Source organism: Eschscholzia californica, unplaced genomic scaffold, assembly GCF_041429995.1.
Source record: "Eschscholzia californica isolate CP2 unplaced genomic scaffold, dmEscCali1.0.p SCAF_4, whole genome shotgun sequence".
Lineage (NCBI taxonomy): Eukaryota > Viridiplantae > Streptophyta > Magnoliopsida > Ranunculales > Papaveraceae > Eschscholzia > Eschscholzia californica.
In genome coordinates, this window is record NW_028238461.1 from 26,452,587 (window position 1) to 26,513,534 (window position 60,948).

At 36.3% G+C, this 60,948-nt stretch overlaps 2 protein-coding genes across 2 annotated transcripts in view; both read left to right on the forward strand.

The window, feature by feature from the left end:
• The window catches only part of LOC147543910 (uncharacterized), a 3,845-nt gene extending 1,904 nt beyond the window's left edge, over positions 1-1,941 (forward strand). Inside the window, exons 5-6 of the mRNA XM_086635537.1 lie at positions 1-416; positions 1,815-1,941. The exon at positions 1-416 is cut by the window's left edge and continues 332 nt beyond it. Coding sequence (XP_086491663.1) covers positions 1-416; positions 1,815-1,941 — 543 coding nt within the window. The remainder of the gene's footprint in view (positions 417-1,814) is intronic.
• A 41,164-nt stretch (positions 1,942-43,105) lies between these two features.
• On the forward strand, positions 43,106-52,876 carry VTE1 (tocopherol cyclase, chloroplast / vitamin E deficient 1 (VTE1) / sucrose export defective 1 (SXD1)). Its single transcript, XM_086632508.1, has 10 exons — positions 43,106-43,861; positions 43,945-44,189; positions 44,828-44,907; positions 46,114-46,190; positions 46,440-46,609; positions 50,272-50,369; positions 51,408-51,509; positions 51,803-51,919; positions 52,291-52,440; positions 52,518-52,876. The coding sequence occupies exons 1-10, from the start codon at positions 43,533-43,535 to the stop codon at positions 52,692-52,694; spliced, it is 1,545 nt and encodes a 514-aa protein (XP_086488634.1). The 5' UTR covers positions 43,106-43,532; the 3' UTR covers positions 52,695-52,876.
• Positions 52,877-60,948: the final 8,072 nt, after the last annotated feature.

Genomic DNA, 60,948 nt, shown 5'->3' on the forward strand with positions numbered 1-60,948 from the left:
AAATTCAGTTGGATATATGCAATGAAAGTCAGATCTGACAGCATTAAATGTTTTACTAATTTTAAAGCAACAAATGAAAATCTCTTAAAGGAGAAGATTGTCTACTTTCAATCTGATGGAGCACCTGAATTAAAACAAGGGGTCTTCAGGGCATTTCTAGACAAAAATGGAATTATTTTCAGATGTTCCTGTCCATATACCCCTCAGCAAAATGGAAAAGCTGAAAGGAAACATAGACACATCACTGAACTAGGTAATACACTATCTTTTCATTGTTCTTTACCAAAAAGTTTATGGTTTGATGCTTTTAGCACTGCTGTTTGTATCATAAATAGGCTACCCACAAAAACTTTACAAGGAACATCACCATTTGAAACCTTATTTCATCTGTCTCCTGATTATTTCAACCTCAAAGTGTTTGGTTGTGCATGCTATCCTCACCTTGGTGAACTTAGAACAGACAAACTAAGTCCCAAGAGTATACAATGTGTCTTTTTGGGATATAGTAATGAACATAAAGGTTATAAGTGTTATGACCCTATATCCAAGAGACTTTATATTTCTAGGCATGTTATTTTTTAAGAAGACAACTTTCCTTATGTCAACCTCTCTCAAAAACAGCCTAGTAGCGATCAGACAATGAAACCACACATTTCATTACCTCTGCCACCTATATGCCATTATCAAGATAGCACTTCTGAATCTGGGACACCTAGTATGCATACTAGTACACCAACAAATTAAGAAATTAGGGGTTCTTCTACAAGTGGTTTGGGCATTACAAATGTTAGCACACCAGCAAATTCACAAGTACAAAGACATCCTATACCATCTGATCAAATAACAACAAGGGGTAGAAATGGTATTATCAAGAGTAAACAATTACCTAGTGATTTTGTGGCACATTATTCATCACCTCACATTTTAAATGTTGCTTTTCTATCAATTTTGCAACTACCTATTGAGCCCACATCTTATAAGGAAGTAGCAAAGCATACTGAATGGGTCAGGGGCGGGCCCACATAGGGGCCCGTGGGGGCGCATGCCCCCACAGCCCAAATGTGAGCTCCTCTGGTAGTAGTAATATAACAAGGCTCCAAGGGTGCCTTCAGTATTATTTTATGACAAACTAACCCAAGACCAGCCCATTATATTAGTTATTTGAGTAAATATTCAATGGCCCACCACTATTATTTACTTTAGTCAAAGAGGTTGTCACTTTCCAACCTGAAACTTTACACGTCATTAACCTTTATTGAAAACTTAAACACCCACAGATTGACCGTGTAACTGTTGCACCAATCCAATAAGGCAATAACCCCACTTACCTCCTCCTATTCATTAAATATTAATCAGAACGTTTTTCTCAGGTCATTATTTTTTTTCTGAAAATTCTTATAATTCTTTATAGTTAGCTATTTTTATTTTCCTTAAATCCTAGATTCTTTTTTATTCTAATAAAAATTTAGTTCCCAATCTACTGCTATATACCAATTCTATTTCTAATCAAATAAGAAACAAACAAAGATACAAAAGTTTTAAAAGAAAATAAATGTGCATATTTCGTTCAGTGATTTGTTCATGAACTTCAGTTAGTTGTTGTTGATGTGGCGAAGAACCATACCGAAACTAACGATTTATTTTACTTTGGTTGCTAATGTTGTTAATATTGTTGGAGCATCACCAAAACGTCGTGATATTCTTTGCGAGAAGCATGCTGATGTTATTTTAGAGGCACTAGGTAACACTTCCAGTTTCGACTGCTACAGTAGAAAGAGTGTTCTCTGGACTCTGGTATGAATATTGTGAAACAGATTACCGGATCGAATGAGAGACGAATGGATGAATGATAATTTACTTGCATACATTGAGAATGATGTATATGATATTATTAGTAATGAAATAATTATGCAACGATTTCAGAAGATGGAAACTCGTTGAGGACAACTATAAATATGTAAATAAGTAAAATACTTATGAATTGTTAAAAGTCATTTTTTTATAGCATATAAATTTGTTATTTCTATTGACTTTAATGTGCCCCCACATCGAAAAAATCCTGGCTTCGCCACTGGAATGGGTAAAGGCCATGAATGAAGAATATCAAGCCTTACTTGATAATAAAACATGGTCTCTAGTTCCTTATACAAATCATATGAATATACTTGGGTGTAAGTGGGTATTCAAGATAAAGAAGAAAAGTGATGGCTCAATAGAGAGATATAAAACAAGGCTAGTAGCAAAAGGATTTCATCAACAAGAAGGGGTTGATTATGAAGAGACTTTCAACCCAGTGGTAAAGGTATACAATAAGGATGGTTCACACTATTGCAGTCACAAATTCATGGCATATTAAACAGTTGGATGTATCAAATGCCTTCCTACATGGAACTCTTGATGAGGATGTCTATATGATACAACCACCAGGTTTTGTTCAACCAGGAAAGGATAGTCATGTTTGTCACCTTCATAAGGCTTTGTATGGCCTAAAGCAGGCACCAAGAGCCTGGTTCAATAAATTTGCTACTTTTCTATTGGAGTATAGTTTTAAGAAAAGTAGGCCCCCTACTTTATGACCAGCTTCAAATATGGCCCCCAAATTTCTGTAAATTCAAATATGCCCCCCTATTTTCATACAAATGCCAAAACTACCCCTCTCATTAATGTATTTGCAAAATAAAATAAAAAAGAAAACCTAAATTCCACCTCACTTCCCCCTCCACCACTCATCTCTCTCCACGTCACCTCTCTCTCTCTGTCTCCACCTCACTAGTCTCTTCTCCGATGAAGGTCGCCGGCCGGCGACCTTCTAACTAAAAAAAAATTCTCTCATCTCTCTCTCTCTAAAAATTCCGATGAAGGGGGTTTTCCTTCGCCGGAGTTCTGGTCTGTTATTCAATAGACTTGTTCGGATCTGTTGAAGAACAGATTGATCTATTCTTCAACAGACCAGAACTCCGGTGAAGGGAAATTCCCTTCGCCAGAGTTTTTAATTAGAGAGAGAGATGAGAGAATTTTTTTTTTTAGTTTGAAGTTAATCTATACGTGACCAACGAATACCCCGTTTCATGACTGCATATCCACATATCTCAAACTCATATGAAATACCCTTGCGTATTAGATCAAATGGACCTTACATATGAAATACCCTGGCGTCTTAGATCAAATGGACCTTACAAAATCATGTTTTAAATTTTCTTCGGGCGTATGAAGATGAAGGAGATGAAATGAATTCATGCTTCTTCCTAACAATTTGCTTCAGCTAAAGCTCCAACAACAAAGGTAATAGTGTTTAGGTAGGGGCGGTCCTGGCCCAAAGCAGCCAAAGCGGCTGCTTTGGGGCCCGAAATACTTGAGGGCCTCTTACTTCTAAGTTTAATAGGTCTGTCCGACGCAAATAGATAAAATTAGAACTAAACTTTTAATAGAAACAACCTATAGCTCAGTTGGTTGGAACTTAGTTTGGGTGGTGATGGGCAGAGGATCAAAAACGCCTCGAGTAAGATGAAGTTTTGTATTTTACTTTTCCCTTGTACCTAAAAGGGCCCCCATCGAAAACGCCTCGAGCAAGATGAAGTTTTGTATTTTACTTTTCCCTTGTACCTAAAAGGGCCCCCATTTTTAAATTGCCTTTGGGCCTCAAATTAACTTGGGTCGGCCCTGTTTAGGTTACTAAAGATAAATCAATGAAGTTTCATGATGAAAAAGACATGACAAAACAAAGAGAGGGAGAGTGAGAGAACGACTAAAGATGAGGAGACATTACCACGTTGAACAGTCATTTTACTTGCAGAGATGAAGAGTATGGTTTTGAGAGGGAAAAGCAAAATGGAGAGTCTAACTTTTGAAAACCAAATGAGGTATTTGAAAGTAGTCGCTCAAGGGACTTTGGAGTGCACATGGATGTCTTAAAAAGGAGAATGAATTGGCATGAAAGAGCATTAATTTAGCCAAGAAATTTAACAATGAATAGAGAAGGAAGATAAAAGGATGAGAGGAGGAAGATAGGGATCTATACTAAAGAAATGTAACTGTCAAGAGAAAACCACCAGGGAACTTGGTCGGATTATAATATTGACTGTTGGAATTCATCTTGAGTTTAAAATTTTGTGTTTTTACCTGTGGCATCTATTAGGATCCTAGTCAGATTTGCATTTATTTTGTCCTAGTCATCAAAAACCCTCTATGTTTTGTTATATAGATTATTATTTTAATGGGGAAGCGTTATATACAGTATTGTCTTCGGATTGTATCTATCAAGCACTAGTTTCCGAGATAGGATCTTTTACTCAAACATTTCAACTTTTGATAGCCCATTTGACATGAAACCCAAGTTCATTAGCTTGATACTTTCTTTAGTTTTCGAGATAAAATCTTTCATTCATGGTATGTTTCAAGTATTGTCTCTTATATCTCTTATACTCTCTTTAGCTTGATACATTCGTTTCTTGCATACGAAAGAAGGTGTACCTCGTCTAGTGATAAGGCAATTTAGCTTCATACTTTGGTACAAATGGTTGGTTTCATCCATGATCTAATAATTTATGTCTAATCAAATCAAATAAATTTTTTAGTGATATGGAAATCGCTTTAGCTTTATATTTCCTTACAAGAAGACTTCTCCTAAAGTTTGGCTGAGATCCCAAGTTCTTAACAAATGGAGGGTTATAATGGGAAAAATGGGTTATGGCCGGGAGAAATGGTAAAAATGTATAATTTGAATTTCGTTTAAGATTGAACCCTAAACTCTTTTTAGTTTTTTTTGGGACCAAAAGTCCATGTCTCCATAAGAGTATTGTTATTAGTGTCCTACTGACACACCTCATCTCAATAGCATATTCATTCTGTCCTAAACACATCTACAAATTAAATGTTTTTCTCGCACGAGCCTACCCTACACCACCCTAGGCTTTTTCACCAAACCAGTTCATTAAATAAGAAGAAATGGTACACATGAAAAGAAACACAAATTTATAGTAACAAATCAAAATCAAAGTGACAATTTCAAATCTAAATCTACTACTTCTTGACTTTCACTTGACTCTAAGTTTTGATTATTCCAATCCATCAAGTTGTATCTTTCTTGTCTTCTTTCCTTTTGAGTTAAATCCTGTGAAGGTTAATGATGTGAAGAACATGTTAGAAAGTAATTTCTATGTTAGATAGAACATCTTATTTTTATCTAGAGAAATATCATCAAGTCAAAATAAATTTACTAGAAAAATATTGCAAGAACAACCTCAATTGATGAGCTCAAGAGTTCTCTAGTCATGCTTGGTTGCGCTTGATACTCATGTTTCTCCAAGAAACCATCAGTGTTGACCCATCTAGTTAGATGGGCAGAATAGTAGAAGAATTAGGATATTTAATTATGCTTAAAAATATTACTACAATAATTTAGTTGTTGACTCGGTGGCGGATCTAGGATTTAGACTCAGGGTGAGCGAAATTATGTATCCAAATGAAGAGAATTTTGTGAACACAATGATCCACAAAAGAAGTTATAGTATTACGGATGTATATAAATTAAGGGCGGAACCAAAATTTTACGTCAAACATTGCTGACCATAAGTTAAAATGGTAGGAAAAAAGTTGATCCGTATGACTAGTTTCGAAGGAGACAATTTCCGGTCTGAATACAAATGATTGCCCGAACCTGCCCGGCCCGACTCTTGCTATGCCCGCACCCCCCCCCCCCCCCCCCCCCCCCCCCTCCCTCCTGAATCAACCGCTGGTTGTTGTGTGTGTATACATAGACAAACATATGGATAGACACACAAAGGATAGGAAGATAGAAAGGAAGAAGAAGCATACCTAGTCCCAGTTGTGCTAGTAGATTGGGGGCCTCCATATCTGATATTTCTTGTTTCCATGTCTCTCAATTCCATCTATCAAGATGTATTGAAAAAAAAAGACAATCAGTTTCATGTAATTAATGGGCCATTAGTCTATCCTATGCATGCATGAGACCATAAAGTTGCTAGATAAGTTTCATTTTCTCATAAAAAAAGAAAAGGTAAGTTTCATTTGCTTTGGTTTGCATTGTATATATAGTTAAAAATAGTTGGAATGGGCAACTTCAAGATATTATTAGCCTAAACTCTCTTTGTAATTACAGAAATTCTATTCCTCCCTCCATTTGCACCCTCGTTCAACCCTTAGGCTGATGTTGGGACATCTAAAAAAACGTGGAGCAAATGGAGAAAAATATTGCATGATTATATTATCACAGGGTTTACATCAATAACTTGGTAGATCTACTAAACCATTAACTTGTTAAGTTCGTACACACCCATCTGATCATAGGCAGAGAAGATAGTATATTATTAGTTAAAAAAGTATCCTTTGTGAATGTGGGACTACATATCCACACGCTTCCTCTGTAAAAACATTCTTTGAGCCTAGCACGCTTTTTTGTTGGGGAACTTAGATTGTGTGACCTTTAGAAGTATATATGTGAATATCTCTGGTACCATGTTATGTTTATGGGGTTTGAAAGTCAAAACTGGTGGAAAATGAGATGAGGTATGTAGATAATGAAGTCCAACTAAAATATGTCTATAGTAACTATTTGTGTTGGTGGAGGAATTGTCGAAAGTATACGTAACTGAATTTTTTTTTTTTAATTGTTCAGCGTGCCTCGAACCCTTGACCTCTAGGATAGAAGACATTACCTCTTACTACTCCAACCAAGAGTTGTTGGCTACGTAACTGAAAATTAGTTACTATTGATCAAATATGCCAGCCCTAACAGGAATCAGATCAATTTAAGAGAAAAAACACCAAAAGAAATACTTATAAAACCTGATTAGTAGTAGTTTGCTGGTAGGGTGAATACTGAAAGGAAGGAATAAGATGATAAGTAGGATTCATGATATCATTGCTCAATATGATCTTCTCTAACTGGGCTACTCCAAGTCCTCTCTGAGGGAGCTTGGGTTTCTCTGATATTGAGTTCTTCTTCCCTTTCCTTGATGAAGAACCAGATCTTCCATTACCCAAGTTTAGCTCCCCAGAATGACTACTCCCCATCTCTCTCTATCTCTCTCAGATGAAAATTTTGATATACAAAATCAGCCAATTATGAAGATTGAGTGTCTCCAACTGATTGAAAGAGATCTTCCAAATACTCTTTCTTAATCAGATGCAATTTAAAATTATATATTTCATAGCTGGATCAGATTTTGAGGAGATTTTAATGATACTACTTGTGAGATTTTCTATAATGAAATAGTAAAGAAAGTTCACCTACCATCCACCTCAGCTGAACAAAGATATAAAGTTGTAGGTGTTTCATTTCTTTTACATTTTTGAACTTATGTAATAGGAAGGTACAGACAACTAAAGTAGAAATCTGCATAGGCAAACCCTTTTTATGTAGAAAAAATGAGTGAAAAATCCAAAAATGTAGACCCTAATAAGAAAAAAACCCACTCAAAAATAATAATGTCAAAAAAACCCATTTTTTTAACATTTTTCAAAATGTTCACAACATATGTAATTATGTTGTTAACAAGGCAACATATTTTTTTCATAATTCCATTTTTACCCTTATATGTTGACAACATATATCATTGTGTTGTTATAAAATGTTGACAATATCTATAATAATGTCCCGACTTATTATAAAATGTTGGCGTCATATATAATTATGTTCTTAACAATATATATAATGTATTAGTCAAAATATTATTTGTTCGTTAACGGATTTGTTAAATACAAAGGATAATATGCATAACATTTTAATTTTTGTAAAGGACAAATAAAAAATGCTTTAGTCTTTATATTTATGTCGAAAGCAAAACAGAAAATGCGAAAACCATTTATTTTTTCACAAGACAAATCGAAAAATGTTGTAGCCAAAATATTTGTGTTTGTTTGTCTATGTAAAATGCAAAAAAAAAAAGCGAAATATTTTGGCAAAACAATGTCTAAGCAAAAACGAATTTGTTCAAAAATTTACAAATTGTTGAGACAAACTAAGATTTGTTCAGAAATTTACAAAATTGTCGAGAGCAAGCCAAGAATTGTTCAGAAATGTTCAGAACGCTGATTTGGGCGGAAAATTTCATTTTGGAGGGTAAAATTGTATTTTTACCTACTGGTTTTTTTCCTCATTATTATTTAGTATTGGGCCTGATTCTCTTTAACTTCCCCATTTTGGGCCTTATAATTACCGGCACCGGTTTTTTTATGAAAGAGATTGCTAGCAAGGTGGGTCGAACACTCGAACCCATTATCTTTCATAATGTACGCAATCCAACTAGTGTACCAGTTGATCTGCTACAAGTTTCATAAACTTCGTTACTTTACTTTGCCAAAAATAGGTCTGGTTTGTTGGGTGCAAGGAGGATTATGGATTCATATAACTTGAGAATTCTCTTCTAATTGCTAGATAACTTAAATTTTTTCTGTTTTTTCTAAATTCTTTTTGCTTGATTAAACACATTACAGAATACCTCTATTTATAGTAGAGGATTTAGCCCAAGTAGCAAAGCCTAGAGACTTCCACACAAGGTCGGTCCTGAGTTTTTGGTGACCCAAAGCGAGCTAAATTTTTGTGGCCCTCTCAACAGACTTGATTAAAAACCACGTCATTTTTATGTGAAGTAACATAATTAATTCTAGGTTATTCTTCCTCCATTTTTCAAGACTTTTTTTTTGTTGAGTAGAAGGAATAATTACAAAGAAATCATAACAGATTGGAACTAGGCAGGAAAGCCGGAATGGTGTGCCTTATACGCTTCTGTTGGTGTTGTCTTCCCCATTTAGCTAAAGAGTCCGCATGCTCGTTGCTTTTCATTGGGATGTATGAGAGAATAATGCTGGTAAATTGCGACTTAAGGTTTTGGATTTCTTCTGTGTATTTGCCGGATTGCCATTGTATTGATCTGCTCGGGTCTTGAAGATGGTTGATAATGTTGAGATTATCACTTTTAATATGAAGATATTTGATTTGTAATTCTATCGTCCAATTGATTGCACACAAGATAGCTTTACATTCACATTTTTCAAGACTTGAATGATGATAAATATATTTTTATGAGTTGACCGCCTATAATAAACTATTGAAATTCATTTTAGAAATGAACAAAACACAAAAAACAAAAAGAAAAAGAGATTTAAAAATGTTGTGTTTGTTAAGGGAACACAACAAAGTAACAAACGAGAGATTTAAGAATTCCAATGCTTCTTAATCTTATTTGTTGTATTACAAGTGGATATAGAGTCTATTAAAATTGGGTGGAGTTCCATTCTTTTTTTCTTTTTTGCTTTATGTATGTTAATATATGAAAAAATAGAATATTTTATGTTTTTAAACTAATGTTTGTGATATAGCCATTCTAAAATTTTAATTCGTGTAGAAATACCTTATTGAAGATGTATAACAATCTTACATATAAAGGTCGAAACAAAAGTTCAAGTTAGGGGGATTAACTTAATAAGATGATCTGGACGAAGATGCTACTGTAATAAAACACCAACATTTAAATACATAATTACTTAGGTGTTGTTTGTTTTTTTTATTTTTTCAAATCTGAAATCTGAATTGGACAGATGCTTGTTTTGAATTTAAGAAAATTTGAAAATTCAGCTGAATTTGGTCAAGATCTGAATAGGCTGAAAAGGAGCCCACATATTCAGACTTTAAAACAAGTCCGAAATAAAGACCAAACTTTTGAAATGCGTAAAATAACGGTTTTGCCCCCGTCTTTTTAAAAAAATCCTTTTCAGAGTTTCACCGCCACCACCATCAGGACCACCGCCACAAAACACCACCATTAGAACCACCATCATCAGGATCACCACCACCATCAGGACCACCACAACCACCAGGACCAAAAAAATTATCGCAACCACAAATAAACCCCCAACCACCAAAAACGAGACCACCACCACCAGACAATCATAGATGAGAAGCCGGCAGACGGGAACTCCCAAGAAAATGGGACAGATCGTATCCAGTGCTAGGGTTTGAGAGAATAATTTCTGCCACAGATCGATAGGAAACTTGATACAAATCCTAATACTTGAAAACCCTTGAAGAAACGAGTAAAAAATAACAAAATCGTTGCAAATCTCTGTTCTTCACGTTATCTGTTTCTGCAACTCCTATTCTGATAGAGTTACTGCAAGCGTATTCTCATGCTAGGATTTTGAGAAAAGAATGATTGTTGTTAGGGTTTGAGAGATAAATGATGGCATGCTGTGTTTTGAGAGAAGATATGAGAATGAGATGACTACTAGGGTCTGGATTTGGGAGATAGAGGCTGCTAGGGTTTGGGTTTGAGAGAGAGAGGCTACTAGGGTTTGGGATTGGGAGGGGAGGCTGCTAAGGTTTGAGATTGGGAGAGAGGCTGAATAATGGTTGTCTAAGTAAGCCAGCAAGGGTATATACAATGTTTTTGTATTGTGGGTAAGGGTATAAAAGTCAATATTCAAATTCAGATCAATGAATATAGATGGATAAAACAAACACACTATTTCAGATTTTTTCAGATTCAGACTTTTCAGTTTCAGACTTTTCAGTTTCAGATTTTTCAGATTCAGAATTTTCAGTTTCAGATTTTTCAGATTCAGTTTTCAGATTCAACCTCAATAAAAAAAACACAACCTTCGCCAACTTCTGTTTAAAAGATTAATTTTGAAGCTTCTAAATCATCATTTTATCTATATATTGATTTCATAACTAAATACTTTAAAATGGTTTGAAAAATATACAAAAGAAAATATTTAGTTGAAATGGAAATGCAAAAGTAAGCTCAAATCATTTTATATTAACAATTGCATTACGTGGTTCTATGACTTATTTCGATCTTTCTGGTATACATTGTGCGAGATACAAATACGTTTTATAAAGTTTGTGTTTAGTTAATGACATTAGTTGTAGCTCACAAGATGAAGTGAACGGATAAATTTGAAAAGTACTTGTTTTACAATAATAATAATAAAAAAAAAACTTTGGGGGGAATCGAACTCAGTACCTTTGCATTATGAAAAGAGCCCCTTACCAACGAGCTATTGTAATAGTTGGTTTATTCTGCTCACAATTTAACCTATGTTCTACTAACCTGGCAAATGAAAAAATAGTAAATTCCTACCAAGTATGGCCCCCTTGGTCCTGAGGCCCGAAGCGAGGCTTTGCTCGTTTTGGCCTCAGGGCCGACCCTACTTCCACATTGGAACTTACAAGCCAATCAATACATAGTCAAAGCGCTCATAGTCTAAACTTAGCTCTAGTGAAACTTCTCTATACTTATCTACTTTGAAGACTATTACAACTAATTAACTTTATTTTTTTTCTAATACATTTAGCAATTGAAATTTACATTTTTTTAACACCCCTTTTTAATTTGTAATTTGCATATAGTTCTTGAATTTGAGAAATTTTTTCTATTCGAGTAGCTATTGTTAAGATGTTGCCCAGTTGTTCATTGGTGTTGTCAAATTGAAGTTGAATGTCTTCTTGTTGTACCAAATTGCGAATGAAATGATGACGAAGTTCAATATGCTTTGTGCGGTTGTGAAAAACCGGATTTTTTGTCATTGCTATTGTGGACATATTATTACAATAGATAGTTGTCAAACCTTTGTCCATTTGAATAAGTCTTCTAAAATTCTTCTTATCTGGCCTTGTATTTGTTAGATAAATAGGAGACCAAACCAGACTGCAATAAATTTTAGCATCGACCTTAAGTGCTTCGTCATTTAATTGTAATTTTTTATTTACACCAATGGTGTAGCAACAGGCTTACTAGTTAAAATTTGAAATCTTTTCAATAATAAGTCTTCGACATATTTCTCTAGGGAAATAAAAATTTCTCATTTTGATTGACGAACTTGAGTTCTCAGAAAATATTTCATGAATCCCAAGTTTGTCATCTCATATTCCTTCTTCATGGATCTCTTGAATTCTTCAACCATTCTTAAATTTGTGCATGTAAAATGTAACACCCATATTTTTTTTATATAACAAATCGGGTGGGCGTAATAAAATCTTATGTCAATTTGGTTTGGTTGCATTACTAATGGGTTTAAAACCTTTGTCCCTATTCACTTTTGAAAAAGCATATAGAATAGAGAGGTGGTGTAGCCGCTACCTAGTGAAGGAAAGGTAAATAAAGAAGAAGGGAGATAGAGACATAGAGAGTTTTGTAGAGAGAGAGAGAGAGAGGACGAGGCATGATTGTTGTCTTCAAGACGTCTAAGGTGAAAAGAGGTAGATTTTCTATCTCCTAATTCTTTTGTAGGCTCTTCCAATTTATTCCATGATAGGTTTAGTATCGTCAATCACATAATTTCTATAAAGAACGATTAAATGGTTTAGATATTAGTTTTATCTAGAATTTCATAACACATCTACAGACGACAGTAGTTCGATCTAGTTTAAATTAAATCTGGTATTGATAATTGATTAATTTGGATAGGTTCCTTATATGTGTGGAAAGTTTTGTTCATGTACTTTCCAATGCTTCAGACGGTGTAATAATCGAAGTTCTGAGTGAGGAGTTATAATAGTTTTCGTACAAGGTGTCTTAGCAGTCTCTATTGTATTTCGGTCTAGTTTAAAATTGAATCTGGTATTCAAAGGTAATGAATTTGGGTGTTTTTCTTATATGTTCGGAAATTTATGCTTGTCTACTTTCTAATGGATCAAGCGGTACATTAATTGGACTTCCGAGTGAGGAGTTATAATAGTTTTCGTACAAGGTGTAGGAACAGTCCTACTGTATTTTGGCCTAGTTTAAAATTAAATCAGGTATTGATATGTGATGAATTTATGTGTGTTTTTTGTATTTCTGGCCAAGTTCGGTTCATCTACTTTCCAATGCTTCAAACAGTGTATTAATCGGAGTTCCAAGTGAGGAGTTATTATAGTTTTTGTGTAAGGTGTCAAGACAGTCTCCAATGAACGAATTTATTGAGATAATTTATTGAGATACCTTCTAGTGGTGAGTCTATATTTTTTTACTATTGTTGTTATTTGCTTGTTTGATGTTGCGATCCATGTGAAGATCTACTATGAGCATCATCCCTTCTGACTTGTCATGTGTTCTTGAATTGTTTGGTGAATTTGTTTGCAATTCTTTATAAGAGCCAATGTTTGTTGTGTATTGGTCTGGGATACCCGAACGAGGGTTTGATGATTGTGTATTTTGGCATAATGTTTGGTCGACGTACATGTCAAGTTTAGGTGCTATAAAGGTTTATCTTAGTTAGAGGTGTGATCTTTTTATATCTATTGAAAAGGATCGTTGTACTATCAGGATTAGTATTGGATAAGAATATGAGAACCTTGGAAACCAAATAATCAATTACATAAATTATTAGTTTCGACAAGCGTGAGGTAAATCTCGTTTTATTATGTTAGTTGTCACCGTTGAATTTCAGATAATGCCAAAAATGAATATGAATGCGATGCTTGCTTGATTAGGGATTGAGCGTGCCTACCCGAGACTTAGGTTTGTGGAATCTACTGCAGTTGGGTTTTAATCAAGCTATTCTTTTTTTCAGGTATTGATTGTGCACTCATGGTAGGCGTTGCTCGTGATTCCAGTTTGAAGATCTCAAATCTTCAATTTCAAGGCGGTTAGCTTGAGATTCGGGATTTGAGGCGCTACAAAAAATAAGATCAACTACATATAAACAAACAATTAGAAAACTATTTCATTCTTACTTTGCACATAAGGATGGTTCAATTTTACTTTTCTAAAAATATTTCGCTGAAAGTATCCATCAGTTTTACTATTTCATGTCTGAGGGGCTTGTTTTAAGCCATATAAGGCTTTCTTTAACCTGTACACATTATTCTCTTCTTATTTTATTTTGAAGCCTTCAGGTTGCTCAACATAAACCTCTTCATCTAGTTCTCCATTTGAAAATGTTGATTTACCATCAAGTTGAAATACTTGTAATTTCATTTGAGTATCTAATGCAAGAACTATTCTGATTGTCTCCATTCGTGCTACTAGAGCAAAAGTTTCATTAAAGTCAATACCTGGTTGTTGAAAATAATCTTTTGCAACTAAGCGAGCCTTGTGTTTTTTAATTGAGCCATCTTCATCAAGTTTGCTCTTGTAGATCCATTTTAATCCAACAACATCTTTTTCTTTTGGAGGATCTATAAGTTCCCAAGTTTGCTTTTTTCAATAGTTGCGAATTTTTCATTCATCGCATTTCTCCATACTTCTTCTTTGTCGGCTTCTTTGAAATTTTGTGGTTCATAAGTGAAGAAGTCAAATCCACATGATTCATAGATATCATTTAGAGAACGTGTGTTTCATGGAGATGTTTCCGAAGAATCCTCATCAAAATTTAGAGCATTTTCAAATCCTCCACTTTCAAAAATTTGCAGCATCTCAAATAAAGTTGATGAAAGAATTTGATCTTCTTGACTATCATTAATTTAAAAAATTCAGATTTATTTTGATTTTGAGATGAACTTTCTCTCCATTCCCATGATTTAATCTCATCAAAAATAACATCTTGAGAAATTACCAATTTATCAGAGATGGAATCAAAAAGACGATAACCTTTGGATTTATTACTATAACGTTCTCATCAAATTTCTCTTTTCTCAAGGGAATGTGACAATATGACAAAGAACAAAAATTTTTGAAAAATCTACCTGAGGTTTTTTCCCATACCATGCTTCATATGGAGTAATATTTTGAATTGCTTTTGCTGGAGATCGATTAAATAAAACACCGATGTACTTCCGCCTTAGCCCATTGATTATTTGGAAGTCTTTTTCCCTTCAACAATATGATTCGAGACATTTCTGCAACTGTCTGATTCTTCCTTTCCGCCACACCATTTTGCTATGGACTATAACAAAATGTGAGCTCTCTTTAATTCCTTTTTCTTAGCAATAATTCATCAAGAGTTTATAAATAAATTCTCCACCTCACCAGTTCTGAGAGTTCAACTTTTAGCCACTTTGTCTTTCCACAAGGGCCAAAAATTCTAGAAAAAACCAAATGCACACTTCTGATTTTTGCTCAAGAAAATAAATCTACATTTTACTTGTATAATCAGAAATTATTTCTTATTACTAAGTGAAGGTGTTTTAGTTGGTCCAAAAATATTGGCATGTACCAATTCAAGTGGTGTAACACTCTTGAAGAGACCAACCTCCATATTTTTGTCTTTTAATAATTTCATACCTCTATTATTCAGATGACCATATCTCAAATGCCATATTTGAGCCATATCAACTTCACGTTTGAATGAAACATTGTCACATTTTGGCATGATAAGATAAAAACATTAGTTGAGGTCATTTGGTCAGTAGCCACAATAAGATTTGTTCTTTTATCAACAATCTCACAATCTTCGTTGTCAAAATGGAGAGAGTACATCAGTTGCCCAACACTTAAGAGATTTTGTGTTATACCAAGTATACAAAGAACATCATGAATAAATTTATTACATTTATTTGTAGCTACCGCAATCACTCCTTTTCCTTCAGCATCTTTTAATTTTCCATCACTAAGCTTTACTTGAGCAGAGATATTTTTCTCAAGTTATACAAATAATTCTCTATTTATTCTCATTTGATGTCTGTATCCGCTATCCAAATATCAAATATCTGATGAGGGAGTTTCAACATTCATGCAAGAAAATAATTGTGCTTCTTGTTTTTCTTCACAAAAAATTAACTTCACTTTTTTCCTTTTTGGAACTAACAATCTCTTTGAGAATGATTAGGAATTCTACATTTGGTGCATTTAAACCGACAATCCTTAGATTCATAACCAATTTTTTTGCAACAAAAACAATAAGGAGCGGAATTACCTTGAGAATTGTTTGAGTTGACGAACTTCCCTCAATTGTGTGCTTTCCCTTAAGATTGAGAAGAACCTTGTCATTTTTTATGCTTTTCAAAAAAAAAAAATTGTTTTGAAAAAATTTACTTCCTTTTCTTTGTTGCTTGGACACTTTGTTTCATGAGATATTTAACTTGGTCTGAAATGTTTGCTCCACTAGACAACTTTGATATTTATTGATTCTGCTTTTGCGAGCTTTAAGAGAACTGATTAGTTCATAAACGAGAGAGAAGATAAATCTTTGGATTCTTCAGTTGCTGCTACAACATGATCAAATTTTTGCGGTAGACTTCGACGAATTTTTGGAACTATTTTTTTGTCTTTGATAGTATCTCCAAGTCTTTTACTTTTGTTAATAAGTTCAGTAACACGAGATGAAAATTGTTGAATATTTTCACTCTCCTTCATTGCCAAATTATCAAATGCTTTCCACAATGATTGAATCTTGATAACAAAATCTTTTCCGGAACCTTGAAATTCCTTTTTCAAAATATCCCATGCAATCTAGCTTTAGTTGCACCCGTAATTCTATGTAGATCGATTTACTAACCCTTGTTGGATGTATTGCAATGCTTTTGCATCCTTTTTATTTAAATCTTTCAATTGAGCTATTGTTTTGCCTTCTTCTTTACAACCTTCATCAACTAATTCCTATGAATTTTGTGATATGTAAATTGTCCTCATTTGAATGCTCTAATAATCATAGTGTTCTCCATCAAATATTGATGGAAGAAAGATTCAAGGTGGAATTTGGAGTAGATATTGCCATTTCTTTATGACATTGAAAAATACAAAGAGGATAATTGGATCTAGATACCAAATTTGTTGGGTGCAAGGAGGATTATAGATTTATATAACTTGAGAATGTTCTTTTAGTTGCTAGATAACTTAATTTTTTTTCTGATTTTTCTAACTTCTTTTTGCTTGATTAAACACATTACAAAATACTTATATTTATGGTAGAGGATTTAGCCCAACTAGGTAGCAAAGCCTAGAGACTTTCACATTGGAACTTACAAGCCAATCAATACACAGTCTAAGCTTACCTCGTAGTTTAAACTTATCTCTAGTCAAACTTCTCTAGATCCTGCTACAAGTTTCGTAGACTTTATTATTTTGCCAAAAATAGACCTGGTTGAGGTTGGTTCACGTCAAAATCACCAGGGTTCAGATCTCAGGGATAAGACTGTGATTAGGGGTAACCATGGCGATGGTTGGGGAAGTTCACCTTCAAATATTGGTTGGTAAGAGCTTCATAATAATGGTGAACCCGATGACCCAACAGAATTAGTGGAGCCAGGTTAACATGATCCTCAAGTCTCAAGATTATGTCATATATTCTTTTCCATTATTCATAATTATTCCTTCCATACATTCACCTATCAAATATGTAGACAAATTCTCTCTTTTGTAAACACAATCAATATAAATATATGTGAAGAGTTTGGTTGTAGAACCACCTAAAGTTTTACCATTGTCATTGTTCTTTATTGGTTTCTTTCATTATAACAGAGCATTATTATTATCTCTCAAATGCGACCAGACTCTCAGCTACCACCTGACCATCCACCTGACCCTTCATCCCCAACCACTCTAGGCCCTTTACGTCCTATATCGGCCTCTTCCCCTATCGAGTCAGACTCAACATCTGCCTCTGTGTTACTAGCCCATCGTCTAGCAAGTCGGGTTCAGGTCCCCGATCCATGTCAATGTCGTCATCGTCAGAAGAAATGTCAATACTAGAGTCCACTCGGCCTAATCCTCACGAGCGGTACAACATCCTTTCAAAACTATATGATGAGACCTTTTCTATTACTGACTTCACTTATCAGTCCATAAAGGTTTGGTCTCGGTATCCATTGCCTAGACAGGACCCTGATACATTTGGCGAGCAAGGTTCATTGTTATATAATGCACTTTCTGTGATTCACGATCCTTATGGGTTTAGGGTCGCATTTATGTCTCCTCATTGGCAACATGCCATGGAAGAAGAAATGGTTGCCCTTAGAAAGCAAGACATTTGGAGGTTGGCACCTCGCACTAGTAATATGAAAGTGGGGGGTTGTAAGTGGATATACCGAACAAAGTTAAATTCTGACGGTTCCATTGATAGATATAAGGCATGTTTAGTGGCTCAAGCAGGTTTCAATAAAAAATTGCTCTCGATTTTATTGAAAGCTTTAGCCCGATTTAAACCAACCACAATTCGTATTATACTTTCTTTGACAATCTCACATGATTGGGTTATGTTTTAATTAGATGTCAAGAATATGTTTCTTCGATAGTGACTTAGGAGGAGATTTATATGGCTCAAGCACCTGGTTTCGTGGATCTTTACAGAAAGCGTTATATGGACATGACCCTTGTGCTTGGTATGACCGGTTTAGTTTGTTCCTCTTTAGCATTGGTTTGACTTCTAACAAATCTGATACTTTTTTATTTATCTTATCTACTAACAAGGGATATATATCATATTGTATGTTGATGATATCATCTTAACTGGTCAGAACTCTTTGATTATTAACTTTATTATTTCCTTATTGGACTCTGAATTCGATATGAAGATTATGGGGCCTCTTCATTATTTCCTTGGTATTGAGGCAACTAGAAATGAGAAGGTTTAGTTCTTACATGCAAGTATGCATCCGATGTTCTTTAATATCACATGGAGGGGGTCAAGCCATCACTGACCACAATAGTGCCTGGTCAACACCTCTCGGTTGATGGTGTTCGATATGGAGACCTTACGCTATACTGGAAAAATCGTGGGGTCTTTGCAGTATATAACACTAACCCATACGATCATGCATATTCTGTCAATGTAGCATGTCAATTTATGCACTCTCATACTCAAGAACATTTTCAAGTTGTTAAGCGAATTTTGTGGTATATAAAGGGGACAATTCATTTTTCAAATTCATAAAGATTCGGTGAACACGTCTCTTCTTGTCTATTTTGATACAGACTGAGTTGGTTGTCCAGACACTAGGCGTTCTACAATAGGTTATTCTATATTCTTGGGTTCTAATTTAATTACGTGGAGTGCGAAGTAACCTACGGTATCTCGTTCCAGCACTCATGCTGAATATAAAGCCATTGCTACTACGGTGGCGGATCTTACTTGGGTAGGGTTTGTGTTGAAGGAACTTGGTATTCATTTATCTGCACCTGCTAAGATATTTTGTGACAACAAGAGCACCATCCTTATGACTGCTATTCCTATTTTCCATGGGCTCTCCAAGCATATTGCATTATGTTACCACTTTTTCAGAGAAGAGGTGGTTGATGGATCACTTCTTTTTAAGTTTGTTCTATCTCAATCTCAACTTGTAGATATCTTAATGAAGAGTCTCTCTTCTTGGCGTTTCTTGGAGTTATGTCCCAAATTGAATCTACCTTCAACCACTCCGCTCAATTTGAGGGATAAGCCTTTGATTTTCTCACTCGTTTTCCTCTCGTTTTCCGGCGGACACCACTAATCTTCCGATGCTTATCCCTTATTGCAAAGATGCATCATGCCTAGAGAGACTCAATTCCTTGGATAAAAATCCGGGTGGGATTGCTCCCGATTCTTTTCTCAAGTATTTTGTCTTGCTTTTCGAAAGCGTCACTCATTCCTTTCCAGCTTTTGTTTTGATTTTATTTTGATTCTTGCTTATTTCTATCGTTCTCGATATTTTTTTTTGTTGAATTTCGTTTTTACAGTTTCTTAGAGAATTAAAAACCAAATCTGCTGCTCAACCATCTTGTTTGTCCAAGAAGCCCTACACCAAATAGTTTGCAAATATGCGTGTTCGGAGTGTCGCGGGGATTGTTATTCAAGAGCTAGGCAGCCTTGTTACTCCTCCCTTTCCTCAGGTCACCTTATTTTCTGTGGTGAGGTTGACGCTATCCTGACTATTATTAATCTCTATTTATTTGTGTCGTCAGGGCTCTCTTGCCGGCGGGACTCCTCTAGTGGGGGAATCCCCTTTTGCTTCTATTGTTGATTTTCCAGGGCATCATTCTAGAGCTGAAAAAGGGAAATTGCGTGTGGAAGATTTACCAAAGTCTATTTGTTTCCTTCTCTCCAAACTGGTGGATGGTCTCTGATATCACGTTCACGACCAGGTATTTTACTTGTTTCCAAATTCTCGTGTGACAAATTTTTACTTCTACCATCTTTAGCCATGCATATTTTCTTTGTGTAAGGTTCCCGATCTGAGCTTGATGTTGCAGCCTATCATGATGCATTCAATCGTAGCGAGGGGGAGAGGAAGCATCTTCAACTAGAACTCCAATCTTCGAAGGTTGATGTGATGACCTCTAACCTAAAGGTCGTTTGTGCGGAGAAAGTTGTCCTGGAAGTCCAGCTCAGTTATCAAGAGTTGCGTTTGGCCGCTTATGTGAAGGAAATTGATGCTCTCAAGAGCATGGAGCTCAGATATGTTGCTTAAAAGGAGAAGACAAACTTCACTTCTACAGTATGAAGTGCAATTGCACGAAAATAGAAACGATTTTCCGGGACAAGGTGATCTCCACTTACAAGCGAGGAGACGAGTACGCTCTTCTATAATATGCGAAAATAGCGCAAGTTGGGCTTCAAATCTGGGTAGGAGTGCTATCGGTGTTTTTATGAGCCCGACCAAACTCAGTCTATCTGCCAACCAGGTAAATAAAGATAAAGTGAGTGAAGTCGTCTCATCTTTTTGTTCTGAGAGAGGGATAAAAGTCCTTCTGCCTTTCAACCACGATGAATGGGATGATGAAGTCATGGACTTTGTGGCGGAGGTGGCAGATGATTTTGACGGAGGCTCCACTTTTTCAGCTTATCAGCAACCTGGTGGCCCTTTCCCCTCGAAGAAGGTCTCTAATCCACTAAAGATTTAAGGGTTTTCAGTTCCCTGCTTTTACTCCTTTTGTTTCTTTTTTCAGTAAACTGTGATCTTCTATCGTCGGTGTTAATGGTTTCTTTCTTTTTGTCTTTTTTGTATGTTTCCTACACATAGACTCATACTACCAAACAAATCTGTTAGACTTGTGAAATGGTTTCTACAGCTCAGGGCTTGAAGAGCAGGGCCCTTTGGTTATAGCCTGGGCTATCGAGAATTAATTATTTTGTCTTTGGAGCTTGAATAATTAGGGCTTATTATTTCTTACGAGTTTAAGATAGGGTTCCCCCTTAGTTTAATTTGAGTTTGGCATAAGACTCCTCCTTAATTTGATTTTGAGTTTCGAATAGGCTTCTTCTTCATTAAATTTTGAGGTTCGAATATGACTCATCCTTAATTAAATTCGAGGTTCGAATAGGACTCCTCCTTAATTGTATTCGAGGTTCAAATAGAAATCCGCTTTAACTTAATTTTGAGATTCAAGTAAGACTCCACCTTAATTTAATTTGAGGTTCGAATAAGACTCCTCCTTAACTTAATTTTGAGATTCGAATAAGACTCCTCCTCAATTTAATTCTAGGTTCGAATGGGACTCCTCCTCCTTAACTTTATTTTGAGATTCGAATAGGACTCCTCTTTAATTTAATTCGAAGTTCGAATAGGACTCCTCTTTAACTTAATTTTGAATTCAAGTAAGACTTCTCCTTAATTTCCTTTTGAGATTCGAATTGGACTCCTCCTTAATCTAATTTGAGCTTCGAAAGGACTCCTCCTTAACTTAATGTTGAGTTTTAAATTAGACTCCTTCTTAACTTAATTTTGAATTTCGAATAGAAATCCCCCTTGACCCTTGGTCGCACTACAAAAAAGTAGACAATTAGCGACGACCACTAGCGACGCTTTTCTGAAAACCGTCGTTATTCTGTGTATTGTCGACGATTTTATAGGGAACCGTCGTTGATGTCTTTACTAGCCGACGATTTTCTGTCAGGATATATTGTACGATTATCAATCTTGTTCAAGGATTATTTTTCTTCTCTATTATCAATCAAAGGATTAACCATCAATCTTCAAACGATATATATATTATACGATTATCAATCTTGTTCAAGGATTATTTTTCTTCTCTATTATCAATCAAAGGAGTAAACCATCTTCAAAGGTTAGTAACAAAATTTAACTATTTTAATTTTCCTGATTCTCTTTTCCCAGAATTTTCGCCCTTCGAATTTCTTGTGATTTTTTTTTCAAATTTTTTTTACCTAATTTAGGTTAGAAATAAATCTGTCCCGTTCTAGTTCAATTTCAGAACCATTTTGAAACTCGGTTCTAGCCCAAGGACCAGATTAGACTTTCACTGGTTTATTAATACCGAAATAACCCATACCCAGACCAAAATCTGAACCAATATTTGAATTGGATCCCGATCTTAATCACGGATTGAAACTCGTCTTCTCCCACGAGTCCGTCGACTCCAACCAATTTTGGTCCATTTCTTGCTCTAAATCGGACTGGTAACACCTTCTATGCGTTAACCGACACCTTTTAGCAATTTTTTTAACTCCTTTTATTCTTGATTTCGTATCAACACGACCATCATAGGGAGTACTATATTTGTTTCTCTCTCTAGAAATCGACGACCGTCGGTTGCTCTTGAACTAATCAATCTTCCAAATCAACTTTATCCAACTTAAAACCCACGACCGCCCAACCCTTCACTGTTTTTTTGAACTTGGCCGCCAATTTGCTCATCGTTGTTGGCGTATGAAACCCTAGATCTTAGTTTCTCTGAAGTAACAATCATGACGGATCTCACTAGCCGTCTATGATTTGTCTCGCGACGGTTTTGTCCTCACTATTCTCTTTTGTTTTTTTTACTTCTTTCTTTCCTTCTTTAACGAAAAAAAAAAGAAGCAGTGACATCTATTGCTCTCAAATTTATTGACCTGACTCATACATTGGACTGATCTTTTGTAGTAGGGTTTTATCTGCCTAAATACCTAATAGGTGACACTATTCTAGTGTTGTCATTTTTGTGACACTTCACGATGCAACAGTTCCTTCCTGTTGCCATTATTAGTCTGTTACGGTTTCCATCTTTTGTGACAGACTCGTTATTTCTTCATTCAAATAGTTTTTCTATTTCGACTTACTTTCGCAATTCGATCATGAGACTGATTTCTGACTTTCTAACTGTTTCTTCGATTTGTGTTATGACTTTTATTTTGTCTTTTCTTCAACTCTCTTACATTAGGGACACACGTAAACCTAATTGATCTTTTTTCGTTTTCCATCATGACTTTTCTTCATCTTCTTTCCTTTATTCTCTCAACACTTCTTTCCATGCTTAACTCCTTCATCGTACATTTTCAGTGTCCTATTATGACTATCAACTCAAATGATTTTTACGAAACTTTGAGTTTGACCTTTACCCTTCCATCGGAGGTGAATTTATTCTCTGGACCGACACAAACTGGTACAAATGATGGTGACCCAGGCACTATTGTTACGACATTTTTCTCGAGAACTATTCTCTCCATCCACCCTACTTCGTGGATTATCGACAACGGAGGTTCGAACCACGCCTGTTTTTCTTTACACCATTTTAGTTCATATGAACTTGCTCCCCCATCGATTTATGTTCAAATTCCTGATGGAAGTACATTTTTGGTTAAACATATCAGTAAAGTGGTTTTTTCTGACTCTTTACATATCGAACGCGTATATCATATTCCAACCTTCAAATTTAATTTGATTTATGTACGACAGTCATGTAAATCTTTACATTGTTTTGTGACTTTCTCACCTTCTCAGTGCGTCTTTACGGACGCCTTGACGACTCGTTTGCTTGGACAGGCTGATGAGGTTGGTGATCTATACATTTACGCCATAATCTTCAGCACTTACTCTCCATAAGTCGCTTAAACTTTGGCATAGCCGATTGGGACACCCTAGTTTGGACCGTCTCAAACACTTATCTCAGCGTTTTGATTTTATTCGCTTTCACTACTCGCATGACTGCACAATTTGGCATATGGCAAAGCAATCTAAATTGCCCTTTCATCAAAGTACTTATGTTAGTACTGCTCCTTTTCAATTAGTTGATGCTGACATTTGGGGACCCTTTCCTGTTCCTTCACTCACAAATAAGCGACATTTTCTCACCTTAGTTGATGACTACTCCAGATATACTTGAACATTTCTTATGCAGACCAAGTCCGAGACTAAGACATATTTGGATTTTTTCTTTAATTTCACGATTAAACAATATCAAAAGACCATTAAGTCTATCTCTTCTGATTCGACAACATGCTCAACCTGCCCTATTCAGACTTTTCGTCCCGACAACGGAACTGAATTTCTCACTAAAGACTTACAGTCCTAATTTCATGATAATGGTATTATCCACCAATGGAGTTGCATTCACACTCCACAACAAAATGGAGTCGTTGAGCGCAAACACAGACACTTGTTGGATGTCGCTCGTGCCTTGCAATTTGAAGCTAACCTCCCCCTCAGTTTTTGGGGTGAGTGTTTAAAAACGAAAACTTACTTAACTAATCAGATGCCTAATCCGATTTTATCTCTTAAGTCACCTTATGAGGTTTTGTATCACACTCTACCAGACTACTCGACCCTCCGTATTTTCGGTTGTTTGTGTTTTGCTCATAATGTCAAAACAACAAATAAATTTAATATGCGAGCTAAACCAGGAATCTTTGTCGGGTACCCTTATGGACAAAAGGGTTACACCATTTATGACCTAGAGACTAAAACCCTCTATGACTCTCAACAAATAAATTCCCTTTTGAGTCGATTAATGACATTTCCTCCGACTCGTAAACTTTTACTCCTTCGAATATTATGGATGACCCTGTGCCTTTTCCCCACACTTCTCGGTCTAGGCCGCGACCCAATATTTTTCCACCTTCACCTTTGGCCGAGTCTTCGCCTTCGGTTGATTCTCCTTATATGCCTTTTATAAAGTCGTCATCTCCTACTTCTGTTGAGCCTCTGACTTACTCTGATTTAAGCAAGGATTTTTCTTCACCATTTCCTGTAGAGGTGCCTATAGCTTCTTCTGATAATGCATCATCTCTAGACTTTCCTGCTCCGCTTCACCTCTGTCTTCTACCACAAGTGACACTTCACCACTTGACTCTCTCGCCGAAGAATCTGATAATCCTCTACACGACCCATTCTTGCTAGGAATCCGCCTGCTTATTTGGTTGACTATATTATTTCTAGTTCAGAAACGACATTTGACGCCCGCCCTATCCATTGGTCGACTATATCAGTTTCGACCATTTTAGTCCTTCTCATAAGGCTTTTCTCACTTTTGTTATCACCACTGAAGAACCCAAAACTTACAAAATCGCCTCTGCTTCTCCGGAATGGCGTGAGGCGATGGCTAAAGAGATTTCAGCCATCGAGACTAATAATACTTGGTCTCTGACTTCCTTGCCACCTGGCAAGAAACCCATTGGTTGTAAGTGGGTTTACAAAATTAAATATCGTTCGGATGTATCTACCGAACGTTATATGGCACGTCTCGTCGCCAAATGGTATACCCAGGTTGAAGGTGTCGACTATTATGATACTTTCGCTCCAGTTTCCAAATTGGAAACTTTTTCTGTCCTATTATCCCTTGCATCTATCCAAGGATGGTCGTTGCATCAATTAGATGTCAATAATCTTTTCCTCCAAGGAGACTTGGTAGAAGAAGTCTGTATGACCATTCCTCCAGGTTTTAGCACCAAAGGTGACACTAGAGTTTGTCGCTTGAACAAATCAATTTTGGTATGATTTGCTAAATTTTCATCCGGTTTAAAAGCCAAAGTTTTTTCTCAATCTTCGTCAGACCATTCTCTTTTCTCGAAGGTACTTTCCAGCTTATTCCCGCACCATCACAAAGCTAACTATTCTGCTTCACAATGTTTTGCAGCATGATGCATTTGAACTTGGTTTTATTACCACCGATGACCACACAAATGCGGATATCTTAGACGCAACCTATCTTGCTGTTGCTAAGAGATTACATGGAGATTGGATGAGTGATCCCGTTGTTCATATTGTTACTGGCTTCCTCGGAAAGGTTCGTACTTCGACTAACTAGTACATGTGTTTTTCTGTTATGATTCCCCAATTTTACATTAGCTGAATGTGGGACATTTTCGACACTTGGTTATAGGGATGAAAATCTTGTGCACTTACTACCTTGGGTTGATGTGGAAGTGATTTGACTGCCACCACTGTTGGTAAAGCATTGTGTTTTTGAGAATTCAAATTAAGTTCAATTAATCAGTAATGGACTCTTTATACATATAGTTCAATTAATAAGAGATATTAGGTGACATGCATTAAGGAAGCCATATGGTTTCAAACCATTCCTGAAACACCTGTCAATGAAGATAAATAGAGTGGGCAAATAGGTACGCATACTGATTTGATGAGATGATATAGAGTTGATTATGGTCATTTTTTACAAATGATGGTTGAGTTGAAATAGACATTAGCTAGGTAAACCAGTAAGGGAGATTTTATAGGGCCCCCTCATTTTTGTTAAAAGGCCTCCCCTCAGTGATAATTTAGCAAGTAAAATGGTTCATGGGGAGGCCTTATAAAATTTCCCAACCAGTAATACTAAGTATGACGAATAGAATTCGATGTAGAGTTATTGAAGATGAAGTGTTTGCCTAAGCGAATGTACGAGTTTTCTTCTTAAATAGACAGAAAGTTCATGTTTGAACTTGGTTGCTGAATTTTTCTTCAAATGAAGATGTGTTGTTCAATTGAAGAAGTGTTGCTTAATTTATAGTTTTAAATTTTGAACTTGGTTGTTGAATTTTTATTCAAATGAAAATGTGCATAAAAAGCTATGTGAATTTGAGCATTTCGCCACGGAATCATAATATAATAAACATGAAAGCCAAATAAATGGCAAACCAATACATTATGGAGCTCATAAGAAATCACAAATCAAACTAAAGATGAATGGATTGAATAATAATCTTTTGAGTATCCGATTACATCAACTGATAAATGAGTCTGAAAGCAAATACTACGAATCTAAGAAAAGAGATCCACACAACTTCCTAATCTCGAAAGGAAAAGCTACGAAAGAAACTCTGAGCTAACGAACTGAGATCAAACTGGTGGAAATCCCGTCTCTGCCACCAGAAAGAAAATAGTAGGCTGGGTCAGAACCCAGCTAGTAGATTTCCAATTACCTAAGGTCTAAATAGACCAATTCAACAACAAAAGCCAAGAATCGAACAGATGAAAGACAATAACATAGTCTATTGTGTTACACCTTTCGTGCCAACACCACTAAAGTCAACCTGTTACACAGTTAAAGAGATTCATACAATACAACTTCCCTTTTGAAGGGGTATAACCAATTTTGAGGTCCACAGGATAGCTTCACTTAACATCAATAAACCATGGATAAAAAGGGGATCCGTGCAACACGAGCACAGTGCAACACGAGCACTTCACATATGAGTAGGAGGCGAATAAACATTTAGTTGATAAATTACTTCTCAAACTAGAAGTATGTGGTCCACAAGAATGAACTTGTGTTTGCATCGATCATCCTACCGAGCCAACCACCGATTACTTATGGAATACAACCGTCAATCCATATTAGAACTCAAGCCCTTGGTCCACTGGGTATCCAATATCACATTGACAAACCCGTGTTTGCATCGACCCACATGTCGAGCCAACCGGTCTTAGTTCGATCCATTAACAGAACTCAAGATCATGGTCCACCAAGTTATCCAATATCACGTCAATAACTAGTGTTTGCAATCGACCCACATGTCGAGCCAACCATTCTTACTTCTGACTAGCATATGCTTTCTAGGTTAACAATCTAAAGCAATGAATCACACACAACTATTGCTAGCACTTATGCTCCAATATCATACATATCATCTCATACAATCAAACGAGTCAAACATGATCAGTATTGGTTATAATATCACTATAACATGTGATGATGAGTTTACTTTCATAAGTATGTCTAGAGATGCAAAATACTACATCATATATATATATATATATATATATCTCAAACATCAATTATCAACATCAATAACATAAACACAAATAATTCTTAGGATATACGTTGTTGTCCGGGTGTATTTATACTATATTTATATAACCTTAATAGCCTAGGTTGTCGTTCGGGTATATATATACTCCATTAATATAACTATAATGGTCTAGGGTTACTATATTGTTGTTGGAATTAGTTTCTAATCATATTATATGTCTATTCTATCACTAATTGGTGTTAAGTTGATGATAACCTGGCAAAAATTCATAGTTTAAAGTTATTATAGTTCTAACCATTCAAATCAAGGTTTGAAATTAAAGAGGGCTATGTAAACCCTAGGGAAGAAGAAACCTACTTAAGATGTAGCACCAAGAAGAAGAAACTAAATCCTTTAGCAAATCCCTTTCAAGCTCCTGTTAGGGTTACTATTAATTAAAAGGTCAAGAAATGAATTTTGGGTATTATGTTATATGAACCCACATATTTGTCTAATGGCACCCTCATAAAGAAAACTGGGTATTACAATCTCCTCTCCTAAAAGAAAATTTCGTCCACGAAATTGAATGTACATGTCGAAAGAAAAAGGTGAGGCTAATGAAGCTGCATATTATCCTCCCGCTCTCACGCAATTTCCTTGTCATTGTGGTGATGCCGCTGAACCTTGACCATGGGAAATGGTCTTTCGCCAAAGGACATGCTCTCTACGATCAATAATCTGAATCGGCTCCTCTTCATATGATAAATTTGGCTGGAGCCCCAAATCATGGTAGTCTATGGCTGAATGTTGATCATCTCCATCTCTCATGTGCTTTCGAAGCATCAAAATGTGGAATACATTGTGAACTTATGCCAAACTTGCAGGCAAGTCAAGGCGATAGGCTACCTTTCCCACCTTATGAACTACTCTGAAAGGTCCAATATATTTGGGAGCCAACTTTCCCTTCTTACAAAAAGGTAATAGGTGACACCTTCAACAAGACCTCATCCCCAACAATAAACTCCAAATCCTTTCGTAGCTTGTCGGCATAACTCTTTTGACGGCTTTGAGCTGCTTCGAGTCTACTCCGAATCAAAACAATCTTCTCAGAAGTGTCCCGAATCACCTCTGGTCCTTCTAGTCTAGCGTCACCTGCCTATGTCCAACAAAATGGTGACCGACAAGGTCTCCCGTATAATGCCTCGAAAGGTGTCATGCTAATACTAGATTGGTAATTATTATTATAAGCGAATTCCACCAAATGCAAATGATCTTGCCAACTCACTCCAAGATCTAGTATTGAGCATCGCAACATATATTCAAGTACTCTGTTAACTCATTATGTCTGTCCATCAGTCTGAGGATGAAAAGCTGTACTGAAATGTAAAGATATCCCCATAGAAGTTTGGGACTCTTTCAAAACCGTGAAGTAAAGAATGAATCTTTGTCTGAAACAATAGACACCGAAACTCCGTGCAACTTGACTACCTCCTTGATGTAAAGTTGTGTCAGTCGATCTCCAGTATCTATCGTTTTCACTGGTAGGAACTGAACCGACTTAGTCAACTTGTCTACTATCACCCAAATGGCGTCAAAGCCTCTACTAGAACGCGGTAAACCTGTGATGAAGTCCATCGATATATTCCCATTTCCACTCCGGTGTGGGCAACGGTTCCAAAAGTCCCGATGGATGTGGATTTTCCGCTTTCACCATCTGACACACATTACACTTCCTCACATACTCCACAACATCTTTCTTCATCCCTGACCACCAGTACTGCCTCTGCAAGTCCTTGTACATCTTGTTACCCCCAGGGTGAACTGTGTACTTACTTCGGTGTGCTTCATCTAATATATCCCGTCTCAAGACCGGATCTTCCGGTACATATAACCTCCCCCAGAATCTCAATCCGCCGTCCTGCCCGGTACTGAATTCAGTATCAGTCTCTTGCATTGACGAAACCTGTTTCTGCACCACTCATCATCAATTTGTGCATCCACAATACGGTTCAGCAAAGGTGGTTTAACAACCTTACTACCCAGAAATAACGAGTCAACTCCTGACCCCACAACGTCAATGGAATATGTTGCCACATCCTCCAACATCTTCCACTGGTTCATCATCAATGTTGCCACGATACCCCTCGGTTGTCGGCTTAGTGCATCGGCTACCACATTTGCCTTACCCAGGTGGTATTGCAACGTGAAGTTATAATCCTTCATCAACTCCAACCACCTGCGATGATGGATGTTTAACTCCTTTTGTGAGAAGAGATACTTGAGGCTCTTATGATCAGTAAAGAGATCGAACTTCTCACCATACAGATAGTGCCTCCAAATATTCATGGCAAACATTATGGCTGCCAACTCTAAGTCATGAGTTGGATAGTTTTGATCATGTGGCCTCAACTTCCTAGAAGCATAAGCAACCACTTTATCTTTTTACATCAATACATAACCCAAACCCTGAATAGAAGCATCAGTATAAATCACAAATCTGGTGCCACTCTCGAGAATGATCAACACCAGTGTCGTAGTCAACATTGTCTTAAGTTCTTTGAAAGCCTCATCACACTTTGCATCCCTTGAGAAGACCATTCCCTTCTTTGTAAGATTCGTCAAAGGTCTTGCAATACTTGAGAACCCCTTGATGAACCGTCGATAATACCCAGCCAATCCCATAAAACTGCGAATCTCAGTAACCGGGGTAGGCTGCTTTCAATTAAGCACAACTTCAACCTTAGAAGGGTCAACCAATACTCCGTCCTTAGAAATAACATGTCCTAGGAATTTTACTTCCTCTTTCCAAAATTCACATTTCTCGGATTATGCATATAACGTATGTTCCATGAGTCTCTCTAACACCAATATCAAGTGATCCTCCTTTGTCTTGGAGTATATAAGAATGTCATCAATAAAGACAAAGACAAATTTATCCAAGAAGTCTCTGAACACCCGATTCATGAGGTCCATAAACATTACAGGAGTGTTAGTCAAACCGAATGACATAACAAGAAACTCATATGAACCATAACGTGTCACAAATGTCGTCTTAGGAATGTCCTCCTCTCGGACTCGTAACTGATGGTACCCTGACCTCAAGTCAATCTTAGAGAACCACTTGGTCCCTCTCAATTGATCGAACAGGTCATCAATCTTTGGTAAAGGATATTTATTCTTCACAGTAACCTTGTTGAGTTCTTATAATCGATACACAACCGCATCGACACATCTTTCTTTTGAACAAAAAGAATAGGTGCACCCCAAGGAGAATTACTCTGGCATATGAACCTCTGATCTACTAATTTCTGAATCTGGTCCTTGAGCTCTCGCAGTTCTATCGAAGTCATTTGTAAGGAGTTCGGGCTATAGGCTTAGTACCCAGTTTTAACTGAATGCAGAAGTCAACCTCTCTGCGTGGTGGCAACCCTAGTACATCTCTGAACACCTCGTGGTACTCACTAACCACATCAATACTATCAAGCCCCTCATTCACTACCGGATGCTCTTCTAGCTCTCCGTTACTCAAGTGAATCTCTCTCAACTGACTAGTCAATGCTGACACTGTAAACACTTCTTCCCCTAGAAGGGAAAATGTGATTGTTTTGGCATAATAGTCCACAACTGTATGGTATAAGGCAAGCCAATGCATGCCTAAAATCACATCACACCTCACCAACTCAAGCATAAAAATGTCTGCAGCGAAGTCTCGCTCACCTAATCTAATAATACACCCCTTACAGATATGGTTTATCACAATCAAACCACCCTCAGCAGAAGTCACTAAAAAGATCTCCCACATTGATCTAGCTCTATGGGTAACTTACAAACAAAAGAAACATAGATAAATGTGCCCATGACACCAGGATCAAATAAAATTTTACCTATTCTAGTATGAATAAGGAGTGTTCCTTCCACCACATCAGTAGGTGCGCAGTCATCTCTAGGAACGATAGCATTCAACTACGGTTGTTGCGCACGTCCCTATGGTCTGCCTTGTGGGTAACGCTCATGATGACGCCCCTGATTTTCTGTCTCAGCTCTATTCCTCCTCAGACAATCAAAAAGACCTGTGCCCTACTTCCTGACAATTAAAACAAACCCCTCTAAATGGTCTCTGTCCCACACCTTCACCATTAACTACTGGTGGTTGTCTATCTGTAGTCACGACCGCCAAATCCCTGTTGCCTCCCTCGACCTGAGGCCTCTTACCATCCCACTGACTATTATAGTCGTTACGCTGATTCCAACCAACCTTCCCATAATTTCTACCGTTCCCCTTTTGTTCACCCTTGTTTTGCACTTTGTTTCCTCTCTGTTTCTTTGCCTCTTGTATCCGAGCATCGTGAACCTTAGCACAAGAAACCACCTTCTGATAGGTGTCTAAACTAGGTTGCCCAGTAAGGTACCTAGCAATGTTGTCACGCAACCCATTTACAAACCTCTCAGTTTTTTCCTACTCTGTGAGAATTAGCTGACTAGCATATAGGGAGAGTCTGAGAAACTCATTCTCTTACTCCAAAATTGACTGATTCTCTCCTTGCCTCAAGTCTTGAAATTTCCTCTGAAGTGTCTGTTGTGCTGAGAAAGGAACAAAGTTTTCCAGAAGACCTTCTTAAATTCTTCCCAGGTGAACCTCAAGGGATCCACTAGCCTAGACTTAGTGTCCCACCAAGTAGCTGCATTCTTCTTTAACTGGAACACCGCCATCCGTTGCTTATACTCCTCAGAGCAATCAAACACCACGAACATCCTCTCTATCTCCTTACACCATTCATATGCCTCTACCGGTCCTCCAGTCCCATCAAATATTGGCGGTTCCATTTTCTTAAACTCATGATAGTACTTCAACCATGTCATCTCAGTTTGTTGTCGTTGATTCACGATAACTTCTGGTCCTGGCTGCTCAACAGGTCCCTCCTGCCTTACCGATACGGAATTCTGTGGAATCTCATTAGCCTGCAACGCTGCTTGCACGGCATTGTTAACTATGTTGTGCAATTCCTCAACTCATATTGTCACAGTTGGCCCTCCACCCAGATTAGGATTTATGGTTTCATGACCCCCCTAATTGTCCATGTGTACCCTATGGTCTGGTAGACTCCCTTCCATCAATTAAAACACCTCGACCTTTACCATCTCCTCGGGTGCGAGCACTGCGACGACCTCTGCCACGACCAGTAGCCCTTTTGCTTTCCATAACTCTATTGAAATCCAAAAGAGAAACTAAGTCAAAACTTACATAGTGAATAGCTCTCTACGAAAAAATTACCACGTACTATGCGCTTAACGGGGTTGAACTCTACTCACTGACACTGGGATTTATGAACCTAGAGCTCTAATATCACTTTGTAACGCCCCAAGTCCCAGTTTCCACGTTGGTCGCCATGAAAACCAAGATATAGAGCATTTCGCCACGGAATCATAACATTATAACATGAAAGCCAAATAAATGGCAAACCAATACATTATGGAACTCATAAGAAATCACAAATCAAACTAAAGATTAATGGATTGAATAATAATCTTTTGAGTATCCGATTACATCAACTGATAAACAAGTCTGAAAGGAAATACTACGAATCTAAGAAAAAAATCCAAACAACTACCTAACCTCGAAAGGAAAAGCTACGAAAGAAACTCTGAACTGACGAACTGAGATCAATCTGGTGGAAATCCCCTGTCTCTATCACTTGAAAAAAATAGTAGGCTGGGTCAGAATCCATCTAGTAGATTTCCAATTACCTAAGGTCTAAATAGACCAATTCAACAACAAAGCCAAGTATCGAACAGAACAAAGACAATAACATAATCTATTGTGTTACACCTTTCGTGCCAACACCACTAAAGTCAACCTGTTGCACAGTTGAAGAGATTATTCATATAATACAACTTCCCTTTTGAAGGGGTATAACCAATTTTGAGGTCCACGAGATAGCTTCACTTATCATCCTTGTTTGGATCGACTTAAACCTCTCAATAAACCATGGATACCTCCCAAAAAGGGGGATTCGTGCAACACGAGCAGAGTGCAACACGAGCACTTCGCATATGAGCAGGAGGCGAGCAAACATTTAGTTGGTAAATTACTTCTCAAACTAGAAGTATGTGGTCCACATTAATGAACCTCTGTTTGCATCGATCATCCTGTCGAGCCAACCACCGATTACTTATGGATTAAAATCGCCGATCCATATTAGAACTCAAGCCCCTGGTCCACTGGGTTGTCCAATATCACATTGACAAACCTGTGTTTGCATCGACCCGCATGTCGAGCTAACCAACCTTAGTTCAATCCATTAACAGAACTCAAGATCATGGTCCACCTAGTTATCCGATAGCACATTAATAACTAGGGTTTGCAGTAGACCCACATGTCGAGCGAACCATTCTTAGTTCCGACTAGCCTATGTTTTCTAGGTTAACAAGCTAAAGCAATATGTCACACACAACTGTTGCTTGCACTTATGCTCCAATAGCATACATATCATCTCATACAACCAAACGAGTCAAACATGATAAGTATTGGTTATAATATCACTATAACCTATGATGATGAGTTTACTTTCATAAGTATGTCTAAATATGCAAACTACTACATATATATATATATCTCAAACATCAATTATCAACATCAATAACATAAGCACAAATAATTCTTAGGATCTAGGCTGCTATCCGGGTGTATTTATACTATATTTATATAACCTGAATAGCCTAGGTTGTTGTCCAGGTATATATATACTCCATTAATATAACTATAATGGTCTAGGGTTACTATATTATTGTTGGAATTAATTTTTAATCATAGTATATGTCTGTTGTATCACCAATTGGTGTTAAGTTGACGATAACTTAGCAAAAATTCATAGTTTAAAAGTTCTAACCATTCAAATCTAGGTTTGAAATTAAAGAGGGGTATGTAAACCCAGGGCCGTGCCTGAGATTTTGAGGGCCCAGTGCCAAATTTCATTTTAGGCCTCTTGGATAGTTTTTTCGTTGACAACTCTTGTACAGTCAACTGCGTAAAAAAAAAAATGTATTTCAAAAAGCTAAAAAACAAACAAACTCAAAATAATTTAACACCCTAACAAAAAAAAAATCAACTCACCCTCTATTTGTGTAAAATATTAAAATAACACTAAATCTAATTACATCTTCACAAAAAAGAATATACTAAATATTTATTTTGGTAGACGCAATTATGATGACTAAATATACCAAGAAGAAAAAGAAAAATTTCTTACCGTTATATGATGTCTTAATAGAGTTGTCTTCAAATTTGATGGTAAAAAACAGTAAATAAACGAAGAATTTATGTCAAAAACATAACAACAATCTATAAATCGTTAAAAAGAATTCAAAATCGTTCCTTACAAAGAATTGATCAATATACTTTAGGCTAACTATTAAATGTAATAATTAATTCTTTGTTATTGAAAGAAACATGATAATTATTTAGTGAAACAGCGAGATATAAAAAGGTAATAAAAAGAAATTTGAGGTTACTCTAAAGTGTAGAGAAGATGAATGTACAGATTTGAAATTAAATGATTTTGTTTTTTTCTTTTTGAAAAGCTACCTAGGACTCGTTAACTTGAAAGAAGATAGAACTCTTTTATTGTTTGAAATAAAATTATATTAGGTGAGGTCTACCCTTTTTACTATATAGAGAGAGTAAATTACAGATTTAATTAGAAAAATATTTTACAACATGGAAAGAGAGTAAGTAATAACCTAATAGGTAGGAAGAAATCAAGAAAAAATAAAATACTTATGGAACGTTTAGATCTTGAAAGAGATACTATGTGTTTTATGGCAAGTAGAATTCAAATAAGTGAAAGACTGGATAAAGTAGAGAGGGCCCCACATACTAAAGTGAAGGAAACAAAATTTAGTGGGAATTTAATTGGCTATTGGGGCCAATTAGTTACTATAACGGTTTCACTATTTTTTTTTTCTAACAGTATCAAATTCAAGGAAAAATTGTGGGCCCCGTGCAGTGGTGGGCCCAGTGCGGGCGCCCTGCCCGCACTGCCCACTACACGGCCCTGTGTAAACCTTAGGGAAGAAGAAACCTACTTGAGATATACAAGAAGAAGAAGAAAATAAACCCTTTAGCAAATCCTTTTCAAGCTCCTTCATTTCCTTCTTCACTTTCTCTCTCTAAAACCTCACTTTCTCACTCTAGAATCCCTTCTCCCACTTGTTCTTTACGGTGGAGAGAAAAAGAAAATAAGGAGGGTTAGGGTTACTATTAATTAAAAAGGCAAGAATGGAATTTTGGGTATTATGTTATATGAACCCACATATTTTTTTAATGGAACCCTCATAAAGAAAACTGGGTACTACATGAATGAAGTAGGACTCTTAAACTCGTTTTTGCATTTTCAGCTGTAACATCAGTTTGATCACCATTTCAGGCGTTGTTGTCTTTTCTTACAATAAAATGTAAGCGAGAAACTGTAACTTATATTTGCAATGTTGATCGTTTCCTTTTACTTTTATTATGTATGCCGCATTGGCTCCACTTTGTTACCGGGAAGCAGCGGTTGCAGTTGTTGTGTATGCTGTTACAAGCCCAGATTCATTCAACAAGGCATAATATTGGGTCAAGGTATTTTTTTCCCTCGCGATCTACCTATTTACTGTTGTCCTATTATTTTTCTTTATGAACTCAGTAATTGGAATTTGTTACTTGTCGATTGAACTTGGTAAATCAAGATTACTCACTTGTTTTGATACTTAGTAACATGCTGGCTAATAACATCTTACATTTATTAATTATAAAGTGAAGCTAGATTGTGGCTTAATCTAATATCATATCACTAGATATACGATTTGTACAACAATTTCTTGTTAATTTTGTGGTTGATTATGTGATGCTCTTATAAGATGATAATAACATGTTTTTATTTTGTGGCAGATGACGACATCCATTCCAATTGAGGATTTTAGAAGGGAGGTTAAAGAGCTTTGACAAGGCGTAGTAACCCAGTATAATTCTATGACGCTTACGAAGACAGTGAATTTTGTTATATAGCAATGAAGCTCTAAACTCGATACTTATGTTTGAAATTGACGAATACTTGGAATATTGTGTTAGAATAGATTTATGAATGATCAGATAATTTGGAATTATTTTGGATAGGTCGATAAATTCCAAATCGTAGGGTCAATTTAGGGTTTAGAAAAATGTAAATATTTTTTTAAAACTATCTCCGACGGTTTTTCGCGTAGCTAGTTTGTAGTAGTGACATTTTTTTCCTGCAAAAAACGTCACTAATAATCATTGTTGCCGGCGGATTTACAAAACCCTTGCTCCCAACTGTCGCTAGTAGTATCTCCGGCGGCGGCTTCCTCAACGGATTTCCATCTGTTACTAAACAGTTTTCGCGACTGTTTTTTTACATTAACGACGATTTTAAACCGTCGCTAAAATTATTCATTTTTGTAGTGGATCGTACCTTGGTCTATCAGGGTTATTTCCTGCTTGAGCAGAGCTATTTTAGATTTAAGTTTCTAATAGGTCTTCTACTTAACCCTGGTCATAGCTTGGCCTATCAAGGCTATTGCCTTTTTGAGCAGGGCTTTTTTAGATTTAAGTTTCGAATAGGACTTCTCCTTGACCCCTGGGCGTAGCTTGGGCTATCAGGGTTATTGCCAGCTTTTGAGCATGGCTTATCGAATCCCCATGTAAGGCACGAGTGAACATATGATCAGACAAACTAAAAGGTGAACCTACCACCTGAGCCAAACTTTAACCAGAGATTGTTGGGAGGTCATGAAGAATCTTCTAAACTCTATCATGACATGAAGACAAGCAAAGAACTGGATCGGAGTAAACCCTGCCATATGAGTGTCATTGCAAATACCCCCTCCCTTCCATATTAAGTCATCAACAACAAGAAACCCCTCACTGAATGAAGGGATACATGGACAATTTTTGTAGACATACCCAAGAAGCCACTTTCCGACATCATCAATTTGGTGCTAAATGTGGCATGTCACTTCAACAACCTCAGACTTTCGTTACCATAAATCCGACATTTTTCGAACATTTGATCACTCGAATCCGCCATCATCATGTTTGGAGATGGAGATTTAAAAGAAGAAGTAGCACATCTGAAGGAAGAAAAGAAACGGATGCAGATGCCTCGATTATGTTACAAACGACCCTTCTGAAGGTACAAGAAGAGCTAGACCAGTATCAAGATCCTCTCGATGCTTTGACCAAGATTGCAAACAACTAACAAGTGCCTCAAGAACTCTGCAAAATTGTGTTTGACAATGGAAATAGCAAAGGTCGACATAAGATTTTCTCCACGAAAATATTAAAGAATTGCTCGAAATCCATATGGCCGAACCCGAGTGAAAACACCCCATGGAGGACATAGTGTAAGAAGACAATGAAGAATTCGTCATGATAAATTAAGGTATGGCAGAGCCCAAACCTGCACTAGGGGAGTCAAGACAGACTGTTTCAGAAGACATGATGGTGACAGTGTGATGTGGCGTGAAAATGCCACATTTAAGTCACTTAACTTTGATTAGTTAGTTCTTTTCGGGTTTTATTTCTAATTATTTATGTGTTTTTATTGCTAGGTATTTTATTTGGGGTTTGGCGTGTAATTCGGAATCAAGAGAGCGAATTATCACATTTTCATCTTATGCGGCAAAAAGGAAGAAAAGAGCACCAGGGGTATTTTGGTCATTTTGGTCAAAATCAGAAGTCAAACAACAAGTAGAGTCAATGACGAGTCCGACGGTAAAAACGAAAGTAGAATCGGAGTTCGGACGGGGAAGTTATTAAAGAAAGAAGTCCGGGGGTATGTCAGTCTTTTATGGAAATTTGAGAAGTAGAAAGAAGGATGGAGGCACCCCCCTTGAATTCTAAGTGAAACCAAAGCCCAAGTCCGGGGGAAGCTATTGGGCTTTGGACTTGGGCTTAGGTCTTCACTTAGAATTCAAGGGGGTGCCTCCATCCTTCTTTCTACTTCTCAAATTTCCATAAAAGACTGAAATACCCCCAGACTTCTTTCTTTAATAACTTCCCCGTCCGAACTCGGATTCGACTTTCGTTTTCACCGTCGGACTCGTCATTGACTCTACTTGTTGTTTGACTTCTGATTTTGACCAAAATACCCCTGGTGCTCTTTTCTTCCCTTTTGCCGCAGAAGATGAAAATGTGATAATTCGCTCTCTTTATTCCGAATTACAAGCCAAACCCCAAATAAACTACCTAACAATAAAAACACATAAGTAATTAGAAATAAAACCCGAAAAGAACTAACTAATCAAAGTTAAGTGACCTAAATGTGGCATTTTCACGCCACATCACAGTGCATATTGAGATTGCAAAGTCATAAGTCACCTACGTGGGTAACACTCTAAAAGAAGCAGAAGAAAGGAGCTACTACATTTACATAATCGCCTTCATAACTAACAAGGTACCAGGTATATATGCCTTGGTGATTTCTCTAGAACTATAGCTATCAATGCCTTGCTGGACATGTCGAGCCCATTCGGAAAAAGAGAGGTACAAAGACTCATTGACAAACTGACTTCCTCATCCTGATTCCTAAGCAAAATGATGACAATGTACTGCCATTCTTCAAGATACTGAGAAGATTGCCAAGGTTTGAGGGCAAAGAAAATTGTTTGAAGGCAAAGAAAATTGAAAGAAACACTACCTTCGACGTTAGAAGGCAAAGATGGTGATGTCCTTCCTCGTAGCTTTGTTGCTGCACTTAAATCTCAGAGTGAGAAGATTACAGGAAAGATTAGTTTCTTCGTTAGGTTTTGATGTTTCAATTTGATTGGTTTACAAACACGATTGACTATATGTGAAGGCCGAGATGGAACTAATTTTTCTAATGGAGATGTCTTGACTTTCCCTGAAATGGTTAGATACAAGTAAGTTTTGTATCCTGAAATTATATTAGGTCTTCAATTGTACCAAATTATGTGAGATCTTACTGATTGAATCATTTTGACCTAAGAAACTTTGCACCTTTAGGGTTTTTGCATGTTCTTTAGTTAATTTATTTGTGTTTCTTTCAATTTTTGTTCGTTATCAATTGTGTTCTTCTCAATTTTGTACAATAAGTAAAGCATAAACAATATCAATTTCGATTGGATTTCCAAAATCCAATTTGAGTTTCGCTTCAGTTCAGTTTTCCTCGTCAAAGTTGAACACTGCTGGTGAGGTGTTTGATGAAATGTCTCGTAGACGAATTATTGAGTTTCTGTATTTTCCCCGTGGTTAGTAGTGTGAAAAATCTATTTAGTGTTACAGTGACATCAATCTGTTCTCGAGTTTCTGTCAGAAACTGAAACGATTGTTCAAAAGATATGTACATTGATCTACCTTATACACCATGAGTAGTAAATTAAATCAACAGATAGGCAATAGTATATCATTAAATGTAGGTATTTGAGTGATGAAACAACTAAGGTTCTCTGTGGTCACATAACACTAAGTGAGATGGCAGCGCACTTAGAACATCTCATTTAACAACAATGTAACTAGAAATGTAATATTATAAGTTGCTTGCAATCAAGTCATGTTCCTCAAGTAATAACACCAAAAATAGACAAGTCGTTGATGTCGATTTGTGCTCCTCAAGTAGGTAGTATCTAACATAATTTTTTTATGTATGACGAGTTATACTGATTTGAAGTGTCGCAACTCTATATTGAATGTATCCAAGTAGAGATCTGGTGGATTTAAGAGTTAGCATGCTTTATTTGTTTGAAACTATAGTTGCATAAAAATGATTAGTGAATTTTGTGTGTTCTCCCAGTTGATATTTGTCCTTGAAATGGAAATCGAAGACTAAAGCCTATACACAGACACTTGTATTTCTTGATTTAAAATCACCTATGTTTAACTTAAATAGTGTGCTGGTAGGGTTTAATAACCAACATGACCGACGAATCAAAGGTAATACTGAAAAAAAACATAAAAAGAAGATAGTATCTGCTGATATGTTGTTGTTATCGCCTAAATCAATGTGTTTGTTTTGGTGCATCATGTGTGGTACACATCCTATATATTGGCGATATATCGGATATCAGTTACTTCATGTGTAGCCAGAAAGTAACTCAGGACGAGACTATCCATAGTAAGAAACTCACAAATACTTCGTGATGATCCAGAAGTGGTACACAACCTATATTATTGTATCTTTTATGCAGAATCTGTATTTTCTGTTTGATTTGTGTTTCTTTCAATTTTGTTTTGTGGAGTTTCGAAATTCAATTTGAGTTTTGGTTGATTTTATTGTCCTTGATCAATGTAGAGATCTCTGAATTTTTGTTTGGCTTAAAGCAAAAGTTTTCCCGTGCAATGATATCCACACTAGCAAACTATTTACCTCTGTTGGTGAAAAAGGTCTAGAAAAAAAACACTTACACTTAAGATATTCAGGAGGCAAAGGGTCACCTTCCATTAGATTTGAACTTTTTCGTTTATGAACTCTCTAGATTCCCTTTTCCTTATGTCCTTACACATGACTGTTGCCTTAGCTGATATCCAAGCTACCTATGTGTTTGTATTTCTAAATAAAATTGTCATGTATGTGTTTGACAAACTGTCTGAGAACAATGCAGCGCCTTGTAATGAGTTTTCATGTTGTAAAGTTCTCATTCTCGAATTATTTGGGGTTTGTTTTGAGTGTTTATAAGTTTTTGTGTCGTTCAATTTCGATGTTCACGTGGAGGTATTTTTACCAATTGTGAGTTTCTGTCTGGATGTGGAATACTGCAGTTAACACGGCAAAATGGGCACATCTTATCAACATCACAGACATGTATCTAAAGTCTCTTCTTTACACCAACAGTCCATGAATTTGTCAAATACAAAGACAAAAGTAGTAATGGACAAATAGAGATCAAACACTACATGGTTCCAAGATTCAACTCAACAGGTCCACCATTAGTTAATGGAACAAGAACAAGAAATCTGTATCTGGGATACACGAGAGTAAATCATGCTAAGTGCGTGGTTAGCGACGTTCGAGCTGTAATTGGAACCAGCAATCTTATTTGGGATTATTTTTATACTACTTTAGGTGCAAGTTTTGGTTCTTATAATCCTGCCATTGTTTCTCAACTTCAAGAAGTCTTTGATGTAGATTGAAATTCACCTTATGTTGTACATGTTGAACCATCGCCATCAAAGCGTATTGATTCAAGCTGAAGACTTGAAGATTTTATCGAAAACCTTCAACGAAGTTGGAACAATATAGAGATTTTGATTACTCTTTCTACTCTCTGTAATAAAAAATAAAAGAATAAAAAATTGTTAGAAGATAAGGGTTTGAATTGGATTAGTTGAATAAGGTGATATATGCAATTTAAATCTGTTTATAACATGTTAAATTTTAAGTTCCCCAACATAATCTTATTTAAAGTAGGGTGCCAATATATGGACAACCCAATTTATTATGTGGACACGAGTTCTTTTGGGTGCAAATATCATCCGTTGATTTTAAGGGGACAACTCTTTGTTTTTTTTCTCCCTAGACTTCCTAGTTCTTACCTTCATCCATCACCATGAGCGGGAGTTTTTCACCTCCTACAGTACCACAAATTTCAGCAACATCATCATGTCTACTAAAAACTACTCATTTCTTGACTTATTCATTAGTGTGAAACATTGTAACGTTGGTTTATGTCTATATGGGGTTTCTAGGGTTTGGGTATCTTTGGTTTGTTTTCTCCATGTTTACTTGTATCTAGGGTTTGAAAACTAAAATCAAAGACATGTATTTACTTCTACTAAAATAACAAGTTACTTTAGGTAGGTCTGGATAGTTTCTCTCTCTAAATTGTATCATAATTGGTTCATCTCATAACTTTTTAAGCAGGAAAGGAAGAAGCAGAAAAATAGGATTTTAATATTCTTTTGATTCATCAAATAATAGACATAAATTATTAAGATGCTTAAATTTTATGTTGTTGGCTGTTGGGCAGTGTTGATTCATCAAGAGAATACCTTCTATCAGAGAAGGTGGTGATGGTTTTTAAGAGAAAGCGTTGGTGAAGAAATTATGTCGATAAGAATTACAGAAAAATAAGTTGTCCCCTATTACAAATAACCATTATACTTACACCCAAAATATTTGTCCATATAAGAAATACGTTTGTCCGCATATTGATCACCTTAAAGTATTACTTCATTTTTAAGACGTATCATTTTTTGTTATTCTTATGAAATAAATTACAACGTCATTTTTTTCATGTTCATCGACTGTAAATATTCAAACGCGTAAAGTGTTTTAAAATACTTCCGTATGCATACCCTACTATTTCCCAAAAATTCATGAGTCTAGAATAGCATGTGACACTTTCATTTCAACAAAGAAAAAACAATAGCATGTGACACGTGCTCAACAATAATCCTCGTGAGGTGAGTCGTGCCACATAAACGTCTCCACACCATTCATATATGAAAGCAACCATTTCATGAAGATGGGCACAAGATTCAAATAAACGGTGAGATTGGGGTGTGCAAGTCAATTTGTTCAATGCCTTCATCAAAATTACCCGCCAAATGGTAGTGAGTGAATGACAATACAGATCTTCAACTTCATCCACCTGTTTAACAAAATCTGAATTACTAATTTCAGTTCAAATCGAATCCCCTTTTTCTCCGTATCATGCCAAAAACACTTCAAACGAAACCCTAATTTTTCTCTACTCTTAACCCCCTTTTCAATCTACTTTTACTCATCACACCTCTCAACAGCCAATTTTCGGATCGTAGTGAGACTCTTGGATCACCAATGGAACTCAACATCTCTAACTCCATCAATAATCCAATCAATGAACTTCGTCTTTCCTCAGTTAATTTAGGGTTCCGAACTTCCATTTCAAATTTTAGATATGTAAATTTGCTTACCAATGTGAGGCTATCCAAGAAATTGAATCAGAGAAATCGGTTTTTTAGTTCAAAGCTTGGGTTTAGAAAAAGTTGGTGCATTTCTGCAGCCACAGATTCAACTGTGAATACAGAGAATTTTGATTCTTCAATGGTGGAAAATGATAAGGTCTCTGCAAATCCAGTTTATAATACAACACCTCCAAAAAGAGAAACACGAACTCCTCATAGTGGGTAAGAAATAGTAGTAATTTTTGTTCTTCTTTTTGATTTCTTGAAAATGAATATTATAGCTGATTTTTTTTGTTTGTGGGTAGGTATCATTTTGATGGAAGTAATAGGAAATTTTTTGAGGGTTGGTACTTCAAGGTTTCAATTCCAGAGAGAAGACAGAGTTTCTGCTTTATGTATTCTGTGGAGAATCCTGCTTTCCCTAAAAAGCTAAGTTCATTAGATATGGTTTTGCATGGACCTAGATTTACTGGAGTTGGAGCTCAAATTCTTGGTCCAGATGATAAGTACATTTGCCAATTCTCTGAAGAATCTCAGTACTTTTGGGGGAGTGAGTTCTTCCAAACCCAATTTATATATTTCTACTTTTGAACAAGAAATCAGTTTTATCTTTAAAGATTAAAGAAGTAATCAAACATGCCACACAAAAGTCAGATACTTCTATGCTTAAAAGTTAAAACTAAGTTACTACATCCTTGTTTTTTTCTACTTATGACCTTGAGTTTTGTATGAGCTGTATCCAACATTATTTCCTTGACTAAAGTGGTGTCTTTTTTTTGAAGAAGGATAATATATTAACCGAGTACTTAGGAAGCACGAAAAAAGACCTAGCGAAGTGGTGTCTTAGGTCTTGACACTATTATGTCCGAGTAAGCGTAAGAGATGCATAAAAAATCTAACATTATCATTTGGAATTGGAAGTACCCAGTAAAGTGTATGCAAGTTTTCCTGTTTATGGAGAAAAACTAAATTGGAGCATCTATGTTACGTCCGTCCTAAGTCTGTCAGTTTGATTTATGCTTCTGGGTTCATCTATTATTTCATTAGTAGCAATCTCATATATGATGTACTCCATGGTGACTGTATTGACTCATTGGAAGATATTCACATTTTGTTACATCTTTCATTTTTTGGTTCAAATTTGGATTGTTCATTTCTGTCTTTAATAATCCAGTTGTTCATATATAGGTAGGCATGAGCTAATACTAGGGAATACCTTTACAGCAGGAAAACCTTTGCCTCCTCCAAATAGGGAAGTTCCTCCTCAGGTCAATATGCTCTTCATTAGATTCTAAACGTCTGCAATATTAAATTTTGGGTATTACTTCTTTAATGCTGTAGATTTCTGTTAAAATTTGATGTTATCCACAATGGTCACTGGTTGTTGATTTTGCTTTCAGTGGAAAAAATGCTAACATTTGTTTTAATATTATTTATCATAGCTGCCTTCACGTGGTTTGTTTCACATGTGGGAACTAATTATAGATATGAGCCGTCCATTCCTCTCTACATCTTACTGATAATTAGGTCGACTAAGATGCCAATTTATTATAAAAAGAACAATCTTTCAGATCTATATAGTTTGTAGATGTTCTTCTCAACTTTTTTGCCGAGAAATCAAGTGTTCTTTGTTTGTATTCTGTTATCCGCACTAAACTATAGATGATGTACAAAATGGACTCATGCTAATGCGATATAAGAAAAATCATCATCATTCCGGCGTTTCCACAAGCGTATTCTTTAAATTATCTCAGTAAACGAAAAAGATCTTTCACTTCAAATGTTTAGGGTAACATTAGAAGATCAAAATGCAGTTTGGAACCGGGTAATTTTCTTCACAGTGATAAATAATCAGCTACTTGCTTGTAGATTAATTATCCCATGTAACTACTGTTTAGTATATTACTTGTATTGTTTCTTTGTGGTTAGGGACTCTTGTAACTCGTCTGATAATTTGTTGAATCAACCGTTACAAGTATTATAACTAGGAAAATCATCCCGTAACTTGAGAGTTAGATGTATCCGAGTCGGGCATGACCTTCTCTAAACTGAACTTATTTTATGAGGGGGTCGGAGTTGACTTTGTCTCACATTGCTTGGCCCAGATTATCTGAATTGACAGGTTATTTCATCTCTTTTTAGTCATCAACAAAACTCTAGTCAATCAATGTTATCTGTCTAACAAGCATGGGTTGTTTAAGGTTATATCTAATTTAAAACTTTTATGTGTCTTATTTGAACTGCTGTTGTAGCTCGTAAACACAGGCTTTTCCATTGTTAAGATTACTCACTTTTTCACTTTTCTTAATAATAAAAAGGGGGTTTTCTTCTCTTTATTCAGTTTTGGACTACTTCGTCTTATGATTTTCGAAGAACTTTTTCAAAATTGTTGTATTTCTATCCCTCCTCCCTCTGCTATATGGTTACATTAAATATGAAAATCCTCATGCTTCTTTATTCGGGTATATTTTCAGGAATTTCGTGAAAGGGTCGCAGAAGGTTTCCAAGTTAGCCCACTTTGGCATCAAGGTTTTATTCGTGATGACGGAAGGTAGGTCAATTATCAGTTACTTCAAACTCTGTAGTTCAATCCGGAAAATGTAAAATAGTAGCTACACGGTGCCTGCTTAGCATACACTGAAGTCCTGGAGTCACACATATTGATTGGGTTTTATCCAATTTTGAGTGCCGCATTCCATATTCTAGCATCTGTTACACGTAAATACACATACTGCAGTTAAACCTGGCTATGCCAGCTGGTTGTTCCCTTGGACTAATTTTTGTTTGATCTGGATAATAGATCAACTTACGTCGAAACTGTGAAAACCGCACGTTGGGAGTATAGCACTCGTCCTGTTTATGGATGGGGTGATGCTGGGGCTAAACAAAAAGCAACAGCAGGCTGGCTTGCTGCATTTCCTGTATTTGAGCCTCATTGGCAAGTGCTCATGTCAGGAGGACTGTCTACAGGTACATGTGGAATCCTTTACTTGGTACTGGAATGCTTTAAGTTGCCTAATTTTTAGGTGCTTGATTACCCTTATAGTTGATACATTCCGTTGTCCATACCAATGTCTATCAATTTTGGACCAAATAAATCATATAATGAGACTGTTTATGGGATCCAATGTCTTTATTTTCAGAATCCACTACCCATCTTGCTGCCATAAAATACATTAGTAATTCTATCTATGAATGAAGGTTCAGGCCTCGGGTGGAGAAGGAATTGTATGACACCAGAGAGGTCCAAGGCCTTTCTGAAATACAAAATCTGAATTGAGAACTAATTTGGAGTAAAATTAAGCACTTTTGAATCAAATGGGAAAATAAAAAGAGTATTAACTTTTCATATTTATGTCGTACATGTAGAATGCATAGGTTCCCGTCACGTGGCCGTTGACTTGGATCGTGACTAATATGACCTATTAGACTGACCAATTTTAATAGCTTTGAATCTGGATCCTGATGGACCCAATTTTTTTTTAAATTGAATTAAAAGAGAAAACTTTACAATAAGGTTGGGGACCTACAGAAAGTGGGCTCTAACAGGGCAGACAAGTTCTGCAGGCGAAACTAAAAGATGACGACGTATTAATCACAGCTTCCTAGGAGATGGAAAAATCAAGAAAGACAGATTCTTTGCCCAGGTCAGTTGCCTGCTCCAGTTGAAGAGAGTCGCTTGGATACTAAGTATTGTGGCTTGAACATCGACTCTTTTTAAAGATAATTCTGTCCCTATCGTTCCATATCTCCCACAGAATATCATGAGGAATGATTCTCCACAGGTCCTTGCCTTTCTTGGGGAGTCCCAATCCCTTCCATTGATATGTACTGGTAACTGGTCTATGTCTGCAGGCATCACCCACTTGACGTTCATCAACTGGGCAAAGAAGTCCCAAACTGCATTTGCTTCTTTACAATGTAGTAGAAGGTGTTTGTTACTTGTTAGTCTCTACGGCCTGCTTGCACCTAGCACACCAGAGTGGCCCTACTTTTTTCTTTCTTACTCATCAGACCTGCCATCGGCAATTTGTTCAGAATGGCTGCCCAGATGATGAATCTAATCTAATGGGGGGATTCTCTTGTTCCATAGTCCCATCATTCTTAGATCTCGGTTGCCCTACAGTTCAGTAATAGTTTGCTTGAATGCGTTTCCATGCTCCACATCCACAAGACGTTTTCCTACTTTTAACCAAGTAATGAAAAATCGAAATTTTTTGGTCGAGACTCGGGATGACCGAAATTTTTCGGTTTTTCAGAATAGGGAAATGAAAACATACTTACAAACTTTTTGTGTAGGATTTCGACCAAAATCAGGCGAAATTTCGGTCTAATTTTCGAAACCTTCAAATTTACACTTTCCATACTCCATCTTGTTGAAGAAATGAACTCACCTTCATCATTTCTTCATCACTTTCGGGTCAGTTTCTTCAATGTGTGGCTGAAACCCTAGAGAGAGAGAGTTCAGCGCAAGAGAGAAGAAGGAACAAAGTGTTTGGCTGAAACCGTAATCTATTTAGCTTTTGTTGTATGAAAGAACATCATTTTTTATAAGGGTGGTTTTTACCTCCTGAAAGCTTGGTGGCGCCACTTTTATTCATATTCTGTTTCCTTGAGATGGGCGGCAATAATATTTTGGAAAGGCGCCTTTGAAATTACCCATATGATGGCTAATTTTACTTTTAGTATACATAATACTCCAGTTTAGTAATTCACCCCCTACCATAACAATCTATGATGAAATTACTTAACTTACCTTTTAACTTAACTGTGGAATTGTATATATTCTCCCAAACTAACAGATTTTGTTACGAATTAGTTAAATTTTTTCATGTTTGCTCCTTATATTAGATGTTGTGTAACATAACTAGCAATTTTCGTTTCTACCTAAATTAACTATTGTTAGAGTCAACATAACATTTTTTTATGCTTTGTTATGGTGTGATAGTCTTGTTATATAAAATTGCATAATATTTCCATCATTTTCGTGGATTTGTAAAATTTCCAAACTAACCGAAATATTTCTACGAAATGTTTCCATATTTGGGCCGACCAAAATTTCCACCAAAACCGAAATTTCATTCCTTGCTTTTAACCTCCCATTCATCAGGATCCCTGCCGTATTTATCCAGTATGACTCCTTTCCATAAGGATTCTCGATCTTGTTCCTATAGAGAAAAGCACATCTTTCTGTCAATTTCCTCCGATACCCCCTTTGGAATGGTAGAGAGTGAAAGGAAGTATGTAGGAAGAGTTTGAAGTACTGATTTGATCAATGTGATCTTTCCTCCTCTTCATAGTAGATGGCCTCTCCATGCTGCCACTTTTTTGTTTTGGTCCCAAGGCCTTTAGATTTGTATCTCTCCCCTAGGAAGTTGGGAAGGTGCCCAGTTGGCACCCAAATTCTCTTATCATTTCATGATTCGTATTTTCATCTCCTATCCTTGTCCCTTTGTAAATGTAGGATTTTTGCAACTTAACGTTCAAGCCTGAGACAATTTCGTACCAAACGAGAATGTCCTGAAGTTCTCTGAGTTGCTCTTGATCCTCTAATATAAAAAATAAAGTATTATCGCCCGCAAATTGTAAATGATTGAAGAGACTTTAAAACCTTGGATCCAGTTCTTATCCTCTGCTTGTTGCAGGCATTGACTGAATACCTCCCCTTCTATCAAGAATAGAAGGGGAGATAAAGGATCTCCTTGGCGAATCCCTCTTGAGCTCTGAAATACCTCAGTTGGTCTCCCATTTATGAGAACTGAGAATGTAGCTGAGGAGATGCATGAGTATACCCAACTTCTCGATTTATAGCCGAAACACATTCTCTCCATTGCTTGGTATAGGAAGACCCAGCTGATGCGCTCATAGGCCTTCTCAAGATCAGCCTTTATCACTAGCCCCTTATCGCCTTCCTTTCGGAACTAATTAATTCATTAGCTACCGTCACTCCATCCAGAATCTGTCTGCCCCCCACGACGGCTCCCTGAAAAGGAGATATAATTATGTTTAGTATCTTAGCCATTCTTGATGCTAAGATTTAAGTCATAATCTTGTAAGGTCCTCCCACCAAACTAACGGGCCTGAATTCTGAAAATCTTGAGCTTTTCTGTTTTTTCGGAATCAGCACTATGCATGTCTGATTGAGTCTCCCATGGAAGGAAGCAGTATATAAGAACTCTGAGATCATTTCTATCAAGTTTGTCTTAATGGTATCCCAACATCTCTTGTAGAAGTAGATAGGGAAGCCATCAGGGCCTTGGGCCTTATCCTTGGCCAAATCTTCCAGTGCTTTCTTTACTTCATCCTCAGAAATATCTTCCTCTAATGGTTTCATTATCATGTTCCAATAAGGATAGCTCATAAAACAGTACAAGTTTAATTTCTATTGCTATATATCTGGATATTCCCAGTTGTTATGCCTGATCCTGATTGTAGCTAAGCTTGGTTTGAGCTTCCTTGTCACTTATAAAGCGAGTGTTCTTACCAAACAAACATTGAAGAAGACTTGCAAAAGTTTGAATGGTTTCTGCCAGTATATTTACGCGTCCAAAACAAATATTAGCTGATTTTACTCGAACACATTTTGTCTTTTTTCGTTTATGTAACATCTTATGTCTGCATGTTGATTCCAGGTTGGATAGAATGGGATGGAGAACGGTTTGAATTTGAAAATGCGCCTTCTTACTCAGAAAAGAATTGGGGTGGTGCATTCCCACGAAAATGGTTCTGGGTAAGTTTAGAATTTTAGACTCTTCTTTCTGGGTTTATTTTCTAGGCAAGTTTTAGAATGTTATAAACTCTTCTTCTGGAGTTGAACTTGATTTGGCATGAATGTCATTATCATGATTCATATGTCATATGCTTTTTCAAAGAGGAAATAATAAGAACATAAAACCACACAACATGAACCAATCAGGTGTTAGCGGAAGATCCCATACACTAATAAACTTTGTATTTCGTGAGATCCTTAACCTCTGGAGTCTCTTCGGAAAGGATAAAAGAAGTGAGATGATCTGCGTCAACCATTTAGACTGTTAAAAAGTATATGTAGGTGAAGCTAACTCTTCTTCACAAGTAATATTTGGCTTCCCAGAAGTAATTACCCAAGTTGAGGTTCAGTAAGGTGGAACTCCCAATTCATCAAAGAGCATAAGCTGATACCCAGGCAGTCATGCATTAGTTATTTGGGTGTGCTGATCACTTTCATAGTTCTTCGGACATCTTTGAACTTACTAACAGTCCCAACTGGGCAGTTGCTTAACCCTCACCTTGTGTACCGCATTTTGCTGCCGACATGTTTGTCTGAGTACAGACATATTAATGTAACCCCTTTGAATACCAGGCATATTTGTTCTTGATTTAGGCACCATTTAGACCGACTAGCCTAGTTATACGTGGAAGAAGGTTTTTCTTCACCTAGGCGTCCCCACTGACCAATCTAGGCACCAAATCTATACCTAAAAAGCCTAGCCAATATGTAAGATAAGGTTTTATGTTGCAACAAGTCTTCAAAAGCAATGTGGAACTTAATACCTTGCCCATGTTCATATCATCCACCACCACATATATTAGATACTTCTTAATCAATCAACTCAAAAGAAGTTTGTGTCTCAAAAGTAGCGAAGAGCTGGGACATAATTTTCATAAGTTCTGACTTATAGTTTTCTCATACAGTCCAAGAGCCAGCTTCATCTGTTAAATTTCGAAATGTTGAACTTGGAAGTAGATTATAAATTGCAAAAGAAAAATGGTTGGTTGCCTTTTGTAGGCCCAATGCAATGTTTTTAAAGGTGAAGAAGACGTTACTTTGACGGCTGCTGGTGGATTAAGGGAACTGCCTGGATTGAACAGCTTTGAAAATGCTGCTCTGGTACATATTTCCCACTGTTTCAATTTGATTATTCTTATTTGTTATGTGAAATGATGCCACTTGGAAGGATTTAATGAATATTTAAGTGGCAGTCATAATTCATGCGCAATATAACGACTTTGATTTTATAGCTTTTGTAATGGCCTGCATATGCCTCACCGTACAGTTCGCCCTGGTAATTTATTATATATAACAACATGCAAATACAAGTGAAGGTGTCATTCAATAATTATGAATTTGTGTGGATTTGTTAACGTTATTTGTCTCTTCTGCTTATAATCTTCTAAATGCAGATTGGAGTTCATCACAAGGGGAAGTTCTACGAATTTGTGCCATGGAATGGTGTAGTTAATTGGGAAATTGCTCCATGGGGTTTTTGGCACATGTCTGCTGATAATGGAAAGCACGTGGTATTTACCTATAGATTATACTTACTTCTTTTTCCCTTGTGATGCTAGTAGTGTCGCTTCCCTTTATCTTGACAACAAGAACCTATGTACCCTGGGCACTGGTACTGTTATCTGTATCCAATGCGGTATGAGGTGTCCAAACAACACTTAAAAATAACCTATGTACCTTTATCTTGCCGTGCCTAATATTCTCTGCATGGCAAAACATTACTGAAAATGACTACCCGTGTTACATGGAAAGCTACTGTTGTAGTTTAGTTTGAGATAGGTGGTTAATTTTACATTATGTCCTGGGACTTCGATAACGAATTCCCCAACTGGAATAATTTAGTTTAAGAGGTGGTTATGCATTGTGAATGTTTTGTTGGCAGGTTGAATTAAAAGCAACTACCGAAGATCCAGGTTGTGCATTGCGGGCTCCTACATCAGAAGCAGGGCTAGCACCAGCATGCAAAGATACTTGTTTCGGCAATTTAACATTACAAATGTGGGAAAGAAGATATGATGGTAGCAAGGGAAAGGTATGTTATGCTTCCTATACTATAAAACCTCAAGTAATACTCGTTTTTAAAATTCTATTATGAATAATTATTTGTAGATCATTCTTGATGTTACGAGCAATATGGCGGCACTAGAAACTGGTGGAGGACCATGGTACAATACATGGAAAGCAAAGACATCTTCACCGGAGATCATTAACCGAGCTCTTAATTTCCCTGTTAATGTGGAGGGTATTCTCGGTTCAATTCCCTTTCTCAAACCTCCTGGTCTGTAGGCATTAGATAATATATCTCCACCTTAGTTCCTAGACAAAGAAATAGTATGAGTTTTTAGGGTCTTTTGGCATGTCATCTTTCTATACTAAGAGATACTCATCTGAAAAAAAAAACTATATGCTATAAGCTTTCTTGATGTGCTGGAAAGTGGAAATTAATGTACATCAGAGTTTTCCTTGTATATTTTCTTCATTTCTAACTATACATGATGATGCCTGCATTCGTAAGTGCTTGTTTTCTTGAGATTGATCCTTATTATATGGAGAATGTTAAACATGGGATGATTAGTCTGAGGAGTCTGAGTGGTGATCGTGGTGGTCACTATGCAGGTGAATATCAGTGGCTTGGGGGACTTAGGGATTTGTTTTTTTTTTTATAATAAAGTATTGAAGAGAATAAGGTAGAAGGTAGAAGTGGGTTTACAAAACACACACAAGGGCTCATATGCATGCCTGTTAGTAGTCGGCTTCCAATAGACTCTTGTGATCAACAGTTATTGGTCAGAGTAGATCACTGCTTGTGGGAGCCAATAGCCAAAATGTCGAGCTCCTTTTGAAGCACCCTAAATGAAATCGGAAAAAAACTACGCTTGTGTAATAGCCTCTTAGCATAGAGAAACTTCTGTCGTGACTTTCTGCTCGGATAACACGTACGAGCCCATAAGCCAATGGTCCAAGACGGGGTTACGGAGGTCGGGATCTCGGATGAGATGTTCTGGTATGTGTCTTTGCACTAATTTTTGGAACAGGGACATAGGCATCATTAATATGAACTAGTATGCTAGTTAAAAGAATGATGTTTCCACGTGAAAATAGACAAAAAAGGAACCTTGCATATGTAAGAGGTGGAGGTCTCCCTTCTTACATGCATGTCATTGACGTTGGGTAAGGGGCCTTCTTCATCTTATCTAGTGTGCATGAAAGTGAGCAATACTCTAGGGCGTCACCGCTCGAGTCGGTGTAGCATATGTCAAAAGGCATACGGTACAGGTTTCTTTGTCCGTAGGTCATGGCTTGGGGAAGTACCTAACGATACGTACTGTGGCTCCCCCTTGGGAGGGAGACATCATATTCACTCGCCTTAGCAGGTTCGTGGTGCGTGAGAGCTACCACTAGAGAGAGGAGAGTTATTCAAGGGATAAATCTTTGATGTACTTGAGTTGAGTTGGGTATATGGGAGTTATGACGACTTATGCGAGATAGGATGCTCTTATGCCCAATGACCAATGATGGTTGGTATTATGGTTGATATCCTTTGTGATGGACGAGGGTATGACTGAAGGAAGCTACAGAGTTTGACTGAAGGAAGCTACGTGAGGGGACAACCTGAGTGTTACTTGGATGTTGGGACACGAGGTGTTGTGATGCATTATTGGCGAGACCAGGATGACTTGCATGTTATAAGTAAGTTGAGTTATTTGATAGAAGGTTGGCTACATACAAGGAGAGAGTTCATAGCGTTGTATGGTCGTTAAGATTTCAATTTCCGCAGTTGACTCTGTGTAGCTTTGAAGATTATGCCGAGTCGATCTAATGTCTGTGACGTTTGGTTGTGTTTATTTTATTATTAACCTTGAACCTGGATTAGGTTTACATGCACTCATTAATTTTTCGACATGAGTTTTAGTTTTTCAGCACGAGTTTAGCAGATTTTATATCTACCAGGTATGATCTGCATTTGCACCAAAAAGATCCAAAACCGAAAAATTTCGAATTTAGATATGTAGGAAGTTATTTAAGTTTGGAGAGAAGCGATTAGCTCTTCGTAAAAATGGTTGAGTGAGGTGAGATGTTTAAAAATGGCTTTAGGTTATCATTCAGGATATGAAAATTCGATAAACCAAACGAGCAATTACTCCTTGTGATTATGGGACAGAACTAGCATAAAACTCGAAAACCTCTTTGAAGCTCAAGCCAGTAAGGTATTTTTGCAGTTAAAAGAATTGTATTGAAAGTTTGAGTTCAGAGATTGAACCTTCAATGCCCTAATTAGGTGAACCTATTGTTTTATATAGGCTTGGTTTGCCGGCTGCTAACGAGAGGCTAAGATGAGGTGGTTGTATATCACCGACTTAGATGAGACCACACTCTTGCAGCATTAAGAAGCATTACTTTCCTTCTTCGCATATTTCTCGTATTTGATAGATCTTATTGCCATCTTGTAGGATTCGTATGGAAACTAAGTTTCTGATAGATTCTTGTTTTTGTCGGGACCATCTTCACCAATTTTTGGGGATCTTTTGGTTCTCTGAATTTACCCTAGTCGGAGTGCGTTTAGCTCTTTCTTCTTTCGTCGACTTAGTTCGGTCATATTGGTTTTTTATCTAAATTCAGCTTTCATATTATCATTTAATCTTGGGAGTAAATAATTGTTTTGCTTTCCCTTGTACTTCTAGCGACCATTGATCAGAAACAGCTTCATAAGGTTTTGGTTAACCAAACATAAGTCCTGTCAAGTTTGTGGTCATCCAACTCAAAAGCAATTGGCAATGACTGTAAAGGACTTAGACCCAATATTCTTGGTTGTTAGATACACATTCTCCCATGTGGGACTATTCTCACACGCCTCCTCAAGTGTGGCGTTCTTGAGCCTAACACGTGTATTTCTTTGGACGACATCGAGCACGTGTAGCTTTTGATCCTATCACGTGTGGCCTAGCTCTTATACCACGTTAAGTTTGGGGTCATCCAACTCAAACCAATTGGCAATGAGTGGAGAGGACTTAGACCTTATATTCTTGGTTTCTAGATACCCATTCTCCCATGTGGGACTATTCTCACAAGTCCAATCTTTCTTACTGCATTAACCTTCAAGTATTCAATCGGTAATCCATGAATATGCACATCAGAATCTATCTTGTTAAATCTATAATCTAACGTAATTTTTTTTCTTTCACATCTCTCCTATAAGTATATCATCGTGGATGTACCGTAGGGATTCATCTGCAACCTTTTCTCTATAATCCATAAGTTCAAAGTGTATGAGATAGAAACTTTCGTAGAATTCATTCAACCAGTTTTTTCTTATAGATTTCCATATCTCGATCAATATGTCTGTGAATATATTCATATTCATGGTTCTCTTTTTTTGTTGAGTATATTCATATTCACGGTTCTTCCTGATATGAATTTAGTCACCAAACTTCTCCTATCTTCATCTTCCGACTTTGTGTTTGCATCATAAGTTTCGATCTTCTATCATCTTTTTTTCCCATTAGGTTCCCCATCAAGGCAACCATATATTCATAATCCTTTTTCATTGGCCGCGGCTTTGGGGAATAAAGAAAATTCTCCAGGGAATAAAGACTTTTCTTAAAACTAGTCAAATAAGATTGACTTTTTATGTTTCTATTTATTGCTAAGGGGCTTCTAATTTTAGAAGATGCTATAAAAAAGGCTCCTCCATCTCATCACCTCTCTCTACCACTTCATCTTCTCGACATCTCATCAACCTCTCCGGCGACCTTCAAACATAAAAAGAAAAAAATTTATTTTCTCTCTCTCTCTCTCTAAATTTTTTTTTCTTTTCTCTTTCTCTTTCTCTCTCTAGAACAGATCTAGAGAGAGAAGGTTTGTTCTCACGAACAGACCTTTAATCTGTTCGTGAGAACAGACCTTCTCTCTCTCTAGATCTGTTCTAGAGAGAGAGAAAAAAGAAAAAAAAATTTAGAGAGAGAGGGAGAGGAGAGAGAAAATTAAAAAAAAATTATACTTGAAGGTCGCCGGCCGAAAAATTGGCCGGCTGGCGACTTTCGCCGGAGAAGATGATGAGGTGTCGAGAAGATGAAGTGGCAGAGAGAACAGATGAGATGGAGGAGATCTTTCAAAAAAATGTATTTTGTATTCCCCATAAAAATTTATTCCCCGGAGAATTTTCAAAAAAATCTGGATTCCCTCGATAATTTATTCCCCGGAGAATTTTTTTATTCCCCAAAGTCGCGGCCTTTTCATTTGCATGCTTGAGTAATGGTGTCCGATGAGAACTTTATCTTCTCAGAAAAATCACACTAAACGGAGTAGAGAACCCCTATGTTGCTATATGATGACCATTATTTATTGTTTGTAATTAAAACCAAAAGATTTCATTGATGAAATCTTGTTTTCTTACATATTTAAGTTTTATTTTAGTCATCTATGACAACATTTCAACTTTATCGTCCAAAATATGTCATCTTCAACCATGTAAACTTGTTGAAATTTTGAGAACGAATGGATGAATTCAAAGCTTAGAGAACCAATCCTCCTTCATTAACATAATATTATTTTACCTGATCACGAGGACATAACAAAGTTAACTACCATAAACCTAATAACAAATATGATATTTAATGGTTATATGAAGATGTTTATAGTCGGTGGTGTTGTGCTAGTATCGGAGAATGACATTTGTGAAGTTTATTAGGATTTTTGGACGATGTTTGGGAAGTTTAAAGAAGAATTTTTGGACTTATGGTCCAAAATCTACCCTTAAACACAATTTTAATCATCTCTAATCCTAAAATGGATTTATAAACCAAAATAATAACATAAATGGAAATGTTGTCCTTTTGTATCCATCTCTAGAGAAAACACAAATGCTTAGAATTCATATTAAATCATAATACCTAAACTAACCTTCTATATAAACAAAAACTTCTTTTCCTTCAAAATCCCCAAATATCTGTTTTCCATTTTGATCTCCCACCTTCTCTCTCCAATCACGAATCTATTAACAGAAACCACTACCTTCATTCTTATCCAAAAACGAAAACCATTACTTTTTTCTCTCTAAAACCGAATCCTCTATTCATCCTCTATTTTTTATTCTCTAAAATCTGCTTCATCTTAATTAGACCAGTTGAAATCTTCATCGTTTTTTTTTTTCGATTTCCATCATCAAAGGACACAGTTCGTACCATTGTTAAGATCAACAGTTGCTTCCGAGGTTAGTAACAAGTTTAATCTTTCTTTTAATGTTTTTCATCATCATGTTTAAAGATATTTATGATTTTCATTATAATCGGTTTCATCTCTGTATCATCTTTTCAAATATTCATGATTTTCTCTCTTTAAGATCTTCATAACCGATTTACGATATTAATGTCAAATCCGTGTTTACTAATTCCTTATCTTCGATTATGTTATGTTTGTCTCCGTGTATTAATTTATTTTTCATTAGACTTAGGTTTCAGATGTTGATTTTTACAACATTTCTTGATATCAGATCCCGGTAACCGTACCATTTCTGAACCCGAGAAGATTCCGTACGTTCTATTTGTAACAGAATGTAAACGATGTGTAATCTAAAAGAAATTATGTGTAATTTATTGAACATGACGCGTTTTTTTGTAACAGAATGCAAACGATGTGTAATTTATTGAACATGACACGTTTGAACTAGAGAAGATTCCGTAAAATGTTATTGTAACAGAATGTAAACAATCTGTATTGTTCAAACAATTATATGTACTTTATTGCGCTTTACACATTTGAACCAGTGAAGATTCTGTACAATTTTATTGTAAGAGAAGTTAAACAATATATATACTTTATTAAACAGTACTATGAAATTTATAAAACAGTACATATACTTTATAACGTTTTACATTGTAGTTTTTCATAAATGATACATATTGTTGACAATTATTTACATTTTTGTTTTGTAGTTTAGCTGTTACTGATGGAAATTCCTACAGAATCATCCAACGTATGGTAAGAAGATAAAACTAAAGCATTTCAATTCGCCCTTCAATAGTATAGTATAAACACAGGACATGATTTCCAGTTTGTCGAGAATAATTTAAAGCGTGTAACTGTTGTTTGTTGAATGACTCAGATAGTTGAGAAGATACTGTAGTGTACCTGTGTAAAAAACATTAAGTTCTGGTATAATAATGTGAACCATTGGATAAATTACGTTATATACATGACAAATGATGGTTTCCTCGTCATAAATAACATATAATTTATGAACTTGTTTCATAATTTGTATTTGTTGTGTGGTTATGTATGAGTAAAAACGAAAACAAATGCTGTTGTAATGTTCTTAAATTGTACATAATTTATGAACATGTTTCATAATTTGTAAGGGATGTTTGGTTATGTATAAGTAAAAACGAAAATTAAATGAGAGAAAGTGATATATAATTTATGTGTATTAACCCCCAAATCACGCTAAATTGATCCCAGAAAAATATACTCTTTCCAAATCTAAAAGTTAAGTGAGAGAAAGTGATATATATGTTTTGTATATTGACCCCCAAATCACGCTAAATTGATCAAAAAAAATATACTCTTTCCAAATCTGAAAGTTAAGTGAGAGAAAGTCGTATATACGTTTTGTATATTAACCCCCAAATCATACTAAATTGATCTCAGAAAAATTCGGTCCTTGATCTAATTCGGAAAGAGGGAGATTTAATTTGGTTTTCAAATCTGTAAAGAAGAGAGAGAAAATTGTATTGAAAATATCCGTTATTTCCTATTTAATACCATAAATCACGCTACAAAAATGTTGTTTGCATTTTGGTCCGACCCCAAGTTAAAAATAGTGGGAAATCTGTATGGGGATATGAACGGAATTTGGATTTATATGGTAAGGGTTTTTTGGTCCAAAGTGCAAAAAGACTAAAACCTATATTTTTGGGAAGATTAGATCCTAAACCCTTTTTGAACATTATTTTGAGTCTTATATCCATGGACCCTTTAAAGTAGTAAAAAAGGAAGTGAAATATAGCTCTTACTTCTTATCGAGTAATTCTTTTGCAATCTCTATAAAAATATTTTGTTCATATCTAGGCATTAAAACTACGTCAGTATATTAACTTGACAAATATTTCCTATGATTTTGTGTAATCTCTATTAACAATAATTTATTCTTATGTAATCATTAAAATCTCTAAAAAAAAAAAAAGAATAGTTATTTGTGTTTGGTGGTCTATTTGTAATTTGTCTTGAGTGGCTAGGCACTAGGTCGAATTGCTACTTGCACCCAGGGTCTATTAACACCGAATTGCGAGAGGCGCCCGAGCTTCCCCTCACTCGTTGGCTGGCCTATTTTTTCTTATTCTTTGTGTTCTCCGTATCCTTATTATCTTCATCATCATCACACCATCACGGGAATAAGCTTCTTCAAGCTCTGCTCGCTGCTTTTCGCCCGCCTTTTGGTTTCAAACCCATCATCATCGATCAACAATGAGGAGTTTGATCCAGAAAGAAACTTATGGTGTGTTTGGTTGCAGGATTCCTATGTAGGATTCTTATTAAAAGTGAGTTTTGGTAGGATTTAAGAATCCTTGGTCTATTTGGCTACCAAAAATCGTAGGACTCTTGAATCATAAGGATTCCTAATTCCAAAATTTGTGTTGGACTAAAATCTCACCCTACCCCTAGGATTTGTCAAGATTTTGGATTAACAAACCTAGATTTCAAACTTAAAATAAACAAAAAAAATATTTTCTTATACAAAATATTTATTTTAAAGTTAATTTTTTTCCAAAATTTTTTTTCTCGAAAATCATTTTTTCCTTCAAAAATCGTTATTTTCCCGAAAAACGTTTTTTTTCAAAATCCGATTTTCTCGACAATTGTTTTTTGTTTTTTTTTTTTTTTCTGAAAACCGATTCTTTCCCAAATAACTTTTGAACAACGGTTCTCGAAAAAAATAATATGAAGAAAATGGAGGGTTCTTGAATGAAACAAAATTTGAAAAAACGAGTTTCAAGAACAAAGTTTCTTCAATATTTTTTAAAAGATGCATTTAAAAATACTCAAATAATAATAAATCATAGGGTTCCTATTGGTTGCCAAACAAACCAAGAAATATTATTTGGATTCATGAATCCGTGGAACCATGAATCCAAATGACTCGTGAATCCGCAGATTCATGATTCCGTCATTCAAACACACCATTAGTTTAGAAAGAGAAAGAGAGTAAAACCATTATGAAAAGAACTTTGATTCCAAACCAACCTTGATCAACAACGAAGAGTTAGAGAGAGAAAAAACTTTGATTCCAAACCTCATTCTCTTCTTAAAATCAAAGATACCAAAACCACCATTAAAACACCTTCAAGCTGGTCACAGACTGCCCAGTCTAAGACCTTAAACAAAGTCTCTGAAAGAGTTTATCTGAATTTTGAATTGAATAAAGTCCTAGTCTTTAGGGATATTTTTCTGTTTTGACTTGGTCCAAGTTTCTGTTAGCACTTTTGCTTAATTCTAGCTTAGTGGCTGTTTTCTCGTTTCTTTTGAGTTAGTGTACTGATGGCTATTT

Excerpts from the sequence above, each read along its gene's own strand:
- VTE1 (XM_086632508.1), top strand. The coding sequence starts at position 43,533 with ATGGAACTCAACATCTCTAACTCCATCAATAATCCAATCAATGAACTT. Across the intron at positions 43,862-43,944 it reads ACACGAACTCCTCATAGTGG|GTATCATTTTGATGGAAGTA; the intron begins GTAAGAAATAGT and ends GTTTGTGGGTAG. Across the intron at positions 51,510-51,802 it reads GCTTTGAAAATGCTGCTCTG|ATTGGAGTTCATCACAAGGG; the intron begins GTACATATTTCC and ends TTCTAAATGCAG.